The following is a 68,302-nucleotide window of genomic DNA, read 5'->3' on the forward strand; positions in this document are numbered from 1 at the left end:
CCCTAGGGTAACTGTCTGCCTCCACCCTGAAATTTCCTCCATTTCTCAGGAGAGGAGCTCATTGCTTTGTCTCCAGATTAAATTAACGTTTGAGGCAAATTCCTCCATAGAGGAAGCAAATCCCTCCATAGGTGCTAATCTCAGAAGAGACCTGAAAGTAGGAGAAGCTGGGAATGGGCTGGGGCCTGGCCACCACGGGGCGTGTGTGTTTGTGTGTGTGTGTGTGCGCGCGCGCCTGCACACAAGTGTACTTTGGCTGGAGCCATCTCTGAGGAGCAGCTTGGGCAGACTCTCGAGTGGCCTTTCCAGAAAAGCCAGTGCCTCTGCTCTACTCAACGAGCTTCAGGACCCATCAGTTCTGGGATCTGTCAGGACCCCAAGCCAGGACTGAGGGAAGAATGCTCCAGTAAGGTGGCTACTTCAGCTCCCTGATTTATCAGGGCAAGGCACTGGGACCAGGGTTGTTAGAAGGACATTGTGTGAGAAAGAGAGAAAGGAAATGAAGGGGAGGACAGGGACACAGACGAAGAGCCCTAAGTCAGACATATGGTTTCGGGGGTCAGAGAGAGGAGAGAAGAGGGCGTTTATGTAGAGAAGGAAACTTCCCTCTTGTCCCAGTTTCACTTCTTTAATTCAATCTTCCTTTACCAGACCAAGATTATGTAACTCAGATTTATCCTGTGTCTGTTGCTCAAGAGACCATCACTTTAGGTCACAATTCACACGTCCTAGCCTGGAATTCACAGAGTAACATCAGGCTGCAAACTTTCTTCACAGCCCCATCTCCTTCTAGTTTGCTACATGATAAGAAACACAGCAATAGGCTCGGGGTCCTCAAAGTTAGATTCCAGTCGCTGGCCCCACACTTGTTCTCTGAGTAACGTTGGTCAAGTTAAGCATCTTTCTGAATCTTATTTTTACTTATTTAGAAATGGAGATAATCTCTCCTTCGCAGTATTGCTGTAAGCACTAAATGAGAAGAAGAAATATAACACGGGCTTGGCCAGAAGTCATTAAATAAGTGGTAGACGTGTCTGCTCCAGGCACTTCACCTGTTTTATCTTCCCACCCATGTAACACCGACTTCTACCTTCAAGCCATCAGTCATGCTGTTTCCTCCACCTGTCTATTTATCTGTCCCCAAAGCTCTCCACGTAGCCATATGCTCCATCCTTCAGTGGAAACTTCCTCCATGGTCTCCCCAGGACACTTGAGAGCGTGCATCCATCCTCCTCTGCCTGTCAATAACCACCGCCTCTTGGACTCCATTTTCCCATGTGTTTTGGTTTTGTCTTCTCAGCAATGAATGAAGACACCTGTAGAGATGAAGCCAGATGGGTTTCTTCCTTTTTTCCAGACAGCATCCTCTGGCACGTGACAGGTACGTCAGAGACTTCAGACTCTGCTTGGAGTTTATGTAAGTAGTCCACTTACTCTGATGCTCCTTGAAGTCATAGAAACTAGTAACATTAGCTATTTTGCAGACTTACTGTGTACTAGATCGGTGGTTCTCAAAGTGTGGGCCAGCGGCGTCAGCATGAATGGGAAACTTGTTAGAAATGCAAAGCCTTGGGCTGCGTCCCAAACCTACTGAATCAGAAACTATGGCAGTGGAGTCCAGTAATCTGTGTTTGAACAAACCCTCCAAGTGAGTCTGATGCATGGTCAAGGTTGAGAACCATCGGGCTAAGCCATTGTCTGGGGGTCTTTCATCTCTGATTAAATCAGATAAAGGGGCTAGACAAAGCACATCTGAAATTGAAGGGTTTTGGTGAGAAAGTTAGCATAGGACCCTCTGTTGTAAGATGGACCTAGAAGAAACAAAGTGCAGGGGCGCTTGGGCAGCCAGGAAACAACCTAAATGTCCTGTGTAGAGAGCAAAGGCAGGAAGCTGGGGGGCCTCAGAGGTAAAACTCCTACTTACATTTATAGTTGGCTGCAGGGTTCCAATTCCACAGCTGGAACCCCCAGACACGACAGTGACCCCACTACAATAACGTAAATGACAACAATGTCCTAGTAAGGTCCTGGGGCCAGCAGCATTAGCATTGCCAGGGAACCGATTAGAAGTCCAGTTTTTCAGGTTCTGCCCAAATCCTACTGCTTCAGAACCTCCAGGGACATTCCACAAGCCCTTCAGGTGATTCTGATGCAGGCAAAGTCGTGTAAACTGTGCTAGGCACGGGGGCTACTCGCTTTCTGTGCAGTTTTTCATTTAATTCTGACAACCCTATGAGCAGTTTAAATTTTTGCAGTTTTAAGGGGAAGGAAATCAGGGCCACAGTTGCCTAAGGGCACACAGCTGGTCAGTGGCCCAACAGGAATGGAAACTGCCTGATTCAAACACCCCGCTCAGCAGATGGAAGATGTGTTTTGGCCAAATGTGGTCTCTGATGAACTCCCGGTAACTGAAAACGCGTTTGGGAGGGTTTGGGGGCAGGAGGGAGAGGGCGAGTCAGAAATAGAGCAAACAGAGCCATCTCTACAATTTAGTGGGTGGTGTTCAAACCCAGGATCTGGTAGCAAATTAGCCCTGTGGACCTTATCTCCTTTATAAGATCCTGCCCACCTGAGAGCCATGGCTCAGAGACTGCACCAAACAAACCTTCCAGCCGATACCTGGTGTTCAAGGACTCATATCCTCAGGTCTTCCCTTGAACTACCTGGATCTGTGTTCGGCAACTTTGCTCTCCTTCTCAGTCTCTCCCTGTGTGTTGTTTTCTCTGCCTAACCCTTGACCTGGAGGAAAATCTTTACTCACAAGAGACGAAGGCTCGCTCAAGGACAGGGGGCTGCAGATGTGTGTTTGGGCGGAGGGCAATTTCAGTCCCTTCAGATCACACCGGATAAGACAATTCTACCTCTCAGAGGGCAGAGCTGAGCTCAGGAGCTCACAGACTGAACCAGAAAGAGTTATTTTTCACTCTTGGCAAAAACACCCAGGAACCAAGTTCTTCTCAAGACAGAGTTGAACTTACAACGAGAAGTTAAAATGAAAAGGTCCTATGTGGGAAGGGTTGGAGGGGAAATGAAGGGCTGACGGGGTTCTGACCACAGGGGAAGGTATCAGGAAACAGATTGGGGTGAAGACCTCGTCAGGCTCACCTCAGAGTTCACAGCCAGCATTCCTCCAGCTCACTTTAACCACAATTGTTCTGTTTTCATACACTAAGGGGATGCGGTGGGTGGGGAGGCAGAGGAAATGAAGGAAAACATTGAGTAAAACCCCAATAACGCTACCCAAAAGCAGATCATGTAAAGCAGGATGAGGGCCAGACCTTTCGAATTCATTCTTCACACCGCCCACAATTATACACACCTGACCGTGTGTATTGACTGCCCCTCCCCCCCATGCCCAAGTCAACCCTGGTGTGATTTTCCCATTTTCCATAAGAAAGCATTCAGGATCCCAACTTCATGACAAATCATCTGCCTCAGTCTCAGCCTCATTTCTACGCATCCTGACTTCCTGCTGTTACCGAGCAAGGGCTCACTATCCGACGTGCACAGAAGCCAAGAGCACGGCACCAGCTTTTGAGGACAGAAAAGGCTTTATTGTCAAGTTCACTGGCAAACCAGGAGGCGAGGCTCTCAAGTCCGTCTCCTCAATCCAAGGTTCGGGGCACATTTTAAGGAGTTAGGGCTACAAAGCTGCAGCTGGGCTCATAGGCTGATTGGCTAGTCTCGAATCAATCCATATGTGGTAATCCAGGTACTTGGGCGGCTGGATCCCAGATTTTCCTTATTGAAGGCGGAGGTCATCCTGGGGCTGTGGGTTCCCGCCTGGCACGTGCGCAGTGCTGTCTCTGCTATTGAGCGAGATTTGATTCACCAACAACCTGTTGTAAGGAAGCAAAACTCGTTTAAGCTGGTCAATGATTTATGTGCTGTTTCCCTGCCTCTAGGTTCCAGCCATCCTTGGCTTCCTTCGAATATCTCCCAGCTCCATTGCTGTCACTTGCCTTGAAATATGCTATTTTCTTTTCCCTGGAAATAGCTCCAATCTCTTTCCCTAACTTTCATTCATTCTTCAGTTTTGGCTCAAACAAGGTTATTTCTTCTCGGAAGTCTTTCCTGACTTCCCCCCGTCATTAGTTTAGCTTGTCTCTCACACACTCCCAATGCACCCCCGCATTCTCCTTAGCAACACTCACTATGCTAAAGTCTTTGCTCAGTGTCAGGCTCACCCAAGAAAGGAGACAGTGAAGGGGGAAAGGTAAAAGCCTTAGTTTCTTAAAAGATAGAACCAGAACTCTTCTGGAGTGGAAAGATCTATTCAGAAAAACACCGTGGTTGGTATGTTTGGAAGAAAGATGAGGCCGTGAAACCAGATACAGCTGGAGCCAGGGCAATCAAAGAGAGAAGAATTCCTGTTTCAGAAATGGATAAGATTACTCATGAAGCAATGTAAAAATCCTAAATTAGTTATTAACAAATAGAATCCAGCAGTACCTTCAATGATAAAGATCTATTCTAAGGAGAACAAAGGAAAGTTCAATGCAAAGAAGATTCAATATCAGGAAATATGTTCATATAGTTCAATGTGTTATACAGCTATGGAGCCACAAATCTGATCATCTCCTTAACTGCTGAAGGGTACTCTGGTAAACTTCAACATCTAATAATTGGGTACTTTTTACCATAATAAAATTTTCCATCTCAGGCACAAAGCCTGCATCTTGTTTAATGGGAAACATTGGTATGACCACAAAAGTCAGGAACATGTCAAGGAGGACTACTGTCATGGTGACTATTTAACATTCTTCCAGATACTAGCCATAATAAACTAACAGGGAAGGAAATTGGAAGTTTTTTAGAAAATTTGGGAGAAGGAGGTAAAATGATCATTTTCAGCCATACAAAGAACATCTACAAATCAATATGAAGATGATCAACAACAGAATTTAAACATGAGTAACAAATATATAACACAGGTATTAATAAAAACGTGACATAATTTTTTAACATGTGAAAAACCATTCGACCACATTCATATTGACTAATACACGTGAACATCACAGTAAGATACCATTTTTCCCTGATCAGATTGGCAGATAAAATCATGAGCAAGTATATGGGGAAACTACTAAAAGTCTGGTATAAGTAATATGGTTAAAATTTTTACCGTGGGCAATTCAGTAATAACTATCAAAATTACAAAGGCATGCACCAATTGTCCAGCAATTCTACTTCTAGGAACCCATTCAGGTGATCCAATTATTTATTGCTGTATAACAAATCACTCCAAAACTCAGTGGCATAAGACAACAATTTTATTGTGCTTACGATTTCGTGCGTCAGGAATTCAGGCAGAGCACAGAGGGTGCAGCTTGCCTCTGTCCCATGCAGACTGGGGCTTTGGCTGGAGTGGCTCAACCAGCTGCCGACGGCTGGGGCGCTAGACAAGAGCCACATGTCCGTGCTCCCTGGTTGTCAGCTGTGTTCCTAGGTTCTTCTCCATTTGCAGCTGCTGGGGCTGGAATGTCCAAGCCAGCTTCTTAACTCCTTCTCCGACGACCACACTCTTCTCCTGGTGGTTCTGATTCCCTAGTTCATCATAACAACGTAAAGTCAGAGGAATTTAAAGAGATGATTGGTCAGCTTCATTCACTGAGAGAGGAGGGAGATCAAAGAGCAGTCACGGTGGCTGTTCAGTGGGGGGAGAGTGGGAGAGGGTGAACGGGCAGAGGAGAGGGTGGAACAATCCGTGGCTGAGGCTCATCCCTGTCCAATTCCAAGGAACCAGGAAGTGTCTTTACATCATGGAACCAGAGGGCACATGGTGCACCTGGTGCCCCTGCTCCAGAAGAGACGATTGTGACCCATGATCTGGAATCATAGACAAAGCAATGTGATGGAATAAAACTTAAAATGGGCATCTCCGTGTTCCCTTACTTGCAAACAAACACCGCTTGCGGATGTAGCACTGTGCTGGTAATCACATCTTTTAGTGGGATGCTTCTGTTATTTCTTCTGTGAAGGACCTTTTCCTCCAGTTGCTGGGGGTGCTGCCAGTGTCACACTTGTCTGGAAATTGGCTTCTGCTGAGGAGAGATGCCTTACGTAAGGTCAAGTGTCCTACCCAGGGGAAGCTTACATCCAATAACTGGTCAATGGGATTAAGCCCGGCCCGCTCACCTTCACTCAAAGGTCCATCCAAACTTTAGGTCTCCTGTAGAGGGGACATTTGTGGTAACGCCATCTCAGTCGCACTCCCCCTGCCTAATCCTGTCTTTCCTTCTCCTGCAAGTGTTACTCCTGAGTTGACTTCTTCATAAATGTCCTACATTCCTATCTCCATCTCGACAGTCTGCATTCCTTGGAGCCCAACCTTTTATATGCACACACATACACATCATCTATGTTGGGAAACTTATTAACATAATCTACAATTCTAATAGGTTAAAAGAAAAACTCATGGAATTATTTTAATCAACATTAAAAGAGACAATTTTCCAAATTTACACCTCAGATAAATGGCGTTAAGGAAAAAGTCTAAACATAGTGTGCTACCTTGATCTCTAAACAAACTGATTAATTAAAGGGCAAAAACCAGCATCAGTGTTAATGATATTAGATACCCTAAAATTAAAGTAAAAAATAGAAGCACAACATTAGTTCACTTTTTAAAGGTAGCGACCAATGTAATTATACAAGAAAAAACAATACAGGGTATATTTTTGGAAATAGGGGAGTAAAATATCATTACTTGCATCCGATCTATGACAAACCTAGAAACCCCAAAAGAATCAAAAGGAAGTGAAAAACTATTTTTCTACATGAAAAAAAGACATAATACTCTAATGAAGGACATAGAAACTGCCAGATGTTTTCCCAAAATGTAACGTTTTACACTCTCACCAACAGTGCAGTTTTGGTTCTTCAACATCCTTACTTGCTGTCTGTCTTTATTTTTTGTCCCCTCTGCCCCAATTTTATTGAGTTACAATTGACGAATAAAACCATATATATTTAAAGTGTACAAGGTGATGATTTGATATATGTATACTCTGTGAAATGATTATTAGAGTGAAATTAACGAACACATCCACCGCCTCGCGGAGTCGCCTTATTTGTGTGTGTGGTGAGAACAGGACAGATGTGCTGACTTCACAAGTTTCACGTGTGAGGTGCAGGATTCTAACTGTAGTCACCCTGCTCACAGTGCATCCCCAGAGCTGGCTCACTCATAACTGAAAGCTTTTACCCTCTGACCATCGCCTCCCCACCTTCCTAAATGTCCAGACCCTGGTAATCACCACTCTACTCTCTGTTTCTAGGAGTTCCACGTTTTTTCTTTAGATTCCACATATAAGTGAGATTACACACTATTTGTCTTTCTCTGTCTGACTTATTTCACTTAGCATAATGCCCCAAGCTTCACCCATGTTGTTGCAAAGGGCCAGATTTCCTTCTTTCTCTTGGCTAAATAATATTCCGTCATTTACACCTACCACCTCTTCTTTATCCATTCACCCATTGACAGACACTTAGGTTGTTTCCACGTCTTGGCTATTGTCAATAACGCTGCAATGAACACGGAAGGACAGGCATCTCATCAAGATACTGGGTTCATTTCCCTTGTATCTATACCCTGAAGAGGGATGGCTGGATCATATGGCAGGCCCACTTTTAATTTTCTAAGGAACCTCCACATCGTTTTCCATAGTGGCTGTACCAATTTACACTCCCACCAACAGTGTGAATTCTCCACATCCTTGCCAACACTTGTTATCTCTTGTCTTTTAGATGATAGCCATCCTAGCAGGTGTGAAGTGATGTTTCATCGTGATTTTGACTTGCATTCCTCGAATAACTAGTGATGTTGAGCACCTTTTCATGTATCTATTGGTTATTTGTATGACTTCTTTGAAAAAATATCTATTCAGATCCTTTGCCCAGGTTTTAATCGGGTCATTTAATCGGGTCATAGTGATTGTCATATAAATAGGAAAAAGAGCGTTTGAATGATTTCAACTTTAACTCTTGGGTTGTTCATCTTGAGTGTGGACACTCCAGCTTGTTATTGTGGACACTGCCTAGATCATTGCTCCCTGGGGTGTGTTCCCTGAAATCACAGAGCCGGACAGGAAAGAAAGGCAGGGATGCCAGCGAAGCCACGAGTGAGCTGTTTCAAGATGCTTTGATGGTCACTGATGTTACTCTCGGTCTGATTTGGACAACACGGGCTTCTCTCGGGGTCTCCTGTCTCTATCCTTCTTCCCCTGTATGGTGCGCTGTCAGAGGTGCCCCCCCGATGCTTTCTCCTTCCCCAGTGGCACTTGACTTCAAAGCCATCATGGCCACCAGTGTGAGTGAGTTAGGAAAAATTGTAACTGTGAGGACACAGCCGGGTGGGAAGGAATCAAACTGCCCATTTCCTGGTGTCCCTGCCTTGCTATCCTGTCCAGTCGAAATCATTCAAACAAGAGCTTTTCCCCACTGACAGGAAGAGACAGGCGGCCCACACGATAGCGAATGACTACGGATTAGATTTTCCCATTCTAACTGCCTATTTTGTATATGTGGCATAAATGAGAATTTCAGACGCCGGCACGCGGTGGGGCTCTTTTGCAAGAGGAAGCTCAGTGGAGATTACAGAGAGGAAGAAAACAGACTGGGGTTTTTGTTTTCTTTTTCTCTTCGCCCTGAGCTGGCAAGTCACAGGTTTGGACGGGAAGCCCTCTGTTCCTTTGGCCAGTAAATCGGTAAGCCCATATTCAAGAAACGCCGTTCAGTGTTGATTTCTAGTTCCCAAGCTATGTTCAAAAAAAATTTGTCACGAAGAAATTTGCCCTATTTTAAGGGAAACGATGTAGAGTGACTGCCTTTGGCTTAAGGGAAGCCAGCTTACAGAACTGAGAACTTCCCATCGCTCAGTTTACACATCTCTGGCAAAGAGAGTTTCCTTAGCATAAAGCCAATGAAAAGTGCTAACTGGAAGAATTTGGGCTTTCCCATGTGGGTATCGGTTTTCTGTGCCTTGTTGCTTTGGTACATGCTGCTGGATTTAAGGGAGAGAAAAAGTGATTGGATGAACATGAACCGATGCTCCTCACCGCCCAGGACAGGGAACTAGGTCGCAGGGCTACTTCCTGGTGGCGCCTGAGGGAGGAGGAATATTCAGGTAATTGACAGATCACTGAAGTGTATTTCTGGCGTAAAGGACAGTGTGCTTTTCCAGAGTCGTGCTCCTAACTCATTGAGTGTCTCCGCAAGGACTGAAAATGAAGGCAGGGGGTTTGGAAAGAGTGGAGAAGTGGAAGGAAGGGAGCAAGGTGGGGAAAGAAGGAGAGGAGGAGGAGGAGACAATCTCAGAAGTGGGGAGCGCACACTTAGACAAGAAGGTGAGAGAAGTAAAGGGGTGAGGCCAAGAGAAGGGGCAGGGAGGCCAGTGAGCGGAAGGGAGGAAGGAAGCAAGAGAAGAGGTGGGCATGGAGGTAAGAAGCAGGGGGCTTCTCCACTCCCAGGGTGACTAGGGGCAAGTGACTGGATTTCTCTGTAACGGAGGATGGTAATTCTCCTCCAGCACGTTGGCAGCTATGTGCAAACAAGTGAAGCACGGTGTGAAAGTGCTCTTGGAGTACAAGGGCCTTTCACGATCCAGAACTGAAAGGTAATGGTTTTTTATTGGTCTCTGGTGTCTGTCCCTCAGGAGCAGCAATGGGCCAACGTGAACACCGTCACTCAGGTGAGACAGTGACTTCCCGTGTGCCTATTTCACCATATTGTGTGCCTATTTTACATAGAAGTCATGCTGTCCTCTCTAAGCAAAGCATGGGCCATCAGCTGCTCCTTCACTCAGGAGAGGAATTTTGCACTGCTCTTTCCAGTATTTTCCTGCTCCAGCCATTTCGTTGGTGGTCACGACCACAGCCCTGCCCAGCCGAGGTCAGAGGCACCAGCTCTGGCCTCAGAGCAGAGTCAGGTTACTTAACCCGCCCGGAGATGGAGCCACAGTCTTGGCCTCACATCTCTGATCTTCAGAAAATTTGTCTTTTAGAGGGCCAGAGCGCAGCGATTCAGGCAAGCCTTACGTGACGAGATATGTTTCTAAATTCGTCTTGTCACCCACGTACGCTTGCCTGGGATCCAACATGGCAATACCCTGCAGTCCTAGAAAATCGAGAAGGTTTAAAACCCATAATTTATTTGTTTTATTTGCTGATGAAGCTTTGAGTTCATAAGTACAATATATTGTTGAAGGTCTTTTCCCATAATGTGAGAATAAGTCCTTATCATTAAAAACATTCCATTGGCGTGATCAATAGAATAATAACACAGCAAACTTGCTCTTAACAGGACCACATGGGAAGAACCAACTTGCCAGAGGATCAGAGCTGAGGATCATTCTGGTGGGCAAAACGGGCACTGGCAAAAGTGCCACTGGGAATAGCATCCTCGGGAAGCAAGCGTTTGAGTCGCGGCTGGGCGCCCGGACCCTGACCAAGACTTGCAGTCAAAGTCGGGGAGGCTGGGGAGAGAGGGAGATGGTCGTTATTGACACACCAGATATGTTTTCTGGGAAGGACCACGCTGACTCCCCGTACAAGGAGGTCCAGAGATGCTATTCGCTCTCTGCCCCAGGACCCCATGTGCTGCTCCTGGTGATGCAGCTGGGCCGATTCACCACCCAGGACCAGCAGGCTGCGCAGAGGGTGAGGGAGATCTTTGGAGACGATGCCATGAGACACACAATTGTCCTCTTCACCCACAAGGAAGACCTGGAGGGAGGGTCCTTGGTAGACTACATCCACGACTCAGAGAACAAAGCCCTAAGCAAGCTGGTGGCAGCGTGTGGGGGGCGAGTGTGTGCCTTCAATAACCGTGCTAAAGGCAGTGACCGGGACGACCAACTGAAGGAGCTCATGGACTTGATTGAGGACCTGGTGAGGGAGCACAAGGGTGACCACTATGCCAATGGGCTGTACGGCTTAGTGACAGGGTCAGAAGGTGGACCTGTGCAGTCAGAGGAAGCACTGAAGGATTTCAAAGAGAGTCTTATCAAGTAAGTACATGGAAATTCAGAGACGTTACACAACCACGGCCAACGCCAATTGCCTAAAACAAGCCCTAATCAAAGCACTAGTCTGTCTTTTGTTTTGTATTCAGTTGTTTGTCAAATTGTTAATTCTCTTATTTTGTGTATTGTACAGAATGTGCAACTTGTTTTACTGCTCACTCTTTTGTATATACAATTTCTTCTGTAGCTTCCTGTTAATTATACTCCAAAAGTTAATGATAATTTCCAGAAAGACCACTGGACTGGAACGCAAGACTCCTAGACTATAGGGACAGACCAGTAATTATCTGCTCACTGTCATATAGTGCGTGAATCACAGGGCCTCCGTGTAATGTACAGCCTGACATCAGTGAATGTTCGAGATTCTGTGAAGCGTTTCAATCTTAACATCACCCTATTTATTAATGAACCAAATTATTGTAAAAGTTACTGTTTGTTTCAAAATATAATACCAAAACCATTTGGAAGTTGCCTACATAAAATTCGTCTCATTTTCAAATCTCTAAAGCCAATTTTATGTTCATGGAAACTCCCTTTGTTCTTCCTAATACTATTTCTACTGGACTTAAGAAAAATAACAATAAAATTTCTACTCAATATAATAAAATAACAAGTAAACCATAAAGTTCCTGAAATCACTTGTGTTTATTTCTGTTCTATGGTTTTATCCTCAGAAGATGGTAAGTGGACACATGGCTCATTTACTCCATAAGGGATCCAATTTATGCCCAACGACCACACACAGACACATGGACACGTCATTGGTCTGTTTCAGGCACATCTAATTTGCTTAACACAGGAAGAGGCTCAGCCAGGTTTGATCCCTTGCCCCACTCACATCGGCCAGTGAAACACACACAGAAGCTTAGACTTCAGACAAGATGGTGGACTGGGTACACTGATGCATCGTCCTGTTAAATGCAAATAGAAGCTGAATTTATTAAAATTAACAAGACTTTTATGACTGATCAGCTCACTAGAAAATAAGGAAAACTCCAAAGGGGAAGCAAACAATACACATAAAAAGAAGGTGGAGCTAAAACTGGAGTTGAGAGCCATGAGAAATAAGCAAACTTGGAAGGCAGGGTTGACCAACAGGCACACGCCGATACCCACGCTGAGCTCAAGAAACTCAGCCTGGGGTGTCGGCAAAGCTGAAGAGTGACTCCGAGCCTTCTACATTATGTGAGGACCTTCCCAGGGAACTGATATTGCAAACTCATTTTTATCCAAATATACAAGGCTGTTCTCATTTTTTATGTCTTCTTATGCTCATTTTGGTAAGTTATGCTTTTGAAGGAATTTTTCCATTATATCAAAGTTGTTGAGTTTATTTGCACAAACTCATAAAATCTTTTTATTATGCCTTTGATATGTACAGGAACTATAGTAATCTCTCCTCTTTGAATTCTGCTACTGGTAGTTCATGATTATTTCTTTTTGTTTGATCAGCCTGGCTGAAGATTTATCAATTTTATTACACATTACAAAAATCTAACTTTGATTTTCTCTATCGTATTTTCTGCATTCTATTTTATTGCACATTCTTAGTATTTTTTGCAGAGCAGAAGTTTTTAATTTTAATGAAATGTAGTTTGTCAATTTTTTCTGTCATGGATCATGCTTTTCGTGTTCTATCTAAAAAGTCACCGCCAACCCAAGGTCACCTGGATTTTTCTCCAACGTCATCTTCTAGGAGTCTTATAGTTTTCATTTAACATTTACATCTATGATTCATTTGGAGTTAACTTTTGTGAAAGATTTGAGGTCTGTGTCTAGACTCATTTTTTTGCAGGTGGACATCCAGAATCATGTTCTGGCATCATTTGCTGAAACGACTGACCTTTCTCCATTGAAACGTTTGCTCCTTTGTCAAAGATCAGTTACATATAACGTAACTACAGCTGTGCTTGGATTTAAGTCTACCTTCCTGCTCCTGATTTCTATTTACCCCATCGTTTCTTTGTCCCTCTTTTTTTTATTCTTTTGTATTAACTGAGTTTTAAAAATTTATTCCACTTTCTCTCTTCTTTTGGCTTTTACTTTTTCAGTGGTTGCACTAGGGACTAAAATATTTATCCCTTAACTTTAATTCTCAATCTTGAATTAAGACAGTGCACCACTTCAAATAAAATATTAGAACCTCAGAGAAGTTACTTCCGTTTAGCTCCTCTCCTCCCTTTGTGATATTGTGGTCATTTTTTTTACTTCTTCATATGTTACAAAACTCACACTATGCTATGATTATTTTGCTTTAATCAATTTCCTTTATTAGAAACAAAGCAATAATCAAAATAGTAGTCTTTTCATATTTCCCACATATTTAAAATTTCCAGAGACCTTCATTCTTTCCTGTTGATCCAAGTCTCTATCTGGTATCACCCCCATCAGCCTCAAGAATTTCTTTAACATTTCTTGCAGTATAAGCCTGGTGGGACAAATACTCCCTGGTTTTCATTATCTTCAAATGTCTTCTTTTAATCTTCATTTTTTCAGGGTAGTTCTGCTGAATAAAGAAGTCTATTATTTTTCTGCAGCAATTTAAGCTTGTTCCAATGTTTTCTGGCTCATATTGTTTCTGACGAGAAAGTCGCTGTCATTCTTATATTGGTCCCCTGTGTATAATATGTGTCTTTTTGCCTCCTCTAGTGATTTTAAATTTTTCTCTTTTTCTTTGGTTTTCAGTAGTTTGACTATAAAGTGCCTCGGTTTGTTTTTCTTCGTATTTGCTACTGACTGTTAATTAAGATTTTTGGATTTATGAGTTGAAGTTTTCCATCAAATTTTAACATTTTTGGTCATCATATCCTCAAAACGTTTTTTCTACCCAGTTCAGTCTTTTCTTCTCCTTCTTGGATTCCAATGGCATTAGACCACTTGATACTGTCCCATTGATCACTAGTGCCATGTTCATTTATTTTTTCAATTTTTTTTCCTTTTTGTGCTTCAATCTCACTAACTCCTCTTGCCCTGTGTTCAAGTTCTTAGATCCTTTCTTCAATGTCCAACATGCTATTAGGCCCATCCAAGTAAGTTTTCTAAAAAAATTTCAGTTATTTTATTTTCTAGTTTCAGATTTAGGGAGAAGATTGGCCCTGAGCTAACATCCGTTGCCAATCCTCTTTTTGCTTGAGGAAGATTGGCACTGAGCTAACATCTGTGCCAATCACCTGCTATTTTGCATGTCAGATGCCGCCTTAGCATTAGTTGATGAGCAGTGTGCTGGTCCATGCCCCAGATTTGAACCTGCAAATCCCAGACCACCAAAGAGGAGCACGGGAATTTAACCACCATGCCACTGGGCTGGCCTCAAGATTTTGTTCTTTTGAGAGTTTATATTTCCCCCATGAAATTCTTCAACTCTTAGCTCATTATATTTATTTTTCTATAAATTCTTTAGTACATTTGTAATAGCTATTTTAAAGTCCTTAACTGGTAATTCTAATGAATGAGTCATCTGTGGCTCTGCTTCTACTAACTGTTTGCCCTTATGATCATGATTCATATTTTCCAGATTCTTGACATGTCATGTAAATTTGTATTGTATGCGAGACAATAAAACTGAAGTATGAAGTGTATGTTTACCCTGGTTTGGTTTATCTCATGGAGAGTGCAAGTTCATTTATCTGTCTGGTGGTTAGAGTGATCACATCCTTGGCTCCTACATTTGAGTTAAATAGACTGAGTTCACTTCTGATCCTGCAACCACAAAAAACCACAGCAGCTTCTTTATCGTGTCAACTTTTGAACTGGGAGGGTGTAAGGCTCCAATTGAAAATGGTTTTACTTCATCAGCAGGGCCCTGTAACAATATGTAGATTGAATAATGTCTCGGTTTTGTTGGCCATTCTCCACTGCAGCTTTCTTAGGAAAGATAATTTATGATGGAAAGGGGAGAAGTTATCAAGAGAAGCAATTTGGTTTTCCCTCAAGGATCATGTAGATGCCCATCTATTTTGATAGCCCACCTTGTCATGAAAGGATCATCTAATTTCTCCTCCACTCAGCAAAGTCTATCTTTCTGTGGCCAGCCAACCCATCCAAACATTTATATCCAGGCCAAGTACCTACCCCAGGTAAAGAAGGCTCCCCAGCTCTCTGCTCACCTGTAAGGGCTCTTTCTTATCATGAATCCTGTTCCTCAGTGCTTCCTTGCATCCACCATCCTTTGCTAGACACAGAGAAGTACGTTTTTATTCTGTCCAATTCTTGTCATTGTGGAGGTTAAGGGCTTTTGCATCTTCCACCAACTTAACCAGAAACAAAAAATCCCCCATTTTAACTGATTTTTTTTCCTTTTCAAATATTCTTCAGTTTGTTTTTAACAACAACAAACCTTTCAGCTTTTTTTACTTCTTGAACATTTGCAATACTTTCTCCTTTATGGATCCAGGATGATGAGGGCCTTTGGAGTTCTGTTCTTAGTCCTTTTTCTTTATACCCTACACATTGTCTGAGTGATTTTTCCTCATTCATTTGTCTTTTTATGGCATGCTGAGGTTACTTCAAATATGCCTCTACCCTTGTCCTTTCTCCTGGTCCTTTATTAACTGAAACTCATCCTAGGTTCTCACACAAGTCTAGACTAATTGTAATATGCTTCTCTCTCACTCTGAACATTTTTAATACGTTTGACTTCAGTATCCCATTGTACATAATATTTGAAGATTAAATACACAACATTTTAACATCTCATTGGGATAAGACACTTCCATCTCCTTTAAACATAAAGGAAAACATGCTGTAAAATTAGGAAGCTGGCCTTGGTTCTTGTCCTGTGAAACTGAATCCTGGACACCACCTACATGGCTGGTACTTGTAAACAAGTAAACCTTGATTGCCATGACCTCCCTCTCCTCAAAAAAGAACCAGGATCTACATGGGCATTGAAATAGCGCACCTAAATTCTGGGGAACAGTGGGGCCAATGTCTTTCAGATAGTCAATATTTGATAGAAGGAGTTATTTTCTTATAGTCTCCTCTCCTGAGATGCTATCTGGATCACTCTTCTTCCTTCATGGCCCTAGGGATGCTGACTGTTCAGCTCTGGGAATGTCATGAAAAGACAGGGAGATCAGGTTTGAAGAATTACCCCAGGAGGTTTGAACTTCTTATTAGCAAAGATCTCTTCAGGAAGGATGTTTTCCTTAAAATGCATGAATTTAACGATTTCTGTGTCATTTTACTGGATTTATAAGAACAGAGAATAAAACAGTGAACGTGTAAATATTGAAAGGGAAGGAAGGAAGTGTCGAAATAGAGGAGGAGAGGAAATAAGCATTCTGGATAGTTCTGAGACCCTGGAGTCTCAGGGCCTCGGGCCTCAGATATGTTCCCCCTATTGATGGCAAGTGAGTGAAGAACAGGGGAGCAACCCAGAGACAGGGAGAAATAATCGAAAGCTAACAGGAATGTAGAGGAAAGTGGAGATGGAGACAGCCTTTCGGATACGAGGTAATCCCAGGCAGCACTAGCAGAGATGGGGAACACAACACAGAGACAGGGAAGGCAGAGGGGCCAAAGCAGGTGGCGTTCACAAGCATGTTACTACTGTAGACAAGGATGCGGACGTCCCCACTGCAGACAACTGTGCCTCAGTCCTGCTGGGGACCTCAGCAATTTGTGGAGACTATACCTCAGAGTTACCTCACTAGGTGGGCAGGGGACAGTTTGATAAGCAAGGAAACCAGGGTATTAATTCACTAACTTCTGACTGTCATTGATGAGGTCTGCTCCTGTGTTTGTTAGCTCTCTGACAACCTCAGGTTGCTCCAGGCACTAGCCAAGCAAACTCTTATAGCCAGATAAGCCCTCAGGCAGAGAGTTACAGGTGACTGAAGTAAGACACCACACGCATGCATAGGAACAGCGAATGGCAAGGAAGTATCGAAGAGGCACTGAAAGCATCTTCATGGAAGGTACATGTCGGATCTCCAAGACTCAGTCAAAGCTGATCTCCATGGCTTGGAGTAGGGTGAGGCTAGGGCTACAGGCACCTCGCTCTTAAGGAAGCCCTCACTCTCAGGACCGTTCACCTGCAGGGTCAGCCCTTGAGTGACTCTGGGGTGAGTACCTCCTTAAATTCTGTGCTCTGGACACCGCACTTGCCTCACAGTAGTCCTGGCCCTGCTGATCTAGTGGGAGAACGAGAGGCTCCCTGCCTCAGCAATGCTGATGGAAACAGGGGGAGTGTCCGTCATCCCAAAAAAAGGGTGGGAAATAGTGGAAGTTGAGTCTCTTCCCACACTGAAAACTTTGGCTGGCAAGGAAGAGAGGAAAAATCAGGCCGCAGCCAGTGGACCAGGGCTCAGGTTAGCCTTCCTTCTCATGTAAAGGGACAGTGAACTCCCAAAAGTTTAAGTGAGCTAGGTGAGGTCACAGCTGCTTAGTGACATGACCAGGTCTACAGCCAGTTCTTTTGTAGCGTGTTCACCACACGATTGGGTCTGTCGCTGACCTCGCTCTCATGACTCTCTTGAGAGAAGAGAGAAAACTAGAACTGGCGACACCAACACACATGACTGGACTAGGCCTTGTGACAAGGTCCACTGAAGAACTGAGTAAGGCATTCATCCTCAACACACTGCCGAGCCCTCAGGTCCTTCAATAGCTGGAGCACCTGCCTTCCTTAGAGAATGATGAGACTCTGCTTCCACACTTTTCTGATGGACTGGACCTCAGGGTAGCACTGGCCACATGGACGTCCAGTCAACAGACAGCCGTTGAGAATGGTTAGCATATTCTTTCTCCTGGGGCAGGAGACTCTCTGGACCAATTTTATAGGGAAAAAGAAATCCCTAAAGGGTAACAGATAATTGAAGATCAGATCAGTCGCCAACTCTAGAAGTAGAGTCAGGGCTGGGGCCTACACCGCCCTTCCCTTCCACAGCTGTGGCAAGATATTTGGTAGATTGGCCCTGCTGGAGTCACACACCACCTTGGTCACAGCAGGAAGGAGGGTTTGCAGGAGAAACACTGCAAATGCGCAACCCAATGGGGATTGTGTCTCTCTTTAAGTTGTCACCACTGGGCCCTCCCTCCCTGAGCCTCCTGGGTTCTGAGGGCTATGAAGCACAGTGACTTCCTCTGTGTGTTGGAAGGAACAGCCTGCTGCACTCACAGTTGAACAGAAAGCAGTAGGCCAGCTGATTCTGGGAGCTAGCATCTGGGCCTGTCACCAGGAAAGGTGAGCCCAAACTGGGAGGTATCTGGCTGGGGAGTGGGAGCTGTGACCACCCAGCAGGAAAGTGGTTCTGAGAGCGTTTACTGCCTGAGCTCCTGCATCCCACCAGGCACCATGCGGGTGAGTAAGAGCCTGAGCACCCAGGATGATGCTTCCAGGTTTAAAGATGTCCCGAGTTTTGAGAGAGGAAGTTTATGAGTATCTTCTCCAGCCTGGAGGATGCACATTCTTGTTTAGGAACAAACCTGTCGCCCCTCTTTACTCCCTTAACACAGTGAGTGAAGTGTGTGCTGGAACCACTTCCAGGAACAGGTTACATTTTGAAAGCATGCAACATTGCCCAGACTGCATACTCAGCAAAGGCGAAAGATGCTTCTCTGGACCATGAGCAATCCAACCTCAGAGCGAGTGACAATGTGGCAGATCCGGGTGCATCTGAATGGACGCCCCAGATCCTCCCTCCCCATACTGCCCACAGCAGGGGCCCTCGGGAGACATCTGAGGTTAAGCTTGCTCTCCAACCCCTTCCCATGCAGGACCCCTAATCCAAGCTTCTCCCACCCCAGCGTCAGGGACACCTCAATTTCTCCATCTGCACAATGAAGACGTTTGAATAAATAACAGTTTCCAGTCTCTGATTTGTGGACTGATTACATCACAAACACCTGATTCATGAATCAGACTCTCTGAGGATGGTCCCCAAAATGTACATTTTTAAAGAACACTCAAGCAGTTCTGAAAAACAGTAAGTTTGGGAGGTGCTGAACTAGATGAACTTTGAAGTCTCAGAGGATTACGAATACAGGACTCACAGGGTTTACGCCCCTCAACGAGTTGGAGCCATTTGTCACCCAAACTTCAACTTAAAAACTGTTTAAAATCACTTCAACCCCCATCCAAACTATATGGAAAAGCCCACAGACCTACCCCAGGGTACTGTGAATTCCGTGTGGCACATGTTCTCATCTCCACCTTTGACAAGGACTTCTTGCTTTGGCTAAATTCTTGTTCTTTGCTCTAATCTTGTGGCTGTTTCTTCATTTCTGCTGTTGTCAATTATGGCAGCTTGGTGATTTCTACACACAAACTAATCAATCACAGTAGGCCCGTGGGTTGCACTTTCCTCAAGGCTTGGGGAGGTAGCAGGGCACTTACTGCAGGAACACGAGCAATTTGGACTGAGGACCAGGCAAACCTGTCCTCTTGGCCCTTTGGCCAGAGACAAGGTATTCAGCAAACCTCTGCTTTGCTTTCCCTTGTGTGGTGCCAGTGGGAGAGAACACGGTCGACTGCAGTAACCAGGTGGACGACAGGGACAGGGAGAATTAGAAACGGATGTGAGCTCAGGCAGGACTCAGACAGAACGTGGGAGAGGATGAATGGTCACAGCAGGGAAAGCACAAGGTGGGCTGGAAAGGCCCTGAAGTCTGCACCTGGTGGAGCGGCTGATCGAGTCAGGGAGTGGCTGGAGATGAGGCTGGAGACCCAGACGGAGGAGAGACTATGCACTTGCGTCCGGGTACCAGTGGGATCCGGCAAACATCCTCCCTGAACGTTTACTGTATTAAATGATGGTTGAGCTGGACATCATTAGTTTACTTTGAGAAGCCTCAGATTTGGGGCAGAACATCAGGAGATGGAGGGGAGCGCCCCAGTCTCTCCAGCACACAGATCAGAGTTAGACACATTGCGAGCCAAATTATCCAGCTTGCTGAGAGCAGAGTCAGAGGCTGTCCAGAGCAGCTTGCGAGGTACGTCTCTTTTCCTATTTCCACAAACAAAACTCCAATTTTCTTCTGGTTGTTTCCCAGGCCAACCACCCTAGGGTGTTCCCTAAGTCACTGGGCAACTTTTGGGGTTCTCAGTGTTTTCCAGTCTCCTCTGGCTGCTGAACCTCCTGGGGAAACTTCATATCTAAGGCTCATGTACTGACACAGAATTACCTGGGAAATTAACATCCACAGCCGCCTCACTGACGCAGAGTGAGTGTCATGCTCTGCGCTCTGCTGCTGCACTTGGAGTCCCGGAAATGACAAAGCCAAGTTCTCAGCCTCACTTCAACCCCAGCCCAGGCTCTTCCCAGGTTCCTCCCTAAACTCGGATGTTCAGGGGCAGGAGGGAACCATGGTTTCCTCACTGTGGGGTCACCAGCTCTTTCCACTTTGCCTGACACATTGTGGGGAGTTATACCTATCTGATGAATAAATGAATGAGAAACGAAAGATCAAACTGTGTTTGGGACTCTTGCAGGTAGCATGCGCGGACGGAGGATGGTAAAAGACGAAGAAAATGCCTATGGTAAGAACACATCTCGCAAGGCGTTCCTGCCCCCAGGGGTGAGCTCTGGGTGATGAGGGGCGAGCCAACTCCAGACTGACCAGAGACAAGCCCCACCTGCACGTTAGCTGGACCTCTGCCCCTGCCCTGCTGGGAGACATTAAGTTCTGTGACTAGCCTGCGCCTCCAATCCCAAAGTTGGAAATGAGGACCATGGATCTACTCGGATCTCCGCAGAGGAGGATGCAGAAGGGATCCAATCATGGACTAGAGGGAACACGATTTGCCAGGCAGAAGGTGTTAGAGAACAGGATGGAAGGTTAAACCGCTGTCTTCTTAGGCAGCAGGTTTGAGAGAGAGGAGAGGGAGGAGGAGGGAAGGAGGAGGGAGGGAAGAAGAGAGCTTGTCTCAGCTCACCCCCCACATCCCTGTGAGAAACAGTCTGTTTCCATTTATTTTTTTTTAAAGATTTTATTATTTCCTTTTTCTCCCCAAAGCCCCCCGGCACATAGTTGTATATTCTTCGTTGTGGATTCTTCTAGTTGTGGTATGTGGGACGCTGCCTCAGCGTGGTTTTGATGAGCAGTGCCATGTCCGCGCCCAGGATTCGAACCAATGAAACACTGGGCCGCCTGCAGCGGAGCGCGCGAACTTAACCACTCGGCCACGGGGCCAGCCCCAATCTGTTTCCATTTTTGCAGAAGACGTTTAACTCTTAGAGTAAGCACCTTCACAGGGAACACAGCTGGCAGATGGCGGGGCTGTAGCTCAAACCCAGGTGTCTGGGACTCTGGGCAGCCCTTCCACACGAGGCCTGCTGCCTTTCCTCCTGGGATGGCACCTGGGAGAGTATCGCAGAGGCCACTGAAGTCGTGAAATAAGCAACAGCTCTGCACGCTGTGGGTGACCAGAGGTCACATCAGATGCAGCCCATGTGGCCTGGAATTGTAAAGGGGCGTCCTCTAGAGAAAAGCCCACGGGGTGTTGCAGCATCCCCAGGCGCATGTGGTGACGCCAAAGAGGAAAGACATGAACGGGTAAAGATCCCCGGGAGTCCAAAAGTCTCTAACCAGATCACCTCAGTGAAGGCTGGCCTTGAAAAGCAAAGGGTGAGGCACTATTGCTCCCCTTTGTTCGAAAGGCGTCCAGCAGGTCCAGGTCAGCAGGCTCAGTCGCTTCCAGGCGTGCGGCTCACGAATCATTGTCCGCGCAGGTTCCGAGGACAACCCGCAGGAGCCCAGGCTCAGGCTCATCCTGGCCGGGAGGACGGGGGCCGGCAAGAGCGCCACAGGCAACAGCATCCTGGGCCAGCGGCGCTTCCTCTCGAGGCTCAGCGCCGCGCAGGTGACCACCACCTGCGCCGTGGGCAGCTGCCGCTGGGCCGGCTGGCACCTGGACGTCATCGACACCCCGGACCTGTTCGGCGCCGAAGACCCCAGGACAGAGCCGGGCTGCGGCGAGAGGGGCCGCTGCTACCTGCTCTCGGCGCCCGGGCCGCACGCCCTGCTCCTCGTCAGCCAGCTGGGCCGCTTCACCGCCCAGGACCAGCAGGCCGCGCGCCGGCTCAAGGCCATGTTCGGCGAGGGCGCGGGGGCGCGCACGGTCCTGCTCTTCACGCACAAGGAGGACCTGGCCGGGACCTCGCTGCAGGACTACGTGCGCTGCACCGACAACCGCGCGCTGCGGGAACTGGTGGCCGAGTGCGGCGGCCGCGTCTGCGCCTTCGACAACCGCGCCAGTGGCGCGGAGCGGGAGGCCCAGGTGGCCGAGCTCATGGCGCTGCTGGTGCGCGCGCACGGGGGCGCGCCCTACACCAACGACGTGTACAGCCTGGCGCGCGCCCTGGGCCGCGCGCGCCCCGAGGAGCGGCTGCGCAGGGTGGCGGAGAGCGTGGCGGCCCGAGTGCAGAGGCGACGGGGACGCGGGCTGCTGGCGGCGCTGTAGGGGCGCGGGAAGGCGCCGTGGAGCCGCGTGAGGCTGGTCGTGGCCGCGCTGCTGGGGGCCCTGGGCCTGCTCTTCCTGCTGCTCGCCAGGCGCCGGGCGGACGCCTTGCGGGAGGTCGACCCGGGCTGACAGACCTTATAGAGGCCTTGACCCATCCACTGATGAGCACATTCGTGCCTGGTGTTCTGTGCCTTCAGTGCTCACAGGCCCTCCTTCCTTCCCCCACCTCGCCCTCATCTAACAGCTTCAGAGTCCTGCCAGGTCCCACGTCCCTCCCCAGACCGTCGCATGGGACCTGGCTCTCTCTGAGCTCTCCTCTCACTGAAGACAAACAGCTCTTGTTGCTTTAGCTTACTTCGCCCTGACCCCAGGCTGCCCTTCCCTTCATGGAATTGGCTTTGCTCTGAAAGCAGATGAGGAACGCTTGTCCTCTCATCCCCTGGAGTCCCCACAGGACCAGGGCGAGAGCCAACACAGAGCCTCAGGACAAATCGCTTATTCGAATTGACTCTGAACTGAATAAATAAGTGTACCGACATCACGTTGTGTCAGAGGAAAGCAGTATTTGTAGATGTTTGCTCATCTGCCTCATATGCCCATTGAACAAGGACACTACTCTGCCGTCCCTAACCCTATCTGCAAAATCCATGCACCCCAGTGCAGACGCACACCGCACACACCTTCGGGTGTGTGATCCTAAGAAGTCAGCAGCTTGGAGTAGAACCGCCCGTCTGTACCGGTGGCAGAATGATTCCCGGTGCGTCCTCCTTCAGACTCCTCAGCAGCTTGATGGCAGACGATTCCACAAGTCCGAGGAAACTACGTGTGACTAGAGACTCGATTGCCCAGGAGCCACTGAGACCCTGCAGAGAGTCTGCTTCTGAAGCGGAGTTTTCTCACTAGCCTACACTCTCACAGGGTAAGGATATGCTTTTCAACTCAGGGATAAATAAAAGAATGTAAGAGGTCAGAAATTTTTCTTTTATTTCAATGCCAAAATAAGGGCAAACAGGTCTTTGTCGGCTGAGAACTGGTGCTAAGGTGGTGAGTATGGAGTCATCTCCTTCTGTCCCATGCGTATCTGGGGAAGTCAGCTCTCTGGTCTAGGTGATGTGAGCCGGGTTAGCCTATGTGCTCAGTCCTAACTGTGCCTCCCCATCTCTCCACTCATACTCGCTTTGTCCCCAACACCACCACCGTCGCACCCAGTCAAGCACATCTGGGGTACTGCTGTGTAATTCCAGATCTCTTCCCTGTAGCATCCTCCACCCATTGCCTTCACAGCCAGAGAATCTCAGGTTACTGATGACCTCAGATCACTAAAGAAACACATACAAACGGAAGGTAATCTGTAACAGCTGAGCACATCTTCGAGCGAGAGGCCCACAAGCCATTCATGGAAGCCTTTGCAAACACCAACAGGAGGAACGCCAGAGCCAAATGCTGAGACTTGAAATTTCCTCACCTGCACAGGTCATTCTGGATTAAGGGTTTGTGCACAGATCCCAGGAGAGGCCGTGATAGGGAACCGTGATTTTGGTCTTGTTCACTTTTCAGTGTACTCTTGTGATGGACAAACAGAGAAAACCTCTGCCATTTTCACTCTGTTGAGAAGGGGATGGTGACTGGTGAAAATAAAGATGAAAAAGGATGGCAAAGTGTCCCATGTGAGCAACGGAGGGTTTTAATTCCGTTTTTGCTCTTCAGCTGGGGAGGAACGGAGCCCAGGGAATTTCCAGAGACGGTGACTGAACTTCTGGGAGTGTGGGAAGGACCACTCCAGGGACCCCACAGGGAAGGCACACCCCACTAAGGCTGCGATCCAGGACACACCGGGGAAGAGAGTATGGTTGCAGGCAGTGTGTTAGGACGGCTGTCTATGTATATGTGGGATATATGGAAAAGGATCAAGGATGCCATAAAAAGTATCTGAAACAAATTAATGGATAAAAATAACATGTAGTGTTGGAATAACTGGCTATCCACATGCAAAATGATGAATTTGGATCCCTGGCTCACACTATACACAAATATTAGTACAGTCACTGGTCGCTTAACAATGGGGATATATTCTAAGAAATGGGTCATTAGGTGATTTCCTCATTGTGTGAACATCATAGAGGGCATTTACACAAACCTAGATGGTATAGCCTACTACATACCTAGGCTCGATGGTGCTAATCTTATAGGACCACTGTCATATATGTGGTCCCTTGTTGACTGAAACGTCATTATGCAGCATGACTATACAGACAATGGATCAAAGAGCTAACTATAAGAGTTAAAACTATAAGACTCTTAAAAGAAAACGTAGATGTAAATCTTCATGACCATGGATTAAACAATAGTTTCTAATATATGACACCGAAATCACAACCAACCAAAGAAAAATAGATAAACTGGATTTCACTGGAATTGAAAACTTCTGCCCATCAAAGAACACCATCAAAAAAAGTAAAAAGACAACCCACAGAAAGGGAGAAAATATTTACAAATCATATATCTGATAAAGATGTAGTATCCAAAATATATAAAGAACTCTTATAACTCCACAATAAAAATAGAAATAACCCAATTTTAAAGTGGACAAAAGATTTGAATAGATGTATCTCCAAAGAAGATATACAAATGGCCAATAAACACATGAAAAGATGCTCAACACCTTTAGTCATTAGGGAAAGGCAAATCAAAACCAAAAAAGATACCACTTCATAGTCACTGGGATGGTTATCATTTAAAAAAAAGAGAGAGAAGGAAGGGAGGGAGGGAGGGAGGGAGGGAGGGAGGAAGGAAGGAAGGAAGGAAGCAAGGAAAGAAAAAATAACAAATACCAGTGGGGATGTGGAGAGATTGAACCTGTATACATTGCTGGTGAGGATGTGAAATGCTGCAGCCACTGTGGAAAACAGAGTGGCTCTTTCTCGAAAAGTTAACTGTGGAGTTACCATGTGAATCAGTAATTCCACTCTTAGGTTCAGATCCAAGAGAACTGAAAACATATGTTCTTACAAAACTTCCACGTGAATGGTAAAATAGTATTTTTCATAATAGCTGAAAAAGTGGAAGCAACCCAAATTTACATCAACTGATGAATGGGTAAACAAAATAAGGTATATCATCCAATGGAATATTATTTAGCCATAAAAAGGAATGGAGTACGGATACATGGTACAGCATGAATGAACCTTGAAAGCATTATACTAAGTGAAAGAAGTCAGACACCAAAGACCACAGAAGGTATGATTCCATCTATATGAAATGTGCAGAAACTGGAGTGAGCTCATGAGAGTGTCCTTAAAAGGGTTTTAGCTTGTTTGTAAACATTTATATTCAGCTTCACTTTTTAAGCTTTCCTCCCCTCTTCTGGGTTGAATTTTGTCCCCCTAGAAAAGAAATCTTGAGGTCCTAACCCCCAACCTCTGACTGTGACGAATGTGACATTACTTGGAAATAAGGTCTTTGTAGATTTCATTGTTAAGATAGTGCCATTAGGGTGAGCCTTGATCCATTATAACTGGTACGTATCTCAGAAGAGGGGAATTGGGACACACACACACACACACACACCCCAGAGGGAAGACAGTCATGTGAAGATAGAGGCAGAGATTGCAGTTCTACTGCCACAAGCCAAGGAACACGTGGGGTCACCAGAGGCTGAAGAGGCAAGAAAGGACCCTCTCCTACAGCCCCCAGGGAGAGCATGGCCCTGCCAACACCTTAATTTTGGACTTCTGGCCTCCAGAACTGTGAGAGAACAAATTTCTCTCGTTATAAGCCACTCAGTTTGTTGTACTCGGTTACGGCAGCCCTAGGAAACTGCCCCTCCTCCACGTTGTGATTCCCTCTAGTTAACCCTGTGATTCCCTATAGTTAACGCTATAATTACATGTTGTTGGGAGATGAAATGGCAGGTCATGCATAGGTGTGGGTGGGTGGGGACAACAAACCTCAACAAGTTTACAAGAATTGAAATCATACAGAATATGCTCTCTACCCACGGTGGAGTCAAGCTAGAAATCGCTAGCAGAAAGACACCAGAAATGTCTTCACTGCCCCATAGCAGCATCGTGACTCTAAACAATCATCAGAATCTGAGACAGGCCTTGTTGTTTTCCGTCCGCTGTCCAGTTCTACGTCTGGAAAGGGACTTTTCTGGTCTTGGGAAACACTCATGACACGGTCACAGAAGATGGAAAAGTAAGGGGTAAATGGCCATTTCTCCTTTCTTTCTCCCCACGGCTGAAGCCAGTCTCCTTTGTTGTTGAAGAAAGGAGGGGATCATATTCTCCCTACCACACGTCTGTCTCCTGGCTCCACCACTCACCCACTCCTTTTCTACTATGAGTGCGGATGACTTTACTCAAGAAGCAGCAAATTCAGTCTCTACTCGCCCTTGGCCAGCTTCTGCCCACCAGTTACAGCATAGCTAACCCCGTGGGCATGATCAGCTGCAACTAGTATAACGTGGCCACTTGGTGAAAGTTATGAAAGCGACTACCTGGTCAGTGGTAGATATCTTCCAGGCTATGCTGAGAATCGCCTCACAGAACACTGGGAACACCATGGGTCAGATCCCTGAGGCACTGCGAGCAGCGTGCTCCTCGGTCCGCTGGTAGTGATTTCAGGGACTCCAGCTTTACTTGCAGACAGGGGAGGGACTGCTATCTTTTTCTGACAAAAGGAGAAACTGAGGCCCGGGAAGCTTAGATGACGTACACTAAGCCGCCCACTGTGCTGGATCTGGAACCATAATCCACGTCTTATAGTTCATCCTCCTTCTGTCCCTCCGTGCCCCTCTTGAGCCCCCACCCCACCCACCCAATGATGACATTGTGGTAAATATGGAAATGAAACCACAAGTCAGAGTTTGGAGGCAAGAAATCTGAATAAGGAAACATAATTTCTCTTCCCTTGTCTGTGTTCAATCTTAAGAAAAAAAGGAAATACACCTTATTGAGAAAGGAGTGTTGAAATCTCCAACTGTAACTGTGGATTTGTCTATTTCTGCATCATTTCTCTCAGTTTTGCCTCTTGAATTTTGAAATTCTCTTGTTTTTCTAAAGGTCTGTTACTTAGGAGGTGATGCACATTGAGCATTATTTTGTCCTGCGCATGAATTAACCTATCTGTCATTATCAAAGGTCCTTCCCTATCCCTGGTGTGGAGATGGTGTGGTTCTGACCCTGCTTCGTCTGAGATTCGTATAGCCACTGCCGGTTTCATGTGCTTGATCTCTGCACGGTATCTTTTTATTCTCCTACTTTAATCTCTCTGGGTCTTTGTATTTACAGTGGGAATTTCTTTAGAAAGCATGCATTTGGGTGTTGCTTTTTTATCCAGTCTGACAATCTGTCTTATAATTTGAAAGTTTAGACAATTTACATCTAGTATGGTTATCAGCATTGTGTTAAAATTCACTATCTTGCGATTTGTTTCTATTTGTTTCATCTGTTTGTTTTTTCTGGTGATTTTTTAAGATTCCATTTTATTTCCATTACCGCTTTATTAGCTGCACCTCCTTTTATTTTCTTAGTGGTTTCTCCACAATTTACAATGTGCACTTTTAACTTATTGTATTCTACCTCCAGTGAATGTCACATCACTTCACATACTCTGTAAGATCTTCATAACATTACACTTCTACTTCCTCCATCCTATCTTCTGCGTTATTGGTGTTATAAATTTGACATTCACACAAAATAGAAACAACAATATATTCTTATTTTGCTTTCAAGAGTCAGTTATCTTTTGAAGAAATTTTTAAATAATAAAAAGAATCTTTTATATTTACCCATCTATTTACTATTTTTGGCCTGTCATTTTGTTGTCGAGATCCCACTTGTCATCCACTTTTATTTCCATCCACCTGAGCCATCTTACAGATCACTCCTGAGCAGCCTGTTGTTCAATGTCTGGAAACAGTAGTTTTAATATATTACATATACATAGTTTCCCGGTTGTCTATGGGAGGAGGGTAAGTAACAATCCTCGTTACTCCATCACGGCCAGAAACAGAAGATCCTCCCTCATTTCTTGTCTTGCAAAGTGTTTATCAAAGACACTAGACATTTGTACTATTGACTTTCCCACATTCTGAACTTTGCTGCTCGCATCCTCATGATATCATTTAATGTATTCCTCTATCTCATACTTTTCTTAAAATGGAAGTTAGTGGTGGTTGATTTGATCAGACAGATAGGAATCAAGCTTATTTTTTTTCACAATTTTACTCTTAGTTGGTGTTTTATGTTGCCGTCAGGGGGCCCTTTTTATGTTAGCACTCATTGATGATCATTGCATAGATGTATTACTTAATAGGTATTTCAAAATGGTGATAGTCTATTCTAATATTTGTTTTTCCTTTAGTGGCTAGAATATTTCTATTAGGATATTCTTACCCTCTTCACTTATTTAGTAACGTGAAGTAGTTCATGCAGGAAAGGCAGGATAAATGCTTGATAAACCCCAGGATAAATTACAAATGAATAAAAGGTTTAAATGTTAGAAAAAAGGAAACCTCAAAAGTTCTAGAAGGAAACAGAAAAGTATTCCACTATACACTACACATGTGGAAGGTCTTTCTAACTATGACTCAAAAGCCAGAACACACAAATAAATGTGGTTGATTAATTTGCCTACATAATAGTGATATACATCTATATAACAAAACAAAGTAAAATATGAATGACAAACTAGACAATAATATTTGTAACTCACATGATAGACAAATGACTAATCTCTCTAATATGGAGAGTTCCCAGGAAATTGAAATGAAAAGACCAGCAACCCATTGTAAAAAATGGACAAAGGATATGAAGAGAATTAACAGAAAAAAACTGATATCGAACATAGGAAAACACGCTTAATCTCACTCATATGGACAGAAATGCATATCAAACTGCACTTAGACATGATTACTCCCCATTAGGTGTTCAAGACCCAAAAGTATGAAACAGACAGCTGCCTTCATACTTCATTAGCCGAAACACAGGATGGCACAACCCATGTGTAGCAGACAATGCAACATTGTTTGACACAGCAAAGGTTGGAAGAACCCCAAATGACCATCAACTGGGACAGGTGAAAAAGAAACTCGGGTATAGCTACACAAAAGACTACTGTGCAGCGGGACAGAACAAATAAGGAGGCTCTCTACGTGCCAATGTGGAAAACGCCCACGGTGTGTTGTTAAGTGAAAAGAACAAGATATAGAGCCATAGAAATAGTATGCTACCTTTCATGCAGAAAAAGAATAAGTTTAGATTATGTACTCAGACTTGCTTATATTTGCAGAAAGAAACACTGTAAGTATATCCAAGAAAGAAAGTGGTTAATTTTAGAGGACTGTGGGAGACTCAAGTGGACAAGGTAAAGCCAAGATCTCTTAATATTTGCTTCTTCATAGTCTTTTATTGTAGAAACACATAACATCAGACATACCCTCTTAGCAGCTTTTAAGAGCGCGGTCCAGCATCGTTAACTGTAAGCACAATGCACAGCAGATCTCTCGAACTTCTTCACCTTGCGCGACTGAAACGCTCAGTCCATTGAACAGCAGCTCCCATGTCTCCCTTCCCCCAGCCCCTGGCACCCACCATCCTACTTATTGTTTCTGTGAACTTGACTACTTTAGATGCCTCATATAAGTAGAAAATGCAGTATTTGTCCTCTGTGACTGGCTTACTTCACTTAGCACAATGTCTTCAAGGTTCATCATATGTTGTAGCGTTGACAGGATTTCCCTCTTTTTTATTACTGAATAATATTCCACTGTGTGCATGTGTGTGTAAATATATATATATCACATTTTCTTTGTCCATTCCTCCATCAATAGACATTTAGGTTGCTTCCACCTCTTGGTTATTGTAAAAAACAACAGAATACACATTCTTCCCAGGCACACATGGAACATTCTCCATCATAGATCATATGGTAAGTCACAACACAAGTCTTAGCAAATTTAAAAAGATTGAAAACACAATGAGTGTCTTTTCTGACCACAATACTATGGAACTAAAAATCAGTAATAGGAGGAAAATGAGAAAATTCACACAAACATGAAAATTAAACAGTACACTCCCGATCAACCAGTGGGTCAAGGAAGAAGTCAAAAGAGAAATAAAAAATATTTTGAAATGAACAGAAATGGAAACACAATATACAAAAACTTATGGAATGCAGCAAAGGCGATTCTAAAAGGGAATGTTTTAGTGATAAATGCCTACATAAAAAAAGAGAAAGATCTCAGATAAACAACTTAACTTTACACCTCAACAAAGCAGAAAAAGAGGAACAAACTAAGCCTAAAGTTGGTAGAATGAAGGAAATGGCACAGAGCAGAGGTAAAATACAAACTAGAAGTATAATAGAAAAGATCAACAAAACTAAGAGTGGCTTTTTTTTTGAAAAGATAAGCAAAATTGACAAACTTTTAGCTAGATGAATTAAAAAATAATACATATAAATAAAATTAGAAATGAAAGAGGAAACATTACAAATGAGACCAGAGAAATACAAAGGATCATAAGAGACTACTATGAACAATTATATGCCATCAAGTAGATAAACTAAAAAAAAAAAGGAGAAATTCTTAGAAATATACAAGTAACAAAGACTGAATCATAATGAAATAGAAAATCTGAACAGACCAATAACAAGTAAGGAGACGGAAGCAGTAATCAAAAACCTCCCAACAAAGAAAAGCCAATACCATATAGGTTCACTGGTGAATTCTACCAAACATTTAAATAAAAATTAATACCAATTCTTCTCAAGGTCTTCCAAAAATTGAAGAGGAGGGAACACTTCCAAACTCATCTTATGAGGCCAGAATAACCCTGACATCAAAACCAGACAAAGACACTACAAGAAAAGAAAACTACAAAGCCATATCCCTGATGAATATAGATGCAAAAATCCTCAACAAAATATTAGTAAACAAAATTCAACTGTTCATTAAAAGGTTCATACACCACAATCAAGTGGGATTTATCCATGAGATGCAAGGATGGTTCAACATATGCAAATCAAACAATGTGATACACCACATTAACGGAACTAAAGATAAAAATCACATGATCAACTTAACAGATGCTGAAAAGCAATCGACAAAAGTACAACATCCTTTCATGATAAAGACTCCCAATAAAGTTAATATAAAAAGAACTTCCCTCAACATAATAAAGGCCATATCTGACAAGCCCACAGCTAACATCATACTCAATGGTGAAAAGTTGAAAGCTTTTCCTCTAATTGGAGTAACACAAATATGGCCACTCTCACTTCTGTTCAACATAGTACTGGAAGTCCCAGCCAGAGCAATTAGGCAGGAAAAAGAAATAAAAGGCATTCAAGTCAGAAAGCAAGAAGTAAAATTGTCTCTGTTTGCACATGATATGATCTAATATATCTAATATATTACATCTAATATATCTAACATACTTTGCTGGATGCCCACATGAGGAGGAGTGCAATGTAACTGCTACGTGTGCTGCCAGGTTATGTGATAGTAACAGGTACAAGATTTTGCATTATACTAGCTTTTTCTGCACAAGAATAATGTGCCATCGAATGCAGAGATATGACCACTTTCTTAGCAGAAATTTTCAGATGTAGTATTTCTAGTGAAATCAGTAACTTCTTGAGCAGTTGTAGAGTGAAGTGCCCAGTGAGAGCCAATATTGGAATGAGTTTTAGAACTCCAGCTGTAAGAAACAAACAAGTCACTGATCTCAAGCTGCATGAGAAGCCACCTCAGAGGATGAAATCACAAGGGCAAATGAATAAGCTGTTATCAAAAACATCCACTGAAAAACAAAGGAAGGATGAGACTAAAAGTGCCAAACAGGAAGCACACCCCAAAACATCTTCTCTCAGCAACATGAGACCCAGCATGAGATAGAGGGGAAAAAATCAAGAACCTAAAAAAGAAATGGAAAGCAACCCAGCCACTGAGATAACAAGCAGCAGGTAGCAAACAGCTGGAACAGCCAGAGGGAGAAAAGGCAAAAGAGATAACCCCTCTCCAGGAGCTGGAAGATTTAGAATTGAGTCTTTTAAATAGTCCTAGAAATGGGGCTGGCCCCGTGGCTGAGCGGTTGGGTTTGCGCGCTGCACTTCGGTGGCCCAGGGTTTCCCCGGTTCAGATCCTGAGATCCTGGGCGTGGACATGGCACTGCTCATCAAGCCATGTGGAGGTGGCATCCCACATGCCACAACTAGAAGGACCCACAATGAAAAATATACAACTATGTACCATTGGGCTTTGGGGAGAAAAAAGGAAAAATAAAATCTTTAAATAGTCCTAGGAAACAAGTTAGATACTAGAAATAAGTACAAATATATCTTTTTGTTAAACCTGATGGAGACCCTGACATTCTCTGGTCCGACCTTGATGTTCATCTGTAATTTATTCAAAATTCTGAATATTTGGGAAATTTTTAAATGTTTGTTAAATTGACTTTTCCTACCTTTCAATATAATGTGGAAAGGATGGGAGAGTAAGGTTTTGCTTTGTTTTTAACCAAAGTTTGACAGACTAAGAGAGATGCCATTATTATCCACTAAGGGACAGGATCTCGTGTACACAAATAAAAACATCTTTTTTTTTTTTTTTTTTTTTTTTTTTTTTTAAAGATTTTATTTTTTCCTTTTTCTCCCCAAAGCCCCCCGGTACATAGTTGTGTATTCTTCGTTGTGGGTTCTTCTAGTTGTAGCATGTGGGACGCTGCCTCAGCGTGGTCTGATGAGCAGTGCCATGTCCGCGCCCAGGATTCGAACTAACGAAACACTGGGCTGTCTGCAGCGGAGCGCGCGAACTTAACCACTCGGCCACGGGGCCAGCCCCACAAATAAAAACATCTTAAAAAAATTTTAAATGAGGGGAAAACAAAGAGAAGAGAGTGATCAGAAAGGGAGAAAAAGTCTGGTGCTGACTCCTGTACTCTGTAGAATCTCCGGAAAAGTTTATAAACCTGGAAAAAGAAAGAAAAAGGTGATTATGAGTAATATTGTGTGAATACCAGTTTTGGGTTTTTTTTTTGCAGTGTTTTAATTGAGGTTATGATAATTTACAACATTGTGAAATTTCACTTCATCATTATTATTGGTAGTCGTCTTATATGTGTGTCCCTTCACCCTTTGTGCCCACTCCCCACCCCTCTTCCCCCTGGTAGCCACTAATCTGTTCTCTTTGTCCATGTGTTTGTTTATCTTCCACATATGAGTGGAATCATGCAGTATTTGTCTTTCTCTATCTGGCTTATTTTGCTTGACATAATTCCCTCAAGGTCCATCGATGTTGTGAATGAGAGAATTTTGTCATTTTTAATGGCTGAGTTGTATTCCTTTGTATATATGCACCACATCTTCTTTATCCAATCATCAGTCATTGGGCACTTGGGTTGCTTCCACGTGTTGGCTATGGTGAACAATGCTGCAATGAACATAGGGCTGCATAAGTCTCTTTGAATTGCTGATTTCAAGTTCTTTGGATAAATACCCAGCAGAGGGATGGCTGGGTGATATGGTATTTCTATTGTTAATTTTTTGAGAACTCGCCATACTGTTTTCCATAGTGGCTGCACCAGTTTGCATTCCCGCTAACAATGTATGAGGGTTCCTTTTGCTCCACAACCTCTCCAACACTTGTTATTTTTTGTCTTGGTTATTATAGCCACTCGAAAAAGTGTAAGGTGGTATCTTAGTGTAGTTTTGATTTGCATTTCCCTGATGATCAGTGATGATGAGCATCTCTTCATGTGTCTATTTGCCATCCTTATATTTCTTTGGAGAAACGTGTATTCATATCCCCTGCTCATTTTTTGGTCGGGTTATTTGATTTTTTGTTGTTGAGTTGTGTGAGTTCTTTATATAGTACGGACATTAACCCTTTGTTGGATATATGACTTGCAAATAATTTTCCCCAGTTGGTGGGTGATCCTTTCATTTCAATCAGTTTAAAAAAAAAATAGTAAAAACACTGCATTTGAGGCTTTTACAGTCATAGGCTGAAGTAGAAACAGTACGCAATTTCATAGGACTGAGGAAACAGAGAAAAGGCTGAGGAAGAAGTAAAGGGAACCCTTACAAATAGTAAGAAGGATTTGGAACTCTTCCATACTATGTAATTACTTGGACCAAATTTCACCAATTCTTCAAGAAGTAGGGGATACTCAACTGAACTATGAGTGAAAAATTATAAATTGAGGGCCTTGGACATATCACACATTGAGATATAATTTAACAACAAGGAGTCTTCTGTCACCAAGGTTTCTACGATGTATCTGGGGATATAGACAAGAAATAGAAGCACTTGGCCTGTGTATGCAGAGAACGTGATCGAATTATACAGGAGGGGCACTTAAGTCAGCCTTAGGTGGGTCTGAAAACTTTCCTTAAGAATGTGAGATTGAAGGTGAATCCTTAAACCCAAATGATGAGTTGGAGTAGCCATCCAGAGCATGTGTGTATGCCTGGGGAGGAGGGAACTGGCAGAGGTGGGGAGAGCTGCTGTCGGAAGCAATGCAGGCAGGAGGGCAGGACCCTTGGGGGTGACTATCTGAGTAAGCATAGTGATCGATGAGTGGAGATTTCAATGGATGCCTCAATACGAAGAGCCTCACTTAAAATACCAAGGAGTCTAGAACTTGCGAGGACAGTTGACAGCATAAACGATAATAAGCTGGAGAACATCATGATTATTATAGTTCTTCCTAGTTTGTCGATTGTTTTTGTCATAAATGGGTGTTGGATTTTGTTACATGTTTTTTTTCTGCATCTATTCAGATGATCATGTGATTTTCTCCTTCATTCTATTAATATGGTGTAATACAATGATTGATATTTATATATTGAACCAATCTGTCATTCCCGGGATAAATCCCAAGAATCTATATTTATATATGTTACATGCTTCTCATGGCATATACTTCTTTTCATAAGTTGCTGTATTCGATTTGCTAGTATTTGTTGACGATTTCTATATCCATATTTATAAAGGATATTGATCTGTAGTTTTCTTGTAATATCTTTGTCTAGATAGTACTGACCTCATAGAATAAATGGTGAAGTACTGTACCTCTCATATTTTGTAAAGTGTTTGTGGGGGCCGGCCCCATGGCCGAGTGGGTAAAGTTCCATGTACCCTGCTTCAGTGGACCGGGGTTTGCAGGTTCAGATCCCAGGTGTGGACCCACTCCACTCATCCACCATGCTGTGGAGGCATCCCACATACAAAGTAGAGGAAGATTGGCACCAATGTTAGCTCAGGGCTAATCTTCCTCAAGCAAAAAGAGAGAAGGATTGGCAAGAGATGTTAGCTCAGGGTGAATCTTCCTCACACACACACACACACACAAATTAAAAGTGTTTGTGAATTACTGGTGTTAATTCTTCCTTAAATGTTTAGCAGAATTCATCAGTGAAGACATTACGTACTGGGCTTCTCTTTGGGGCCAGTTTTTTAAATTACTAATTGAATCTCCTTACCGAAAGGCTGTAGATATATTCAGATATTATTTCTTCTTGAGTCACTTTCAGTAGTTGGTGTCTTTCTAGGAATTTATCCATTTCATCCAAGTTATCTAGTTTCTTGGCATCCAGTTGTTCTTAGTATTTCCTAAGGTCCTTTTTATTTCTGTAAGATCAGCAGCACTGTACCCTTTTTCATTTCTGATTTTAATAATTTTAGCCTTCTTTCTATTTCATGGTCAGATGAGCTAAATGTCTGTCAATTTTTTTCCAAAGGACAACTTTGAGTTTCACTCATTTGCTTTTCTATTGTCTATTTCACTTGTGTCTGTTCTCATCTTTATTATTTCCTTACTTCCTGTTGCTTTGTTTTCAGTTGCTCTTCTCTTTCTGGTGTCTTAAGATGGAAGGTTACGTTACTGATTTGAGATCTTTCTTCTTTTTAATAAAAGCTTTCACAGCTTTAAATTAGCCTCTAAGCATTATGTCAGCTGCATCTCATACGTTTTGGTATGTTGTGTTTTCATTTTCATTCATCTCAAAGTAGTTTCCCAATTCTCTTGTGATTTCTTCTTTGGTCCACTGGTCACAGTGGTCCCCTCTTATCCACTTACCCATGAGGGATACATTCCAAGACCCCCAGTGGATGCCTGAAACTGTGGATAGTACCAACCCCTATATATACTGAGTTTTCCTATACATACAGACTTATGATAAAGTTTAATTTATAAATTAGGCACAGGAGGAGATTAACAACAATAACTAATAATAAAGTAGAACAATTATAACTATTGTAATAAAAGTTATGTGGATGTGGTCTCTCTCTCGCTCTCTCTCAAAATATCTTATTGAATAGCACTCACTCTTCTTGTAATGATGTGAGATGATGAAATGCCTAAATGTTAAGATGAAGTGAGGTCAATGATGTAGGAATTGCGAGGTAGAATTAGGCTACTATCAACCTTCTGATGATAAGTCAGAAGGACAATGATGGAGCCATGACAATGTTGATGGTCAGATATGAGGAGGAGATGATGTTGATGGTTGGGGATACAACAAAGGGATGATTCATGTCCCATGCGGAATGAAGCAGGATGGTGTGAGATTCCATTGTGCTACTCAAAATGGCACTGCCATTTACAATTTATGAATTGATCATTTCTGGAATTTTCCATTTAATATTTTCAGACCACGGTTGACCTCGGGTAACTGGAATGTGGAAAGTGAAACTGCAGATAAGGGGGACTGCTGTATTTGGGAGTGTGCCATTTAATTTCCACATATTTGTGAATTTTATAAATTGCCTTCTGATATTGTTTTCTCATTTTGACCCATTGTGGTAGAACACACTTTGTATTATGTCAATCTTTTTAAATTTATTGAGACTTATTTTATGGCTTAGCATATAGTCTATCCTGGATAATATTCCAAGACCCCTTAGAAGAATGTGCATTTTGCTCTTTTTGGGTGGACACCTATAGAATATTTGTTTTCTATATATCTAATGTCTTTTTTATTCCTCTCTTACTGACCTATTTTGTGTTAAATAGATATTTTCTAGTGTACTATTTTAACACCCTTGTCATTTCTTTTACTATATTGTAAATGTTATCTTTTTACATCATTTTAGGGGCTGCCCTTGGGATTAAAATTTACATCTTAATTTATAACAATCTATTTCAGATTCATTCCAACTTAATTTAAATAGTATACAAAACATTACTGTTATATCACTCTGTTCTCTCTTCCCCAGCTTTGTGCTGCTAATATCATATAAATTGCATGTGTATAAGGTACTCTTTATTTCTTCCTGTGGATGTGAGTTACTGTTTAGTGTTCTTTCATTTCAGCCTGAAGGACTCCCTTTAGTATTTCTCGTAAGGTAGATCTGCAAGCAACAAGTTCTTTCAGTTTCTCTTCATCTGGGGATGTTTTAGATTTCTTCATTTTTGAAGAATTTAGGGTTGACAGTCTTTCTTTCAGCACTTTGAATGTATCATCCTATGGACCACTGGCTTCCATGTCTTTTGATGAGAAATCAGCTGTTAATCTTGTTGAGGATCTCTTGTACATAAGTCACTTCTCACTGTTTTCAAGATTCTCTCTTTATCTTTGTCTTTTGATAGTTTGAGGATGCTATGTCCAGGTGTGGGTCTCTTTGGATTTATCCTACTTAAAGTTCATGGAGTTTCTTAGATATGTGAATTAATGTTTTTCCTCAAATTTTGGAAGTGTGCGGCCATTATTTCTTCAAATACTCTTCCTGCCTCTTTCTCTCTCGTCTCTCTGTGTTCTGCTCTGGGGTTCCCTTTATGTGTATGTCAGTATGTCGATGACGTTCCATGGGTCTCTGATGATCTGCTTATTTTTCTTCGTTCTTTTTTCTCTCTATCCTCAGCAAAAATAGGGAAGTGAGACCCTATCAAACTAAAAAGCTTCTGCATAGCTTTTTTTCCTGTATAGGCATCATACATTCTTTTTCTTTGCCTGTTCAGTAATATTTTGTTGAATACTGGACATTTTAAGTAACAGAATGTTGCAACTCTGAAAATCACATCCCTCCAAGCCTTTGGTTAACATCCAGCATTCTGAAAACGTTGATTCTGACCATTTTTGAAAGTATTCCTTGTTTTTGTAAAGCTAAAGATTTTTGGAGGTCTTTACTCTGCCATTTCAACTATATCACCTCATAATTATATTTAAGCCCTATAAATAGCATTCTGGTTGCAGCATGAGGGGCAATTAGAGAGCAGCAAGCCTTGAAACAAGTTCAGTCCCAGGAAACAGTTGCAACAATCCAGACCAGAAATCATGGTGACCATGAATGGGGTGGAGATGGGGGTGAGGAGTGAATGCTCTGGAGAGATACAAAGCCATTATAATCCACAATTTGTGTTTTTTATGGGAGGGATAAATCAAGGTTCCTGGTTCGGGCACCGTGATGGAGTGTGGCACCATTTCCAAGGTGGTAAACCCAGGGAGGAAAGAGATGCATGGCCCGCAGAGCCAATAGTGGTACCTACAAGACACACTCAGAAGAAACACCAGAGGAGTTTGGTGGATGCTCCAGTACCCAGTATACCTGGAGGCTGACAACCTGAGACTTGACGACCATTAAGATTGAGAATCATGCCTGGTAATCAGTGGTGACTTGTAGGCAGTACCCAGCAGAGAAGGATCCATATCAGGAAAAGCATGGTAAATACCACATAGCAGGTGAAAGAAATTTTCAGGAGCTAACATAATTCATCCTCTGGGGAACCTCAGAAATATATCCAAGGAAAACAAGAACTTGTTGGGGGTCTGGAGTGCTGCAATAGCAGGTGGAGTGAAAGCTAAGAAAACATTCATGACTATGTCCAAATGACCTCACTGTAAACTTCAGGTTACTGCAGCCTTATGAAAGACAACGGACAAATTACTTCCTTGGCCCAGGCTTGACCCCTTTAAACTAGCCTACACACTGTCCCATAACCTAGGGGTCAGGAAACACAGGGCTGCCACACTACCACCCACCAACATATGTGAGGACAGCATTAAGGGGAAAGCAAGAAACAGGAAAGGCTTGTAGCTGAAGAGAGAAATGCGTCATGTTGCTCACAGCTAGACTTTACACCAACAGTCAAATGAGTCCATCCTGTGTCTGTTCTCAGAGATCAATGCAATTGTTAAAGCCACGGAGGTTTCTTTCTTTCTGTTTTTATAGATTGGCCCTGACCTAACATCTGTTGCCAATCTTCCTTTCTTTTCTTCTCTGAAGCCCCCCAGTACATAGTTGTATATTCTAGCTGTAGGTCCTTCTAGTTCTGCTATGTGGGACACCACCTCAGCATGGCTTGATGATTGGAGCTAGGTTGGAGCCCAGGATCTGAACTGATGAACCTCGGGCCACAGAAGTGGAGGCCGTGAACTCAACCACTGGGCCCCAGGGCCAGCCCCCAGACGTTTCTTGTTAGCATCTCATTGTCTCTCACGGGAAAATTGGGGGTGAGACATGCTGATGCCTTAGTCTGTTAGGGAGGATAACACTATGCCCACGGGAGTGGCTGGACCAATGGGTCCATGACACAAACCATCGTAATGATGGGACAGGAAGATGAGGACTTTTTCAGATTTTCTGTCTTTTTGTAATCAGAAAACTTTTTTTCTTTGACTCTTTAAGCTAAATTCACCACAAAAGCCATACTCTTCAGGGCCGGCCCCGTGGTCCAGTGATTAAGTCCGGTGTGCTCCACTTTGGCAGCCCAGGTTTGCAGGTTCTGATCTCTGGTGCAGATCTAGACCACTTGTCAAGCCATGCTGTGGCACTGACCCACATACAAAATAGAGCAAGACTGGCACAGATGTTAGCTCAGGGCTAATCTTCCTTAAGCAAAAAAAAAGGGGGGAAGACTGGCAACAGATGTCAGCTCAGAGCAAATCTTTCTCACCAGAGGGGGAAAAATAAGCCATATTCTTCACTATGTCTTTCTCAGTGCAAAAATAGAATCAAGTGGACATGAAAGAAGTTGCTATGAGGAAGGGAAGGCTGTGCAGGGTGAGTCTGGGGGTGCTGGATGACCCAAGGTGAAAAATAAGCACACGCTTACTGCATTAGCAAGATAGACACACTGTGAAAAAAGGGAAAACGACTTCCCTAGGAGTTACCTCTCCTGCTCTCTGATCCAAAGAGATTTGGACCATCTGGACATCTTGCAATATATCACATTGATCCATTGCATCAAGGTCTTGCAACCTCGGCACTATTGACATATTGGGCCAGACAATTCTTTAGGGGGCTGTCCTGTGCATTGTAGGATGTTTAGCAGCATCCCTGGCCTCTACCTACCACATGCCAGTGGTACCCACCTCCCTGTTGTGATAACCAAAATGTCTCTAGATATTGTTAATGTCCCTTGTGGGGGAAAATCATTCCCAATTGAGAACCACATCACATCAATGATATCACATTGAACAGGCAGGATGAGCAATAGATGGCCAGCATGCTAGTGGCCTTGGCAAGATACATATGCTTGAGAGACAGGAGGATAAATTCTGGACTGCCAGCTCAAAGGGGGGATCCTCAGTGAGAGTGGGCTGCCACCTTCTAGAATGCCCCAGACAAAGTGAATTGGTGATCTCCAAGAAGAAGAATACACAGGTTTGAGAACCAAGAGATAAAAGAAGCAGAAGAAGCCACACTTACCATTATTCCCAGTTACCCACCGGAGAGGGCTTTGTCTTTCTTGTCCCTGGGCTCTGCAGGGTTAGATTTCCCATCTGCAGCAAAAGTCCCACTGAACCATGACCTATGGCTGCCACCTGAACACTGTAGACTCCTTGTGCCCAGAAACCAGCAGCCAAGAACAGCAGACTCACCTTGGCATCATTAATTGACCCTGATGAGCAGAAGAAAAGGCTGCTGTTCACAATGGGGACATGGTAGAACCTGTGGAACTCCACTCGGGTGCCTCTGGGTACTCCTTGCCCAACTGAAACTATGAATGGGGGAGTACCGCAACCCCAGCCTAAGAAGAGTATGGTTACCAGGGTCTGAGATCCCTTGGGAATGAGAGTTTGAGTCGCACAAAAGGTAAGCACTGACACAAACAGATGAAATCTGAAGGTGAGGGGAATTGAGAATGGATAATGGAGGAGGAAGACAGTGAGCCCTAGCTGCAGCCGGGATTGAGGACAGCAACAACGGCTGCAGTCCATCCTAGAAATCTTCCACTTTTAGCTGCCTCTCAGGAAGAGAGTCCTAGGGGAACCCTGAAGGGACAGATCTCTAAACATTTATGGGGAAGTGGATCTGCGTGGAGCATGCCAACCAGCCGTGGAAGCCATGAAGGTGCATCACTCTTGAAGGTTCTCCCTCCAAGAAGAAAACTTACTCAACTAATACTTGACAAGGGTGCCAAGAACACACAATGGGGAAGAATAGTTTCCTCAATAAACGGTTTTGGGAAAACTGGATACCCGCATGCGAAAGAATGAAATTGGATTCGTATCTTAGACTACACAAAAATTAATTGTAAATTCATTAAAGATTTAAATGTAAAACCTGAAACTGTAAAACTACCATAAGAAAATGCTGGGAAAACACTCCCTGACATCGGTCTTGGCAATGACTTTTTTTGTTATGACACCAAAAGCATAGGCAGCAAAAGCAAAAACAGACAAGTGAGATAACGACAAATTAAACAGCTTCTGCACAGCAAAGGAAACCATCAACAAAATGAAAAGGCAACTTATGGAATGGGAGAAAATATTTGCAAATCATATATCTGATAAGGGGTTAATATCCACAATTGATATGGAACTCATACAACTCAATAGTAAAAGTAGTAAATCATCATAATAATAATTTGATTAAAATGTGGGCAAAGGACCTGAAAAGATATTTTTCCAAAGAAGACATACAAATAGCCAACAGGTACATGAAAAGGTGCTCGGTCACTAATCATCAGGGAAATGCAAATCAAAACCACAATGAGGTATCACCTCACACCCATCAGAATGACCATTATCAAAAAGACAAGAAATAATGTGTTGGCGAGGATGTGGAAAAAGAGGAACGCTTGTGTACTGTTAGTGAACGTAAATTGGTGCAGCCACTATGGAAGACTGTGTGGAAGTTCCTCAAGAAATTAAAAATAGCACTACCATATGATCCAATTCCCCTTCTGGATCTTTCCAGAGGAAATGAAATCAGGATCTTGAAGGATATCTACACCCCCATATTCACTGCAGCATTCTTATTCAGTGTCTCAGTTTTGCTAACGCACTAAGCATGTGCTTATTTTTCACCTTGGGTCATCCAGCACCCCCAGGCTCACCCTGCACACCCTTCCCTTCCTCATAGCAACTTCTTTCACTTCCACTTCATTCTGCAGCTCTTCACTGCCCATTGGTCTTCATGATAGCCAAAATATGGGCACAACCTAGGTATCTGTCAATAGATGATTGGATAAAGAAGATGTGGTTAAGTTCACGGCCTCCACTTCTGTTGCCCGAGGTTCATCAGTTCGCATCCTGGGCTCCGACCTAGTTCCAATCATCAAGCCATGCTGAGGTGGTGTCCCACATAGCAGAACTAGAAGAATTCATGCTTTTCTCTTTAAAACCTAGAAAACTCTCTGAATGATGCTTTTGAATAGTTCCTCTCCTGCATTCTCTCTAACATTTCCTTCTCAAATTTTGATCAGACGTACCTTAGACCTTTTCATTCCAGCTTCCTCATCTCCTAACCCCATTTGTATTTTTCATCTTTCTTCTGTTTATTTCTACCTGCTGCATTCTGGTTAAATTCTTTATAATTATTTGCCAAGTTCACTAATTTCTCCCTCAGTTATGTATAATCTGCTTTTAACCATTCTATTTTAAATTCCAATTTTAAATTGCTAGATTTTATATCTGCTTCTTTTTCAAATCCTCCTTTTCCTTTTTGATACTCTCTTTTTCCTAAGTCATACCACTGATGATCTATTTTATTTCTTTAAACTTACTACATTATTTATTTTATTTTCTGCTGGAAATAACACAAAATTTTGAAGTCTTTGCAGGTTTTTTGCTACTGACATTCACTAGTGATATCTTATTTATTTTTATTTTAAAGTATTTTACCATTTCTCTTTCTTTTTTTTTTTTTGAGGAAGATTAGCCCTAAGCTAACATCTGCTGCCAATCCTCCTCATTTTTCTGAGGAAGATTGGCTCTGAGCTAACATCCGTTCCCACTTTCCTCTACTTTATATGTGGGACGCCTACCACAGCATGGCTTGCCAAGCAGTGCCATGTCCGCACCCGGGATCCGAACCAGTGAACCCTGGGCTGCCTAAGCAGAAGGTGGGCAGTTAACTGCTGTGCTATGGGACCAGCCTCATATTTTACAACTTTTAAATGTACAGTTCAGTGGCATTAACAAAGTATCATTCACTTTGTTGTGCAACCATCACCACCATCTGTCTCCAGAACTTTTTCATCTTCCCAAACTGAAACTCTGTCCCCATTGGACATTAACTCCCCATTTTCCTCTCTCTCCAGCCTCTGGGAACCACCATTCTGCTTTCTGTCTCTGTGAATTTGACAACTCTAGTGGCCTCATATAAATGGAACCATACAATATGTATTTTTTGTCTAGCTTAAGATCTTCAAGGTTTACCTATGTTGCAGTGTGTATCAGAATTTCCTTCCTTTTAAGGATGAATAATATTCCGTGGAATGCATATAGCACATTTTGTTCATTTGTTCTGTGTCGATGGACAATTTGGGTAATATAGATTTTGAAGTCAGCAATGAATTGTGAACAAACCCTCCTGTCTTGTACATACAAGAATGATATTAGAGACAGTTGAGAGGATGGCTTCTAAATATTTGTTGGATGAATCAGTAAATGGCATGAATTGTTTTTTCCAGCTGTGCATGGAGTTTGAGCCATTTCGACTCAGTTTGCATCGTGATCAATGGGGCCTATTTGGGTGGTAATTGAGTAGGGCAGCGGTTCTCAGTGTGGGATTGGAGGAACATTCCCACTAGGAGATATACCAGAATCGTCTGGAGGCTTTGACAAGTTATCCCACCATTTTTGGTTGAGACATGGGGTGAGGAAAGTAGTTTTTGAGAACCAATGAGCTAGTGTTAGTATGAATCTCGTAAGCAGATGGCCCCCAGCATTCGTTCCCCCTTTTCTGGGAACAGCCCTGGAGTTCCATTTGGGGATCCACTTCTCTCTCATTGTCCAGCTGTGTGTTCGTGGTGGCGCTTTAATCTCAGTTCCAGGGATAAAGCACGTGACCCAATCTTAGATCAAACAGCAGATTGTTTCCCTCAGACCAGGGTGGTTGTTTCAGGAGTGGGCACATGGCCCAAGCCGGTCACATGAGAATACATCTTAGGGCTACCAGAAGAGGCTCTTGCTTTTTACGCTGAACTTGAACCTGGAAGGATGTAAAGCTGGAGCTGCAGCAGCCATATTGCCCCATGAGAGGTCCTCCGGGAGCCGCCAGAGACACGCCAGGAGCCTGAGAAGGAAGAAAGCTTGTGGAAGTCAGAGCTGAGAGATGGGAAAAACCACTGCTGATGATATTGCTCGAGCTCTGACTGCAGCAGTGCCTGAAGCCAGATTCACTCTTGACCATTTGGGTGTGTGACCAATAATCTTTTCCTTAAGTCACTTGCATTGAAAGACTTTTAGTTAATAGTCTGAAAGACTGGGATCCAGTAACTGGCATTGAACTTGGTTGCCCAGGAATCTCTAGGTCCCAAATCCTAGGTTGCTGCACTCGAAGTGTCCTGAGCTGGGGACCACTTCTAAGAATGAAACGAGGTGTGTTGCTCCATTGCTGTTATGCGGTGGGATACACATCACAGTTCTGGGAAAAATCACCTGTGCACCAACGCGACTCCACACTGTGCTATCACCATTCTCCAGATTTACCACTCCCTTGTCAGCAAATTTGGGTTATGAAACAGATCTGTAGCAGAAGAGATTGCGTATATTCTTTGCAATGCATGCAAATATACGGACACATATACATAAATATATGCATATTATTTACATATGCGTAGGATCATTTTGGAAGGAAACACAAAGACTTGGCCACCTCAAGGTGAGGAAACTGAGCATCTAGGAGATGAGGTAGGAGTGAGACTTTTCATTGTGTACCCTTCGCATATTTTGAATATTCCTTAATCAAAAAAGTAATTTAAATTAAATCATTAAAGAACTTTTAAAAAATTAAAGAAAGGCCTCCCCTGGATCCTCTCTGTCCTCTCTCAGCCAGCATCTATGTGGCTTCATCACTAAACCATCTGCTTTTGTCACTTTACTTCTTTTTTTTTTTTTAAAGATTTTATTTTTTCCTTTTTCTCCCCAAAGCCCCCCGGTACACAGTTGTGTATTCTTCGTTGTGGGTTCTTCTAGTTGTGGTATGTGGGATGCTGCCTCAGTGTGGTCCGATGAGCAGTGCCGTGTCCGCGCCCAGATTCGAACCAACGAAACACTGGGCCGCCTGCAGCGGAGCGCGCGAACTTAACCACTCGGCCACGGGGCCAGCCCCTGTCACTTTACTTCTTGAAAGCGAGACCACGTGACATCCTCGGGTCCGTGGAATGACCCCACCTGCACGGAGAACCCAGGGTGCAGTGTGGCCCGAGGCAGAGAGCACAAAAGCTCACAAACCTGGAAGAGCCATCCTCCAAAGTGACTGAGCCATCTCTCTGGGGAGAGCTGAGATTCCTAGCAGGGCCGTGACACTGCAGAGCAAAGGCCCCTTTTGCAGACATTTTGGGAGTTGGGAGTCCCTGCCTGACAGACAGGGGCCCCTAATCAGACTCCTGGGTAGGCGGTGGCCTGGGGAAAGTCTGCACATGGGCAGAGGCAGCCCGCACAGACTGCCTCCTCCTTCCTTTGTAAGAATGAACAGAGAGCCAAGGACGACCAGGTACGTGAGGGAAGCACAAGGCTCACTGAGCTGACAGAAAAACAGACCCTAAGAGGGACAGAGGGAAATGAAGAGCATCCAAATAGCACCTTGAGCAAGATGAAGACAGTGGGACCACATCGCATCTATCAGCAATAAGAACACACTAGGTGCAGAGACCATTAGGGGCAAGAGTTACTTGGAGATTAAAAATATAGTTGCTGAAGTTAAAAAAAGTCCAAGAAAAATCTAGAACATAAAAGAATGAAAAGAGAAAGAGGCCTGAAATATGAAAGACAAGATAAGAGTGAAAGAGGACAATCCCCATGGCCACGGTTTTGCTAGGGAAATCTCCTCCAGCGGGAGCGTCTGAAAGAGAGGGCAGAGAAAGGGCTAGGGAGGAAAGGTCAATAAGAAGCAAATCACACAGAGTTAAGGAAGGATTTTCATTTGCAGCATGAAAAGCCCACTTAGTGGGAAGCACAAGAAATAGGAAAAAATATACTGTTTCACACTCCGACCCATCTTCATGAAATTTCAGTCCCGGGGGTCTAGTGGTTAAGATTTGGTGCTCTCGCTGCCGAGGCCCAGGTTCATTTTCCCGCCAGGGAACCACATCACTCGTCTGTCATTGTCACACTGTGGTGGCTGTGTGTTGCTGTGATGCTGAAAGCTGTGCCACTGGTATTTCAAATACCATCAGGGTCACCCATGGTGGGCAGGTTTCAGCAGAGCTTCCGGGCTAGACAGACTAGGAAGAAGGACCTGGTCACCCACTTCTGACAAAACTGGCCACGCAAACCCTCTGAAATAGCACTGGGAGGTGAGATGATGATGCAAAGACCAGGCAGGGTTCTAGACGGGGAATGGACTTGGTGGCACTGACAACTAACAAAGTCTAAGGAGAAGATTCCAGACCTTAAACAACAAACAACACAGTAACAAACGTATAGGCCCTCACAGAGGTATAGGCATCAGATTGGCATCAGACCTAATGTAAGCTGGGGGACAGATGGAGCAATGTCAGAATTTTGAGAGAAAACGGTTTTGGACTGGGATTTTTAAATGCAGTCAATCCAGCTATTGAACGAAGGGGCAGAAAAAAAGAATTTTTTCACACTGTAAGAAATTCAGAAAGTTTGCTCTCATAGACCTTTTTTTATCATAGATATTTGACGATCTCCTCTGGAAAAACAAGGGAGAAAGCCAGCCAGAGGAGCGACGGGATCCAGCAGTGGCCCTGACCCGGAAGAAGGAGGAGCAGAGGTGGCGGCAGGTGGGAGGCATGGGAATGAGGAGGGAGGGCGGGCAGAGATGCCCTCCTCTTCCGTGGGAGAGGCTGGAAATAGTCACCACTGTTGGTGGGACAGGAAAGACAGGTATACATTGGTAGAGAGGGCATCACTGGCTGAAAATAGGTAAAAATTGCAAAGAAAACTCGAAAGTAACCTAGAAATGATATATACTTACTAGAATTATGCATAAATAAGTCCCAAAACCACGTTGTTCTAGTGTGCACCAACACTGTGGATACCTGAATGGAAACATTCAATTTTGATTAATCTTTTTGGGACAATTTTAACAAACGTCATTTGCTTTTGCTGCTTAGCATCCATTCCCGCTCTTTCTGGGAACAAGCCTCTGCTTTTCCTCTGGAAACAGTCCCCCACTTCCAGTCCCTGTGCTGTAAGTGACCTAACTTCACCCCCTCTCACCCGAGGGGATCCGGGGTGAGCACCTGATCCAGGCCAATCGGTGCATCCTGTCACCGTGGCCACAGTGATGGATTTGGGGGTGGGCTTGTGATCTGAGGCTGTCCCACAAGACTCAGTCCTGGAGTTATTGTTGGAATGGTTGGAGAAAGAATTGCCTTTTCTTCCTGGATGGCTAGCTTAGACTAAGAAACTGACCAACTGTTTTCCAAAGTGATTGCACCATTTTATATCCCAACCAGTTCCTCCACATCCTTGCCAGCACTTAGTGCGGCCAGTCTATTTAATTTTAGCCATCCTAATAGTCCTTTTTAATGGCTGCACAATATTCCCATGATATCCCTACTGATGAGCTTTTGCCTCACTTCCTGTGTTTCTGCCTCTAGAAACAACGGAATCCGACTCTGTATGCTCCCGGAAATTGCTTCTTTTGTTCAACATAATGTATGTGGTGTTTATCCACGTTGACGCAGGTAACTGTGTTTTGTTCGTTTTTACTGCTGCATATTATTCCCTTGTATGGGTATTCTACGATTTGTTTATCCAATCTACTGTTGATGGATATTTGGGTTGTTCCTAGCTTTTACCATTATGAGGTTTCTTATAAAAATATCTTCATACATTCCTGTAAGAGTTTCTTTAGAGCAATGGTCTTCAAAGTTTTTTGCTTGTGTATTCTCTAAAAGAATTTTTAAAATCTAGGTGCTGTCTTGAGCATTTTAAACTGAACTTCTAAAATTTTTTTCCTTGTGAATGCTTGCAAAGAATGCAATTTCTGGCACATTGTAGTTTTAACATTTGAAAATAAAATTGCTATTTCTTTAAAAATATTATAAATAACATAGAAATTGAATACCGATCATAAGCTATTTAAAAAATACATGAACAGGGTCTTTTCTAATAGAAACTTTACAGGTTTTTTTTCTCCTTGACTGTCCATTTACCTCCTTCACAGCATTGTATCTTATCGTAATGGATTTTTATGTTGGAAAATCTTTTGTTTTAATCAGTGTAGGCACGGAGAAACCTCATTCACATAAACAAATAGGAATGGAGACAATTTTGTTACAGCAGTGACACTCAATTCTTTGAACTCTTTCCAAGATAAATGCCAAAACACACATAGTGATCTAACATTAATTTTTAATTGTCTATTAATGGATATATCTGTCTTCCTTTTTGTTGAAAACAAAACAGTGTAAACTGCTTGCCTTGCAAAAGGATTTATTAGCCAGTCATTAGGGACATTAGATTTCAAAATATCTGGGAAACACACCAAAAAGCCTTTACCAAGACCTATCAAATCACGATACCGTATTTCTTACTCCTTCACTGAGAGGCTGAAAGGTATCCTCTTTAACCCAATATATCTAAAACATTTGGAAAGAATTGAAATATTGCACATTTTGATAAACCTTTGTCAATATATTTTGAAAACTTTTTAAATGGAAAATTCTATATATGGAGAAGTTGGAAAAAATAGTGCACAGAACCCAATGTATCCATCATTATGTGTCAACCGTTGTCAATTGTGGGCAATCTCGTTTCATCTAAACCCCTATCCCTTCCTCTCCTGATTCTTTGAAAGCCAGTCCTCGATGTCATATCATTTCATCTGTACACATTTCAGCAAATAACTCTAAAGCAGTAGGATTCTCCCTTTTATTAATATCACATCTGAAAAACAAATATTTAATATTAAATATCCAGGCAGTTTTTGCAGTTTCCTGTCATAATTCTTTTTACATTTTACTTGAATATGGATCCACATCAGGTTCATACATTGCAGCTTGTAAATGGTGCGTCCACTTCCTTCTGGAGGCGTATGGTGGCTGGTTGCATCTCTTTAGTGATACCTAGCAATCGTTTAGGATCACTGCTTAGATCCATTCATTTATTGCAGTTATAAAATGCTGATACTTTAATTTTATCATTCCCTCTGTGTTTATTAGCTGGACTATCTGTATAAAAAGAAAGCTTTGGCCATTGAGATGGGGGCCAGCCCAGTGGCGTAGTTGTTAAGTTCACACCCTCTGCTTCAGTGGCCTGGGGTTCACAGGTTTGGATCCTGGGCTCGGACCTACACACCACTCATCAAGCCAGGCTGTGGTTGCATCCCACATATGAAAAAAGAAAAATAGAGGGAGATTGCCACAGATGTTGGCTCAGGACCAATCTTCCTCACAAAGATATATATCTATATCTATATCTATATCTGTATCTGTATCTATATCTGTATCTATATCTATATCTATATCTAAAGAAAACTTTGGCCATTGGGAGCTCTTTCAGGTTGCCTCTTGTCTCCTTTTGATGTGCTGCCAACCCCCAACCCCTTAATTTTGCACTTCCTTACTTTTTGGTACTAAAAGATACTGATACTGATATTTCTGACTCCAGTCCAGCACCAGTTTATTCTAGCATTCTTCTTTTGCTCATTTGTAATTTCTTTCTGTGACAGTGAGAAACTTGGCTCTCATTAGCTACAATATATTTGCTGAGTAGTTGAACTCTAGGATACTATAGTTTCAAATTTGCTACTTCTCCCATCTTAGGGTGAAATCATTCGGTATTTCACCATTATATATATTTGTAGATGCCTTTTACTAGATTGTAGAACTTACTTTCTATTCTTACTTTCAGAGTTTTATAATGGTTCTTGAATTTTGTCAAATGCTATCCTGCATCTATTGAGATGATTACATGGTTTTTCTTCATTAGTCTGTACACGGTGAATTGCACTGACTGATGCTTGAATGTCGAATCAGCCTTGCGTTTCTGTGATGAAACACACTCGTGGGTATTACCCTTTTTATATATTACTGGATTTCATCCGCTGACAATTTGTTGAGGAACTTTGCATCTATGTTTATGAGAGATAAATGACAACTTTTGTTTCTTACAATGTCTTTCCCTGATTTTAGTGTTAATGCTGGCTTTGTAAAATGAGTTGGGAAGTGTTCCTTTTTTACTTTCAGAAGGGGTAATGTAGAGCTGACATTATTTTTTCTTTAAATACTTGATAGAATTAGACAACAAAATAATCTGGGCCTGGAGTTTCTTTTTTTGGAAGGTTTTAAAGTATAAATTTAATTTCCTTGAGAGATGTAGGACTATTTAGGCTATCTGTTTCTTCTTGAGTGTGCTTTGGTAGTTTGTGTCTTTCAAGGAATTGAAAGACTATTTAAAGATGATTTCACCTAAAGCATCAAGTCTATGGGCATAGAGTTGTTCACAGCATTTCCCTAATGGCTATTTAATTTCTGTGGGGTGGGTAGTGGTGTCTCCTCTTTTATTGGTGATCTTGGTAGTTTGTGTCTTCTCCTTTTTTTTGCTTGGAAAATATTTTTTAGAGGTTTATTAATTTTATTGGTCTTTTCAAAGAAACAGTTTTTGGGTTCATTGATATTTCTCTATCGTTTTATCTGTTTTTAATTTCATGATTTCTGCTCTCATTTTTATCATGTTTTGACCTTTCTACTTGCTTTGTGTCTGCTTTGCTCTTCTTTCTCTAGTTTCTTAAGGTGGATGCAAAAATTACTTTTTTGAGAACTTTCTTATTTTTGAAATATGCATTTAATGCTTGCTATGGTCTGGATGCTTGTGTTCCCCCAAATTCATATGTTGCATTAGTGTGGTATGTTTGTTGCAGTTGAGAAGCCAATATTGAAACAGTGTTATTAATTAAAGTCCACAGTTTACAGGAGGATTCAGTCTTTGTGTTGTACTTTCTATGGGTTTTGACAAATGTATAGTGACATGTATCCAGCATTACAATATCATACAGAATAATTTCACTGCCCTAAAAGTCATCTGTGCTCCACTTATTCATCCATGACCCCCACCCCTGGAAACCACTGATCTTTTACTGTCTCCATAGTTTCGCCTTTTCCAAAAGGTTATGGTGTTAGAATTGTGCAGTATGTAGCCTTTTGAGATTGGCATCTTTCACTTCGTAATATGCATTTAAGTTTCCTCTGTGTCTTTTCATGGCTTGATAGCTCATTTCTTTTTAGCATTGAATAAAATTTCATTATCTGGAGGTACCACCGTATTTTTATCCATTCCCCTATGGAAAGACATCTCGGTTGCTTCCAAGTTTTGGTAATTACAAACAAAGCTGCTATAAATATTCATGTGCAGATTTTTGAGTGGACACAAGTAATATATTTTTAAATAAAGAGATGAGAAAGGAGGGCTTTTTAAGGATGACAGAAGCCATAAAGAAAACATTTGTTAAGATTTTCAGACTGAGCAAAAAACTTAATTAAGAGACAAACAGCAGGGGGTGGTCTTGGCAAGACATTGACAACAGTGGACAGTTCTGTTTTACTTCGCGTATGTGAATTTAAATGAGGCAAGAGTCTCAAACTCTTTGACTATTTTGTCGTGTTTCATTTTGTTCCTGCATGCCTGTGGTAGAAGAGGGAAATATCAGGGATCTCCTTTGGAGTTGTCTAAGAAATCTCCTAAGTATTTAGACTGGTTAGGAATTTCTAGCTTTCAATTTACATCTCACTAATAGAGAAGCACATTACTAAGTAAGACGACCATAATTTCACAGACTTTTGGAGATGAAAGGTTATTTTCACGGGCCAGAGCTACAATTTTCAAGCACTCGATATCTCACAGACTCCTTTGTAGGAATAATATTTGCTGTTTTTCTCTGTAGCTGTCAGGGAAAAGAACAATTTTTCCCCTTCTTTATTGCTGACATTTCTTTCAGCAGCAATTAGAAGCTCCTATGGTTTGAAAAGCCATCACTAGAATTCCATGAGATAGCGCTGAAAGAAAAGAGGAGGCCTGAGTAGCCATTAACACTCTGAACATGGAAATGAAAGGGGCAGAAAAGGACTGTGAACAGGTGTTCTATAGAGCAGGTAATATTTTGTTTTCTTGTATCATAAATAAAGGCCTTTCTTGAATCAACAAGAAAAGTACATATAATTTAACAGAAAAAAATCAACTAAGAATATGAATAGGCAATTAAGAGGAAAAGGCATACAATTGTCCCAAATGGAAGGCCTCCCATCTCAGGCTACATAGTCGCTGAGGGAATGCTTGAAGACAGAATCGAGACTCTGTTTTCCATGACCAATTTGCATTTTCTCCAGTGCACAGGAAGTAGCTGCTCAAGACCCACAGTCTTCTCTCCATGCTGTGGACGCAGGAGTATCGGCCTGGGCAGCTTAAGGCAGTTAAACCTATGTGTTCACCTCCACCACAAAAACTCACAAGGCCCGTGTGGATTTGGTACCTTTGGGCAATGTCCCTTCCGTGTGTATCAAATGCGTACAAAATATATGCCGAGATAGCTGAATGAGTTAACTTTAGGCACAAAAGTATTCATGATAAGTCAGTTTGGAACTGATAAATGTCTCCCCAAAATACTTATTTTTGTTTTGGAGGAGTTCGTCCTTAGCCTTCTTTTCTTTTTCCTGGCAAAAATGAGATGGGAGAGACATTTCTAGCTAATAACAAGAAAATCCATCGTGCCTTCCACATGTTAAAAGCACGCCTTTCTGTCCTCTACAGCAGGAGGTCACGCATCCCCGCATTCCGGGTGGTAGCTAATGTTGTCTGAGAAGTTAAATCACAGTATCAATAGGGGAGTGTTAACATTGTAAGTGAAGCAGGGCTTTCATTTGCAAACGGTGAGTTGTGCCTGTTGCCTGCGTTGTGGCTGCCCTCCCCTCCACACTGAGCAGAGACCCCAGAGGCACCCGTAGCCCACCTTTCTGCTTGTGGCTGTTTTTCTATATTAATCTGAACTCACAAGTCCAAGTGGCAGATCAAACTGCCCCTTCACACTAAGAATGTCCCCAGAGAGGTGCTTCAGGCCCCCCAGGGGCCCCAGCAGGGCCAGCGCCCGGAGGCAGAGGAGGAGCACCGAGCAGGGCCGTGTGGGGACCCAGGGCCCGCCAGAGTCCCCCTCTTAAGTGCTTGTCACTCTGCCTACTGTGGGGGGTGGGGGTGGACGTCTCCTGGTTTCTGTGGAAATGCAGGTCCACCTCGGTGAAGGAACCTACTAAACCTTGTTTCCCTCTCGGGTCAAAGCACGGGGAACCTGAGAACAGGGCATTTGACAGAGAACCTAGAGGGAGGTCAGGGTCATAGAACGTCTCCAGCAAGGTGCCTGTCTTCAGTTCCATGTCTGCTGCCGTCTAGAATCACATACAGGAAACCGTCTTTATGAAGGAGAGGAAACGGTGGGGTGGGGAGATGCACCACGGGCCAGTTTGGAACAGTGAGGGCAGCGGATGGCCACGTTCGGGATGCAGCGTTCCTTGGCTTGTCTGGGTCTCCATTCTCTGGACTAACCCTGGCAGAGAATTTCTTTGGCACACAAGTGTTACAGAGACATGGTGGGGAGAAGGAAAAGGAGCTCTTATTAAAAACAGACCATAGCCAAAAAGCTTCTTCCTCAGGCTTTTCTGAGGGCTTCTGGGTCACCTGAATAATCATGGTCCAGACTTTTATATACCCCAATGCCTGAACTAAGTGCAAGCTGAAAAATTACTGCTACCATATATTTCAGAACCTAAAGTTCGCACTGAGTGAGCTCAGACTGTAGCCCTCTGGTGATACTAACAAGCTTATTTCTCGTGTTTGTGCAAAAGTGTTTTCACGTGCGCACAGAATGGCTGCTGCGCCCATTTCTGGGGCATGTATAGGTGCTCACACGTTGCTGCGTGATGGATAATGGCCTGAATCCCCCGCCCACTTGTCCCCAGAAGTCATAGGATGCCCTTTGAAGAACAGGCTGAAAGCTCATCTTTCAATTTTATCTTATTGTTTTTTAAATACAATTTGGTGGAAAGAGTTTCCACCTTAAAGAGAAGAGAAAGATTTCAGAGTAGGACTCACGTTGATCTGCTCAGGTAAACCATTTGCTTTTTTTCTGATAAATGCAGTTTATTCCTTACGAACATTATTTCTCCCCCCTCGTCAGCCAGGATGGAGTTATAAACAGCAGGGCTTTGCTCCTGGGGCATTCCCCTGCCTCACACCCTTGACAGTGGCAGTTTCTCATGAGGGCACCTCGTTAACCTTTCCTGACCAGCGTGCCATCCGTCTCCAATGCTCCAGGAGAGCAAGCAGGGAGGATGGTATCACTACTTTTGGCAAATGAGGGTAGGATAATCTGCCCAAGTTCCAGACCATCCCACCATTTCCCAAGCGTGTCCCTCCCTTTCCCATCCCTACAGGCTTCTTTCAGTCCTGTGTGGTGGAGATGGTGCAGGCAATAGGGCTTCACGAGGTGGGTGGAGGGAATCATGATTCTGTGGCAGGAGCTGTTCTTGGAACGGGTCGATCTGTCCTCCAAGTGCAGGGAGGGGAATGCCTGGCAATAGAGGTGTTTAGTACCATTTTTAAGTGAACTAATGGAGGGATCGATGGATATAAAATGAGGAGGGTGCTGATGGCCAGCCCTGAACAGGCTGTTGAGCGGGGGAAGCAGGATGATGGTGAAGTCCTGAGGGAGAGATGTGGCAGCGAGGGTGCAGTGTCTGCAGGGGACGGAGCAGGGAAGGGGACGCCCTGGGAGCCCTGAACCCAGTGGCCGAGCTGTGGCGGTTTGCACTAGAGGCGGCACGGTGACTGCAGAGGGAAAAAATCCTCAACAAGTAATTGAGAAAACTGAGTAAAACCTAGACGGTTCTTGCGAAGGAGTCCCTTTTTCACTTCTCTTTCTATGCAGGCTGGCTTCTGAGAGAGCAGCAATTTAAGCCTCTCATTCTCCGAATAAATGGCCTGCTACCAGTCGCCTGGCCAAACACATCACGTGAGTAGCACTGTTTGATGGTGCCTGAGGGCCCGAGGACCGACCCCTCCCAGCACACCCCACAGCACACCCAGGTCCTGCCTGGGCTCCCAGTTTGCGGGGAAACATTGGGAAGGGGTTGCCATCTCCCTTTGATGGCCTTTCATCCCACAGCCCTGGGCACAGGCCTCTTTGTGCAATGGCTGTATTATGTACCCCCGACCCAGAAGTCTCTGTTTCCTCACATTTAAAAGGAGTGGATGGTGTCACCTGATCTCTGAGCTCACTCCTGTCTCCAGGAGTCCAGGCGCAACAGCTCCCGCCCTCCTACAGCCCCCTGTCTGCATCTCTTCCAGCACCACCTTCTCTGCCCCTCAGTGCTCACCACTCCTGTCACTTTCCTGGCAGCTGTGCATTTCCCTCGGAGGCTCAGGACCCCCTCGTCCCTAGCCCTCTCCGGAGACCACAATTCAAGATGACTCAAGGGCAGTTCACCGGAAGACAGAGCATCTCGGTTTCAAAATCATCAGCATTGGGAACAAGCTGATCTCTAAGGAACATGCTCCCCGTGCTGCTCTCCATGCAACCACATCCTAAAGCCAATCTCCCCACAGGCCTCGTCCTTGAAAGGGACCAGCCACAGACGAGAACTACGTTCAGGTTTGCTCCTTCTCTGGGTTTCCATGGAGAGAATTTAGCTGGATGGAGGCATCAGTCCGGTTTCTCCAGAGAAATAGAACCAATAGAATATAAATATATGAAGAAGTTTATTTGACGGAATTGCCTCCCGCGATTGTGGGGGCTGCTAAGTCCAGAATCTGCAGGGCAGGTCAGCAGCTGGAAACTCGGGAAGGAGTCGATATTGAAGTCTCGAGGCAGAATTTCTTCTTCTCTGGGAAACCTCAGTGTTTGCTCTTAAGGCCTTTAACTGATTGGGTGAGGCCCACCCACATCCTGGAGGGCCACCTTTATTTGACCACATCTGCAAAATACTCTCACAGCAACACCCAGATCCGTATTTGATTAAATCACCAGGTACTAGGGTCCATCCAAGCTGACACCTAAGCCAACCATCATACTTGTTTGAAAAGCCCCCTCGAGGATGGCAGGATGGCAGCAAATGCTCAGGACCAGCTTCCATCCGACAGGGCGGCACTTGCTTGGACATAAATGCAGGACTGAGCTGCACAATCAGTGTGGTGGTTCCTCGGCTTGGATGCATCTCCCTTGAATTGTACAGATGCTGGGACAGACTTTACAAGCCAGAGTCGACTAGTTTCCATGGGACTTGGTCAAAGAAGAGATTCCAAGTGTAGAAAGTTGCTACCGTTTCTCTTTTGGCTCTAAAATAGCATTAGAAGGAGTTACAGTGATGTTACCTGGGAACTGGCTGACGGAAGCTGGGTTTTGACGTTTGGCACTTAAATTCAAATGATTCCCAAGCTGTTTATATTTAGGGAATTATTTTTCCTGCCAAGGTAATTGCTGTGGCTGGTTTCGTGTGTGGAGGGCTTGGACCATATCCTGTATGGCGTGATCCCAAGGAGCACTGGGAAAAGCCACTTCTTTCACAGTGTTTTTTTCTGTTCACCTGTCATAGACCCTGAAATTCCACAGGTGGAGATTCATTCTTCAGCATCAACTCCTTGAACAGTTACAAGGAAAATACCCTGAAACTTTGCACACAGCAAGGTCCTGATTTGCTTTGGAGAGGATTGTGTGGGATTTTCCCGGTAGTGAAGGCTGTGAAATCATTCTTGGGTGGGGCCTGACTGGACACCCTCCCTGAGAACAGGAAGTAGGAGGTAGGAAGAAAGAGAAGGATCGGGAGAAAGGTATCTGGAAGACAATGCAAGAAGGTGAGTGGGCAGAAGAGAGATGCCCCGGGGTAGCTACTGGCACAAGACTATTCGAGTAAGAACATGGAAGATGGATCTTCTGTAGTGTAACAGTTGCCGTGAGCCTAACAAATCAGGACTTCCCTCTGTTTACTGGATGTACACTCCACTACACGGAGCTTGGACTCAGGACGATCTCCTACCCCTGGCATGACCAACTCATCCTGGTTGCCTGGGACTTTCCCAGTTCCAACACTGAAGGTCCTTTGATCAGGGAGTGCTCTCACTCCTGGACAAACGCGGATGTTTGGTCACCCTCCATTCCACCATCACCATGGAAGCTGAGGAGGGAATTTCTTTTGTGAATTTACCAAAGGGGGATACTTTGCCAGGCAAACTTGAGTTTGGGGTGCGAGGAATGAGACCCTAAAGGCAGACAAGAGCTTGAGAACCAGGAGCTCAACAGGAAATCACTAACCTCCTTGATTGGTCTTCTGGGCAGACAGCACATGTTCAATGCCTCCTATGAGCTAAATACAGGTCACAGGAAACCACATGCATGTGCTGGCATGTTGGCGCTGTCTATACCCTCTTTGGGAGGAGGCTCAGTCTAGTGCTAAGAACGGCTGAGGGTCAGCAGACCTGGACTTTGGTCTTGGCTCATCCATTAAATTACGTGTGACCGTCAGTAGTCCTTTTGTCTCCCCTCAATTTCCTCATCTATAAAATGTGGGGTTTTGTGTCAGGTGTCACATCCACTGCCGGTATGAACAATCCCTGCATCTTTCCCCTCTAGAACACAATGGAAGGGCCTCAGAAGGGCGGGAAAGACACCGTCACCACAGGTAAGGATCTGGTGGAGCTCTTCGCGACACTTGGGGCCACAAACTCAGCACTGGGCAAGCAAACCTCCCACCTTGCAGTGAAAGGCACAGGACTAGAGTCACCCCAAGAAAAAGAAAATGCATTTCCCCAGGAAACACAACCTATTAGACTGTTTGCTGTTGTGCTGTCCTTGGTGAAGGTAAGTTTCTCCAGATAAAACCCTGTCATCTTGTACAACAGAGACCGGGCACGGATGGGAGGAGTAGAAAGGAGAGTATGAACATCTCAGTGGTTGTAGGAAGCGCTGAGCATCAAATAGCAGCTTGAGGCCTTCAGGGTGGGAACTGAATAGAGAGAAATTTCCAGAAAGGGTGGCACAATTCGGCAGTCCCAAAAGGAAAGGTCCCAAGGGCTCTGGCCAGCTGGGGTAGTTTATTCCACTAGCCCCATGTGGGTTCTCTCAGGTCTCTACCTGAGAGGGAGTCTGGTGTTTGCTCTGAGCACAGCCCGGTGATGGGAACAGAGGGTGTGATGCCTAATTGATCGACGCCATTTCTTTGGGTCTTTTCCTTTTTGTCTTTGATCCTCCTCCTCCTCAAAAGGCACTTATTACCGTCTTAGTTCAGGCTGCTGGATGACAATAGCGTAGAGTGGGTGGTAAACAACAGATATTGCCACCTCACCGTTCTAGAGGCTAGGAAGTCGGAGATCAAGGTGCCAGCAGATTCAGTGTCTGGTGCGAGTCCGCTTCGTGGGTGCTGTGTCCTCACATGGTGGAGAGAGAGCTCTGGTCCCTTCCTCTTCTTTTTTTTGAGGAACATTAGCCCTGAGCTAACTACTGCCAATCCTCCTCTTTTTGCTGAGGAAGTCTGGCCCTGAGCTAACATCCATGCCCATCTTCCTCTACTTTATATGTGGGACGCCTACCACAGCATGGCTTGCCAAGCGGTGCCATGTCCACACCCGGGATCTGAACCAGTGAACCCCGGGCCGGCGAGAAGCGGAACATGCAAACTTAACTGCTGCGCCACCGGACTGGCCCCCCTTCCTCTTCTTATAAGGACACTAATTCCATCATGGGTATGCCACCCACCTGGCCTCATCTAAACCAAGTCACCTCCCAAAGGCGTCAACTCCAGATGCCATCACACTGGGGTGAGGGGTTCAACATCTGTATCTGGAGGTTGCAGACATTCAGGCCCAGCAATTACACCTTCACTTTTCATGCGCTCTGACAAGTGGAGGAAAAGAGAGCTCAACTCCAGGATCATCTCCATTGAGGATCCTCCTGGTGGGCAAAACAGGCAGCGGGAAGAGCGCCACAGGGAACAGCATCCTCTGCCAGCCAGCGTTTGAGTCCAGGCTGGCGGCCCAGTCTGTGACCAGGACGTGCCAGAAGGCGACAGGCACCTGGAACGGGAGGAACATTCTGGTGGTTGACACGCCCTCCATCTTTGAGGCCAAGGCCCAGACCCAAGAGACCTACAAGGACATTGGGGACTGCTACCTGCTCTCGGCCCCAGGGCCCCACGTGCTGCTGCTGGTGACCCAGCTGGGGCGCTTCACTGCCCAGGACACGCTGGCGGTGAGGAGAGTGAAGGAGGTCTTTGGGGCAGGAGCCGTGAGACACATGGTCGTCCTCTTCACCCACAAGGAGGACTTAGGGGGCGACTCCCTGGACGAGTATGTAGCGAACACGGACAACCACAGCCTGAGGAGCCTGGTCCAGGAGTGCGGGAGGAGGTACTGCGCCTTCAACAACCGGGCCACCGGGGAGGAGCAGAGGGAGCAGCTGGCCCAGCTGATGGCCATGGTCGAGAGGCTGGAGAAGGAGCGCGAGGGCGCCTTCCACAGCAACGACCTCTTCTTTGATGCACAGATGCTCCAGCGAGACGGGGCCGGGGTGGGTGGAGACCACGGGTGCTACCTGGCCAGGGTGCAGTTGCAGGTGGAGAAGCAGAGGCGAGACCTGACAGAGAGCGAGAGTAACTGGGCGCTCAAGGCGCTCCTCAGAGCCAAGAACTGGATGATTTTGCATTATGAGTTTTGTGTTTTTCTTGTTTGGTGTAGTTTACTTTTTCTTCTTATTTTACTGCTCATCTTGTATTATCATTGATTCCGTGTGTCAGAGCATTTTCTGAAGAATCCCCTCATGAGACTCATGGTTCTGTGTGTCCCCTGTTCTGAAATTGTCACGCTCTGTAGAGGACACGGTTTGTTGTCTGTGCAGCTCCCTCCCCTCCCTTTTGGACCTCTGGTTTGGCTCAGCCTCCTCCTCTCCCGAAGGGAGCCCTGCACCTCAGAAGGAGGTGACAGCAGGCTGCCTGTGTCCAATCCCATGCTCGTTGCCAGTGACTAGTTCAGGAACAGTCCTGAGACCCAATTCAGGCAGATGAGAAGTGAAGAAACATCTGCAGGGGTGGGGCCAGAAGGTCTCTCCCTTCCCAGGAGAAACGCTCAGAAAGAAACAGTCTCTCTTCTTCCTCTGGGCACGCTTGAGTCTGAATGTGATGCTCAAAACTCTAGCAGCCACTTTGCTACCAGCCCGATGTTGAAGGCGACACTTCAAAGCAGAGCAGAGCGATGGAACAAACCTAAGCCCTGAGTCAACCAGCCCTGAAGCCCACTCTATCTCTGAATTTCCAGTCATGTCACTCAATGAATTACCTTATTGTTTACGCTACTTGAGTTTGGGGTCCCTTTTACCTGAATTGAAGGCATTTGCACTAAAGAAGACTTCTCCATATTCCTTTACAAACTCCTTAAATCTGTCAGAACTTCCCACTCTGACGCTTCCTCCGAGGAAGTGGCATCAAGAATAAATGAACAGACCTCTCTGTTCTTGTTCCCAGAATCAGGAAGGACCTCCCTCTGCTGCTAAAGTGCCCACTGCGTAGTAGGCCCTCACTGAATCCCGAATGAAGTGGAACCCCTTTTAGCTGGATTATTTTGAAGAGTGACAGTGAGAGGCGGGGGGGAAGTGTGGCCGCCTCTGGGCGGGTTTTCTGTGTGCTTCCTTTACTGTTTTGGGGAGAAACAGAGCTCACCTTTGAGCACCTTCCAGGGACTATTTTGGTGAACGTCCATGTGTGAGGGAAGGGTTGCCAACCCCTCTCTCCTGCTCTGCTGTCAAACATCTCTAGGTTAACTCTCCAGCTTGACTCCCCCTAGAAATCGGCCATGGTGGAGCGTCATCTGGATTCCCAGCGGCACTGCTTGTGATGAAAGAGATGCCCTGCTGGTGCCCCACATCCCTGGGAGGCCTGGACGGGACCGTCTCCGCCCCTGGAGGGAGGCCATCCTCATCCTGCTCCCCGAGACTGACTTGGGCCGAGTCTACACCTGGTCCTGCTTTATGCCTTCCCTGGAGGGAGGATGAGACCCATCACCAACCATGTCCTGGACACCTGGAGCGGTGGCCCAGAGGGCTTCAAGGCCGGCATGGCCAGACCCTAAGTCTTTGCCTTCCTCTGCTCAGCACACTCTCCCTCTGAAGGCCCAGGCCTTGAAGGTCCGGGGCACACCTTACAGGGGGCCCAAGACAAAAACTGGTTCCCACCGCAATACTGCTGCCCGTGATGACATTGTATTGATTCCACCTCCTCAGTGTCTCAGTGTGTCCTTCCTCTCTGTCCCCATTCCTATTGCTACAGCTCAGGCCCTGATCGCGGGGATGAATTCTGTTTTTCCAAATGTTATTCTGTCCCCAGGCTTGCATTTATATAACCCAACTGCCACGTTTCCGCCACGGGGTCTTCCTAAACTATCCTAACCTTCTTAAAAGCCTCCAGTGACTTCCTGTTCTCTGTGAGACAGCCTTCGAGGTCTGAGGTCTGAGGGTGCCGCACAGGCCCCTCCCCGCCCCCCCTCTCTGCTCCCCTCCTCCCAGAGCTGATTCTCATTCCCTCCCTGACTGTGGCCTCCCTCAGCCTGAAGTGAGTCCAGAGAGGCCAGCAGGCTCCTCCTCAGCTCAAGCACCACCCCATCCAGGGAGCCTCTGCTGAGCCTGGTGCTCTCCTTTTGGCTGACACTTTACCTCCAAGGGAATTTCCCTTCCACCCCAGTTTTACATGGCTTCATCCCTCTAGCGCTCCCCTGCTTTCGTGGAGCAGGAACCTTGTGTTATTTATCTTACATTCCTGGTGCCGAGTGCAGAACCTGACAATCAGTGCGCATGTAACAAATGTCTGTGCAGCTGGACTGAATTAAGCCAAGGGAGGGGAGACCACGTAAGGCTGGACAATTTGGGAAGACTGCCTCGAGGAGGCAGTCCTCGGGCTGAGCACTCAGAGCTCCTTAGGGTTCCGAGGGTCTGAGGGGCTTATACACAGCATGCCCACATGTGTTTGCAATCAGCTCTGTGAGGGAGCTGTTGCGATCAACATGGCACTCTTCACATGGACGGCGGTTTGTAGAATGACACTTGGGTGTCACAGTCAAGTTCCTGAGACACACTCTGGAGTTAAACACTGACCCATCCAGTCACAGGCTGCCTGGGACGATGGCAGGCCTCCCCTACTGGGTACAAAGGAGCAGAGGACGGGGGCAGCTTCCAAAAAGAAGGAGAGGGTGGGAAAGGGGCCACCCCGGGACCTCCTGTTCCCATTGAATTCGCACCTCTGCTCAGATTTCACCCCAGTGTCTGTCCTCTTCTCTTCACCACCACTGAAATGCGGAACACCACCCTTTCCCCAGATTCCCACAGATGGCACATGATCGGACTGTGTTCAGGGTTAAAGGTGCTGCATCACGACGCAGCGCCACCAACAATGGACGTCTACTCTATGACAGAGGTCCGCAAACTCCAGTCCTTGGCTCAAATCCACCCTGCCACCTGTTTGTACAGCCTGTGAGGTGAGAAGGGCCTAGAGCTGAGAAGGGTTTTCCCATTTTTAAATGAAGAAATCAAAAGAAGAATGACACTTCACCGCCACATATGAAAGTTACATGAAATCCAAATTTCAGGGTTCTGAGTTTTATGGGAATGCAGCCTCGCACCTCATGCATGTCTCGTCCACAGCGGCTTTTGCACAACCAGGGTAGAGCTGAGCAGCTGCAACCGAGACCACATGGTTGGCTGAGCCTGGAAGACCCAAGCTCTGGCCTTGCCTCGCCCTGCTCTGAGAAGTTCAGTTCCTTTCTTTCCCTTGACCAACTCGTCTTTCCCCCAGGCGCGGCCCATCCTGCAGCTGGGACTCCTGTTCTCTGCTCCCCGCTCAGCCTAGGGCTCCTCTGGCCCTTCTTCCCAGCCTCTGCCCTCCTGCGCAATTCCCCCCAGAATGTCCTCTTCTCTCTTGTGCGGGTGGGGATGGGGATGGGGTGTCATCTTTTACAACCTATGATGGAATCGGAGTATGTTTCCGCGTGAAATAAGGAACTGTGCTACCAGCTTTTGATGGAACCTGTTTGTCCCTCAGGGGCAGGCCTGGCAAAGGGGAGCCCAGAGGCAAGGCACTCACACAGTGTCCCCGTCCACTCCCCCTGCCCCCGCAGGCCCCTGAACAGTCAGGACAGCATCCAGTGCGTTTAGTATCTACTCTCACAATTGTTAGCAAAGTAAAAAAGGAAAATATTTCTTTCCTTTGGATTTTATTTACCTAAAAGCACTTGAAGAAAATGGATGACATGTTTGATGCAAGGAGGAGAAACTGAAAGTGAAATTATGTAAAAAGCAAATAAAGTACCCTACAAACAGAGATGGTGACTAAAAAAAAAGCTGATTTAGAACTCATCTGAAAATGCTCAGTGTCCATGAGAAATACACAAGTTAATTAAAACAGCAAGAAAAATCAAAGTGCATATGACAATAACAGCAGATATTCCAAGGTGAGCAAGCATCCAGTTCTTGGCTCTGAGGAGCGCCTTGAGCGCCCAGTTACTCTCGCTCTCTGTCAGGTCTCGCCTCTGCTTCTCCACCTGCAACTGCACCCTGGCCAGGTAGCGCCTGTGGTCTCCTCCACCCACCCCGGCCCCCTCTCGCTGGAGCATCTGTGCATCAAAGAAGAGGTCGTTGCTGTGGAAGGCGCCCTCGCGCTCCTTCTCCAGCCTCTCGATCACGGCCATCAGCTGGGCCAGCTGCTCCCTCTGCTCCTCCCCGGTGGCCCGGTTGTTGAAGGCGCAGTACCTCCTCCCGCACTCCTGGACCAGGCTCCTCAGGCTGTGGTTGTCCGTGTTCGCTACATACTCGTCCAGGGAGTCGCCCCCTAAGTCCTCCTTGTGGGTGAAGAGGACGACCATGTGTCTCACGGCTCCTGCCCCAAAGATCTCCTTCACTCTCCTCACCGCCAGCGTGTCCTGGGCAGTGAAGCGCCCCAGCTGGGTCACCAGCAGCAGCACGTGGGGCCCTGGGGCCGAGAGCAGGTAGCAGTCCCCAATGTCCTTGTAGGTCTCTTGGGTCTGGGCCTTGGCCTCAAAGATGGAGGGCGTGTCAACCACCAGAATGTTCCTCCCGTTCCAGGTGCCTGTCGCCTTCTGGCACGTCCTGGTCACGGACTGGGCCGCCAGCCTGGACTCAAACGCTGGCTGGCAGAGGATGCTGTTCCCTGTGGCGCTCTTCCCGCTGCCTGTTTTGCCCACCAGGAGGATCCTCAATGAGGACGACGTTCCAAACTGGTTATCTTCTCCTCTGTCTACAAACAAAGAATTTTTGGATCTTCCCAAGTTAGTGATTTTTAAGAGTTTTATGTTACAGACCCTCATGATATCTCATAAAAGCTGTGATTCTGTCTCCCAGAAAAACAGTCACATCTAAACACATCCAAAAGTTTGATCCAACTTTAGGGGTTATTGGATCACAGGGGGTCCACATCTGGACCCACAGCCCGGAGTAAGAAGTGCTACGCTAAGAAGGCTGCTCCAAGCGTGTCATCTACACCTGGGAAAATACAGTTTTTCTGAAAGAAAAGTGGTCCCTGTGCTTTTCCGTGGACGGTGCCTAGGCCAGTGTCACACTAAATAAATGTGAGATTAGAAGAAGGCAGAGGATGGGAAGTCATTGAGAAAATATTATCACCTCTTTCCCACTCACAAATTCCCAGGCACAGGTGTATAGAAGTGCTCAACACACACATCCGAACCTTGGGGTTAAAGGGAGTCTCCCATGTCAGAGCTGGAGTGACCTCCCACCCAGGACCAGCTGAACGTCCCTGGGTCTCTGCCCTTTGGGTGGGGGGTTGGATGCTAGAAATTGAGATGACAGAGGTCACAGTTAATGTCAAGGACAAGTCTGGGAGATGACTCTGCATGGGTGGCTGAAGACGAGTGGAAGATAAGACCATTAAATGTACATGTGTTGGAAAGACCATCTATCTGGATGATTGAATCACAGGAAATTGTTAAAATAAAGTGGTGCTGGAGAGGGCAACACTGAGCCAAGAGCTAAGATCTTCAAGGGATGCAGAGGGTGAGAGCTGAGGATTTCCTGAGCTCCTACGAGCCCAAACGAATCCTAAATTCATTCTAGGCTCCGAAAGTCTATTCTTTTATTTCTTCTATTCTGGGTAGGTCCTTCCTTTCCTAAAGCATTCTGGGTGTTCTGTAGCAAACACGGTTACGAAATCTCTATGGGGAACTTTTCCTTTTCTTCAGCTGAGAGCAGACAAGGAAGGAGAAACATTTTCACAATTCAGTTTCAAATCCTCCAACTTCAGACTAGCAGTTTCATTTCCACATTTCCCACATCGTGTGCAGGGGCAGCATCACACTGCCGCGTGTGAGCGGGATTGATGACAACGGGGAAGGTAGAGAATAAATGACAGTTGCCCTTTTCTCCTCCTGTTTACAACAAGTGGGTTTCCATCCGTGTGTTGGAGGTGGGGGCCAGGCGGACAGAGAACAGGGACTCCCCCGCTGCCCGCAGCTCCCGAGACCTGCGAGGCTTTCTTACCTTCAACTATAGTTCCGTATCTGCTCCTCTGAAGCCCTTCCATTCTCTTCTGCAATCAAAACAGGAAAGGAATAAAAAGCAAGTGTCCATATGGGAGTCGGTGAGGCCTGAGAATGCCTCTAGTTGAGATTCTTAAGAATAACTACCCTTAGATGAGCCATTTCCACCGCTCATTTTTCTAACTCATATTTTACTTTCAAATGTCTACAAATAACTTTAAGCTAACCAGACGATTCTAAGTTATGTTAACGCAAGGCAACTGACTGTTGCTTTTTTTCCCAGCTTACAGGAAAGCAGGAAGTATTTTGAAACCAATCAGTTGATTATCTCCCTCCAACTTGAAAAGGCATAAAACGAAGACAAAGCATTCTTCTATGGAACGAGGAGTGAGACATCATTATTATTTTTTTATTGGAATCAAAGTAGGTAAACATACTAGAATAGAGAAAAAAATGCCTTGCTGTAAATGACACTGATTGGTTTAAAGTACTTGGAATTTCCAGTGGCGGAAACTCTGTGTCAGATGGATATTCTAGTGGCAAAGAGGAAAGTGCAATGTACCTTCCAATGGGAGGATGGAATTGGGGCCGAGGACTCCTTCAAGGAGTGCCAGGAGAGGAAGGAGTGGAAGACGGCCGAGCACGACCACCTTCCTCCCTCCCCCTGAGCAGCTGGTGGAGAGAAGGTGGTGCTGTGTCTGAAGGGAAAGAATCAACCCTCAGGACAAAGTCAAGATAAACTCGTTTCCTGCTCAGTTTTCAATCAAACGTCTATCCCAGTAGGTTCTGATGTCCTGGTCTCCCAATAATCACCACTTTTCTATCACAGCAGATTTAACCAGAAATTGGCACAACCATTGGCATAAATGTTTCATTCAAATGAGGCGTGATATTGTGTCATTCTTCTCGGTGTTAGAAAGGGTACACATACGTTAAAAAAGGCAAGCATGTGAAATTCAACCATAATTAAGATGAACTCTATGAGTGTGTTTTATTTATTCAGTTTTAAAGATTATCCCGTTATGGGACAAACTTCTTAGGTGGAGAAATACACAGTTATAAAACTAATACCCACCATCTGCAACGAACAAATGTAAGGATGCTGGCATGTTTCCTGCAGCTGTACTGTTTGATTGAAAAAGTTAAAATATTCCCCGTGTACTTCATTTATTTTTTTCTACTCCCCGGTCTCATTCTCCCTCCCCCTGCCCTTCAGAGGCAACCATATTCTGAGGTTTTTATGTATCATTCCCATTTGTGTATTTAAGCTTCGACATACACATGTATCTATAGATAATATATAGCACTGCTTTTGTATTTTAAACTTTTACATAAATGGCATTATTTATGTAACATTTTATCCAATTACTTGTTAACAAACATTTAAGCTCTTTCAAAATAACTGCCTGCCACCGTGAACAACGCTGCACAACCACCCCCACGCAGATCTCCTCGTGCTCAGGTGCAACAGGTCACCTGGGACACAGACTTCCCAGCTGACTCCACGCTGCCAAGTTGACTCCAAGAGGGCTGTGCCAAGTCCCCCTGGCACCAGCCGTGGGTGAGAATTCCCCAAATCTTCGCTTTTGCTAAAACCGCTCAAATTCTCCGACATCTTTTCTACCTTAGGTGACATTTCTGAGGCTTGGAAACCTCAGAAAATATGCTGGAATGAATCTAGCGATGCGGTAAAGACGATGACCGTGCTGGCGATGCTGGTGACGAACTTCACCATCGTGCTGATCCCCGTGCGGTCGCTCACAGCTTTCAAAGTTCTTTCACGTCCTTTATTTCACTTGTTCTCCTAGATTCCCCGTGCTGTGATCAAGATAGGTGTTAACATTTAAAATATTAGGAAACTGAGCATGAAATGACCTGCCCGAGGTCACACAATTGCCGTGGAGCTAAGGGCAACAAATGGATGCTTTGCCTGTACACTCTCCTTGATTCCACAGGAGGAAAGAGGTTGTTCCAAGTCA

At 44.8% G+C, this 68,302-nt stretch overlaps 3 protein-coding genes and 1 pseudogene across 7 annotated transcripts in view; 3 read left to right on the forward strand and 1 right to left on the reverse strand.

The window, feature by feature from the left end:
• Positions 1 to 8,920: 8,920 nt before the first annotated feature.
• LOC100054458 (GTPase IMAP family member 2-like) lies at positions 8,921 to 11,522 on the forward strand (annotated as a pseudogene).
• A 597-nt stretch (positions 11,523 to 12,119) lies between these two features.
• Positions 12,120 to 24,099, forward strand: LOC102150984 (GTPase IMAP family member 1). The gene is made up of 2 exons (XM_070266036.1): positions 12,120 to 12,303; positions 20,457 to 24,099. The coding sequence occupies exon 2, from the start codon at positions 22,056 to 22,058 to the stop codon at positions 22,425 to 22,427; it is 372 nt and encodes a 123-aa protein (XP_070122137.1). The 5' UTR covers positions 12,120 to 12,303; positions 20,457 to 22,055; the 3' UTR covers positions 22,428 to 24,099.
• A 14,609-nt stretch (positions 24,100 to 38,708) lies between these two features.
• Positions 38,709 to 60,587, forward strand: LOC138923701 (GTPase IMAP family member 5-like). Its single transcript, XM_070264311.1, has 5 exons — positions 38,709 to 38,738; positions 47,468 to 47,575; positions 58,411 to 58,638; positions 59,061 to 59,175; positions 59,600 to 60,587. The coding sequence occupies exons 1-5, from the start codon at positions 38,709 to 38,711 to the stop codon at positions 60,553 to 60,555; spliced, it is 1,437 nt and encodes a 478-aa protein (XP_070120412.1). The 3' UTR covers positions 60,556 to 60,587.
• Positions 60,588 to 64,011: 3,424 nt separating this feature from the next.
• LOC100146250 (GTPase IMAP family member 5) overlaps positions 64,012 to 68,302 on the reverse strand; it is a 6,675-nt gene continuing 2,384 nt past the window's right edge. Inside the window, exons 2-5 of one of the 5 annotated variants that reach the window (XM_005609520.4) lie at positions 67,948 to 68,141; positions 66,886 to 67,021; positions 66,325 to 66,373; positions 64,012 to 65,068 (exon numbers count right to left, since the gene is read on the reverse strand). In XM_005609520.4, coding sequence (XP_005609577.3) covers positions 64,182 to 65,068; positions 66,325 to 66,367 — 930 coding nt within the window. In that variant the 5' untranslated portion in view covers positions 66,368 to 66,373; positions 66,886 to 67,021; positions 67,948 to 68,141 and the 3' untranslated portion in view covers positions 64,012 to 64,181. Of the gene's footprint in view, positions 65,069 to 66,324; positions 66,374 to 66,885; positions 67,022 to 67,799; positions 68,142 to 68,302 lie in introns of all 5 variants that reach the window. The other 4 variants (XM_070266037.1, XM_005609518.4, XM_023639963.2 and 1 more) reach the window with 4 other exon arrangements.

The sequence above is a fragment of the Equus caballus genome, chromosome 4 (genome assembly GCF_041296265.1).
Source record: "Equus caballus isolate H_3958 breed thoroughbred chromosome 4, TB-T2T, whole genome shotgun sequence".
NCBI lineage: Eukaryota > Metazoa > Chordata > Mammalia > Perissodactyla > Equidae > Equus > Equus caballus.

Bases quoted from the DNA above. Each gene is read 5' to 3' on its own strand.
- LOC102150984 (XM_070266036.1), top strand. From the start codon at position 22,056: ATGTTCGGCGAGGGCGCGGGGGCGCGCACGGTCCTGCTCTTCACGCAC.
- LOC138923701 (XM_070264311.1), top strand. From the start codon at position 38,709: ATGGTGACCATGAATGGGGTGGAGATGGGG. The intron at 38,739-47,467 runs GTGAGGAGTGAA...TTTTTATCATAG, and splicing joins TGAATGGGGTGGAGATGGGG to ATATTTGACGATCTCCTCTG. The intron at 47,576-58,410 runs GTGGGAGGCATG...TTTCCCCTCTAG, and splicing joins AGGAGCAGAGGTGGCGGCAG to AACACAATGGAAGGGCCTCA.